We start from the raw sequence: 72,089 nt of genomic DNA, 5'->3' as shown, positions 1-72,089 counted from the left end.
ACGAATTTTGTAAGAATTTCTCTCTCTTTCACTGTCTTTGTTTCACTGGTTTTTAAAAGTAATTTATTTTTATAATGGGGTTTAGCTGCTTTTCACGGCTGTGTTTATGCCGCTTTACACCCCCTTGACTCACTTACAGAGAGATATCAATACATAGGTTTGAACATTCTTACTAGTCAGATATATTCTTGTGTGGTGAATAGGGGGTGTTGAGTCCAGTTCACTGAAAAAGGAATAGGTCTTGTCTCTTACATATTGGGTTTATGGCACGGTATCTGAGCTAATTTGAAACCCTTGTTTTATGCATCACCCCACCTCACCTTTCCCGTTCAGCAGCCATAGTGTGTTTTCTAAACGTCTGACTCTGTTCTGTTTTGCAATTCAGTTCAAGTGTAGCGGTTTTTACATTCCCTCTATAAGTGATATCTTATGATAAGTGTCTTTTTCTGTGTGACTTATTTCACTTAGAATCGTCGTACCTAAATCCACTCATCGTGCTGCTACTAGCCTTATGACGTTGATTTCATGGCTGAGTGATATTCCATTGTACATGAGGACCACAACTTCTTTATCCATTTTTCTCTTTCCTAGGATATTGAAGGTGTAATGAAGTGGGTGTTCTTGTCAACAGAGTAGCCCTAAACTTTGGGGTGCCTGTGTCTTGCTGATTTCTAATTTTCCCAATTTATACGTCCATGAGTGGAAGTGCCCTATGCTCTACAAGCTGTGTTTTTTAGATGTTTCAGAACACACCGTACACTTCTCCAGAGTGGCTGTTGGCAGTTTACATCCCACCCATCAGCGTAGCAAGGCTCCCATTTCTCCAGGGCCGGTCCTGCATTTCTGGTTTGGACACTTTTTTCCGCATGGCCCTTTTGCCCGCTGGGAAGCGAGACTTCTTTGGAGCGCTGATTTGCCTTTCCATGTTGCTTGGTTGGCCAAAAAGGGCGTATGCGTTTTTTCCTGAATATATTCAGGAAAAAACGCATACGCCCTTTTTGGCCAAGGGCATCATTGTCCACGTTTTGCCGCTTTTCATGTGCTTTCAAGGCGATTCGAATCTACCTCCTGAAATCTGTTTCCTGCAATTCTGCCTTGCTTTCAAAGCCTCTTGGTTGCCTTCCCTTAATATATTTGTGGACGAGAGTTATCATTTAAAACTCTGCAGGTTTGTGTAAAGCAGACGTGCTAACCACTACACTATGGAACCAGAAGTACCTCTGCAGGTTTGTGAATTGCAGTGCCCCTGAGCTCCATTTTTCAACTCGCTTTATTGGGAGCTGGCCGCAAAAGCGCAGGATTGCTTCAGGCCCTCTTCTGGTTCTGGGAGGCAGGCTGCGCTTGTGCTTAATTCTTCTTCCTGATGGGAAAATAGAGTGACCTGTGCCTGTCCCAACACCTAGAGCTAGTCTCTCATTGGTTCCCCCTCTTCCCGTTCATCCTCAGGACAAATTGCAACCTGTACGGAACAGGAGGTTAAAGGTGCTGATTCTCCAAGGAGGGAGATGGCTAGTAAATCGGCTGGAATGGCGAACCCGAGCAAAGGAGATGAGAAATGAGGTGCGTTTTAGAAACCTTTCCCGATCACACGGTGTACCATCTTCTGGGTTTCTCATGCCTGTTTTCGACGTAGGAAGATGCCCTTGAACCTGGAGATTTGGGACCCATGGGATGGGTACCATGCAGTATTACTTGAAAGGGTCTGCGTTGGCTCACCCAACCTCACCGAACCTCTCAGCCCCAAGAGTGTCCACCCTTATGTCTCAATCAGCTGTGTGTCTAGATATGGTCAATCCAGGTTGCATCACAGCCCCCGAACGAATTTTGTAAGAATTTCTCTCTCTTTCACTGTCTTTGTTTCACGGGTTTTGAAAAGTAATTTATTTTTATAATGGGGTTTAGCTGCTTTTCACGGCTGTGTTTATGCCGCTTTACACCCCCTTGACTCACTTACAGAGAGATATCAATACATAGGTTTGAAGATTCTTACTAGTCAGATATATTCTTGTGCGGTGAATAGGGGGTGTTGAGTCCAGTTCACTGAAAAAGGAATAGGTCTTGTCTCTTACATATTGGGTTTATGGAACGGTATCTGAGCTAATTTGAAACCCTTGTTTTATGCATCACCCCACCTCACCTTTCCCGTTCAGCAGCCATAGTGTGTTTCCTAAACGTGTGACTCTGTTCTGTTTTGTAATTCAGTTCAAGTGTAGCGGTTTTTACATTCCCTCTAGAAGTGATATCTTATGATAAGTGTCTTTTTCTGTGTGACTTATTTCACTTAGAATCGTCGTACCTAAATCCACTCATCGTGCTGCTACTAGCCTTATGACGTGGATTTCATGGCTGAGTGATATTCCATTGTACATGAGGACCACAACTTCTTTATCCATTTTTCTCTTTCCTAGGATATTTAAGGTGTAATGAAGTGGGGGTTCTTGTCAACAGAGCAGCCCTAAACTTTGGGGTGCCTGTGTCTTGCTGATTTTTAGTTTTCCCAATTCATACGCCCATGAGTGGAAGTGCCCTATGCTCTCCAAGCTGTGTTTTTTAGATGTTTCAGAACACACCGTACACTTCTCCAGAGTGGCTGTTGGCAATTTACATCCCACCCATCAGAGAAGCAAGGCTCCCATTTCTCCATGGCCGTTCCTGCATTTCTGGTTTGGACACTTTTTTCCGCATGGCCCTTTTGCCCGCTGGGAAGCGAGACTTCTTTGGAGCGCTGATTTGCCTTTCCAGGTTGCTTGGTTGGCCAAAAAGGGCGTATGCGTTTTTTCCTGAATATATTCAGGAAAAAACGCATACGCCCTTTTTGGCCAAGGGCATCATTGTCCACGTTTTGCCGCTTTTCATGTGCTTTCAAGGCGATTCGAATCTACCTCCTGAAATCTGTTTCCTGCAATTCTGCCTTGCTTTCAAAGCCTCTTCGTTGCCGTCACTCAATATATTTGTGGACGAGAGTTATCATTTATAACTCTGCAGGTTTGTGAATTGCAGTGCCCCTGAGCTCCATTTTTCAAGTCGCTTTTTGGGAGCTGGCCGCAAAAGCGCAGGGTTGCTTCAGGCCCTCTTCTGGTTCTGGGGGGCAGGCTGAGGCTGTGGTTAATTCTTCTTCCTGATGGGAAAATAGAGGGACCTGTGCCTGTCCCAACCACTAGAGCTAGTCTCTCATTGGTTCCCCCACTTCCCGTTCATGATCAGGACAATTTGCAACCTGTACGGAACAGGAGGTTAAAGGTGCTGATTCTCCAAGGAGGGAGATGGCTAGTAAAGGAGCTGGAATGGCGAACCCCAGCACAAGGAGATGAGAAATGAGGTGCGTTTTAGAAACCTTTCCCGATCACACGGTGTACCATCTTCTGGGTTTCTCATGCACGTTTTCGACATAGGAAGATGCCCTTGAACCTGGAGATTTGGGACCCATGGGATAGGTACCATGCAGTATTACTTTAAAGGGTCTGCATTGGCTCACGCAGCCTCACCAAACCTCTCAGCCCCAAGAGTGTCCACCCTTATGTCTCAATCAGCTGTGGGTCTAGATATGGTCAATCCAGGTTGCATCACAGCCCCTGAACGAATTTTGTAAGAATTTCTCTCTCTTTCACTGTCTTTGTTTCACAGGTTTTGAAAAGAAATTTATTTTTATAATGGGGTTTAGCTGCTTTTCACGGCTGTGTTTATGCCGTGTTACAGCCCCTTGACTCACAGAGAGATATCAATACATAGGTTTGAAGATTCTTACTAGTCAGATATATTCTTGTGCGGTGAATAGGGGGTGTTGAGTCCAGTTCACTGAGCAAGGAGTAGGTCTTGTCTATTACATATTGGGTTTATGGAAGGGTATCGGAGCTAATTTGAAACCCTTGTTTTATGCATCACCCCACCTCACCTTTCCCGTTCAGCAGCCATAGTGTGTTTTCTAAACGTGTGATTCTGTTCTGTTTTGTAATTCAGTTCAAGTGTAGCGGTTTTTACATTCCCTCTATAAGTGATATCTTATGATAAGTGTCTTTTTCTGTGTGACTTATTTCACTTAGAATCGTCGTACCTAAATCCACTCATCGTGCTGCTACTAGCCTTATGACGTTGATTTCTTGGCTGAGTGATATTCCATTGTACATGAGGACCCCAACTTCTTTATCCATTTTTCTCTTTCCTACGATATTTAAGGTGTAATGAAGTGGGGGTTCTTGTCAACAGAGCAGCCCTAAACTTTGGGGTGCCTGTGTCTTGCTGATTTTTAGTTTTCCCAATTTATACGCCCATGAGTGGAAGTGCCCTATGCTCTCCAATCTGTGTTATTTAGATGTTTCAGGACACACCGTACACTTCTCCAGAGTGGCTGTTGGCAATTTACATCCTGCCCATCAGCGTAGCAAGGCTCCCATTTCTCCATGGCCGGTCCTGCATTTCTGGTTTTGACACTTTTTTCCGCATGGCCCTTTTGCCCTCTGGGAAGCGAGACTTCTTCGGAGCTCTGATTTGCCTTTCCAGGTTGCTTGGTTGGCCAAAAAGGGCGTATGCGTTTTTTCCTGAATATATTCAGGAAAAAACGCAAACGCCCTTTTTGGCCAAGGGCATCATTGTCCACGTTTTGCCACTTTTCATGTGCTTTCAAAGCGATTCGAATCTACCTCCTGAAATCTGTTTCCTGCAATTCTGCCTTGCTTTCAAAGCCTCTTCGTTTCCTTCCCTCAATATATTTGTGGACGAGAGTTATCATTTATAACTCTGCAGGTTTGTGAATTGCAGTGCCCATGAGCTCCATTTTTCAAGTCGCTTTTTGGGAGCTGGACGCAAAAGCGCAGGATTGCTTCAGGCACTCTTCTGGTTCTGGGGGGCAGGCTGAAGCTGTGGTTAATTCTTCTTCCTGATGGGAAAATAGAGGGACCTGTGCCTGTCCCAACCACTAGAAGTAGTCTCTCATTGGTTCCCCCACTTCCCGTTCATGATCAGGACAATTTGCAACCTGTACTGAACAGGAGGTTAAAGGTGCTGATTCTCCAAGGAGGGAGATGGCTAGTAAATCGGGTGGAATGGCGAACCCGAGCAAAGGAGATGAGAAATGAGATGCGTTTTAGAAACCTTTCCCGATCACACGGTGTACCATCTTCTGGGTTTCTCATGCATGTTTTCGATGTAGGAAGATGCCCTTGAACCTGGAGATTTGGGACCCATGGGACGGGTACCATGCAGTATTACTTGAAAGGGTCTGCGTTGGCTCCCCCAACCTCACCGAACCTCTCAGCCCCAAGAGTGTCCACCCTTATGTCTCAGTCAGCTGTGGGTCTAGATATGGTCAATCCAGGTTGCATCACAGCCCCTGAACGAATTTTGTAAGAATTTCTCTCTCTTTCACTGTCTTTGTTTCACGGGTTTTGAAAAGTAATTTATTTTTATAATGGGGTTTAGCTGCTTTTCACGGCTGTGTTTATGCCGCTTTACACCCCCTTGACTCACTTACAGATAGATATCAATAGATAGGTTTGAAGATTCTTACTAGACAGATATATTCTTGTGCGGTGAATAGGGGGTGTTGAGTCCAGTTCACTGAGCAAGGAGTAGGTCTTGTCTATTACATATTGGGTTTATGGAACGGTATCGGAGCTAATTTGAAACCCTTGTTTTATGCATCACCCCACCTCACCTTTCCCGTTCAGCAGCCATAGTTTGTTTTCTAAACGTGTGACTATGTTCTGTTTTGTAATTCACTTCAACTGTAGCGGTTTTTACATTCCCTCTATAAGTGCTATCTTATGATAAGTGTCTTTTTCTGTGTGACTTATTCACTTAGATTCGTCGTACCTAAATCCACTCATCGTGCTGCTCCTAGCCTTATGACGTTGATTTCTTGGCTTAGTGATATTCCATTGTACATGAGGACCCCAACTTCTTTATCCATTTTTCTCTTTCCTAGGATATTTAAGGTGTAATGAAGTGGGGGTTCTTGTCAACAGAGCAGCCCTAAACTTTGGGGTGCCTGTGTCTTGCTGATTTTTAGTTTTCCCAATTTATACGCCCATGAGTGGAAGTGCCCTATGCGCTCCAAGCTGTGTTTTTTAGATGTTTCAGGACACACCGTACACTTCTCCAGAGTGACTGTTGGCAATTTACATCCCGCCCATCAGTGTAGCAAGTCTCCCATTTCTCCATGGCCGGTCCTGCATTTCTGGTTTGGACACTTTTTTCCGCATGGCCCTTTTGCCCGCTGGGAAGCGAGACTTCTTTGGAGCGCTGATTTGCCTTTCCAGGTTGCTTGGTTGGCCAAAAAGGGCGTATGCGTTTTTTCCTGAATATATTCAGGAAAAAACGCATACGCCCTTTTTGGCCAAGGGCATCATTGTCCACGTTTTGCCACTTTTCATGTGCTTTCAAAGCGATTCGAATCTACCTCCTGAAATCTGTTTCCTGCAATTCTGCCTTGCTTTCAAAGCCTCTTCGTTTCCTTCCCTCAATATATTTGTGGACGAGAGTTATCATTTATAACTCTGCAGGTTTGTGAATTGCAGTGCCCATGAGCTCCATTTTTCAAGTCGCTTTTTTGGGAGCTGGCCGCAAAAGCGCAGGATTGCTTCAGGCCCTCTTCTGGTTCTGGGGGGCAGGCTGAGCTTGTGCTTAATTCTTCTTCCTGATGGGAAAATAGAGTGACCTGTGCCTGTCCCAACACCTAGAGCTAGTCTCTCATTGGTTCCCCCTCTTCCCGTTCATCCTCAGGACAAATTGCAACCTGTACGGAACAGGAGGTTAAAGGTGCTGATTCTCCAAGGAGGGAGATGGCTAGTAAATCGGCTGGAATGGCGAACCCGAGCAAAGGAGATGAGAAATGAAGTGCGTTTTAGAAACCTTTCCCGATCACACGGTGTACCATCTTCTGGGTTTCTCATGCCTGTTTTTGATGTAGGAAGATGGCCTTGAACCTGGAGATTTGGGACCCATGGGATGGGTACCATGCAGTATTACTTGAAAGGGTCTGCGTTGGCTCACCCAACCTCACCGAACCTCTCAGCCCCAAGAGTGTCCACCCTTATGTCTCAATCAGCTGTGGGTCTAGATATGGTCAATCCAGGTTGCATCACAGCCCCTGAACGAATTTTGGAAGAATTTCTCTCTCTTTCACTGTCTTTGTTTCACAGGTTTTGAAAAGAAATTTATTTTTATAATGGGGTTTAGCTTCTTTTCACGGCTGTGTTTATGCCGTGTTACAGCCCCTTGACTCACTTACATAGAGATATCAATACATAGGTTTGAAGATTCTTACTAGTCAGATATATTCTTGTGCGGTGAATAGGGGGTGTTGAGTCCAGTTCACTGAGCAAGGAGTAGGTCTTGTCTATTACATATTGGGTTTAGGGAAGGGTATCGGAGCTAATTTGAAACCCTTGTTTTATGCATCACCCCACCTCACCTTTCCCGTTCAGCAGACATAGTGTTTTTTCTAAACGTGTGACTCTGTTCTGTTTTCTAATTCAGTTCAAGTGTAGCGGTTTTTAGATTCCCTCTATAAGTGATATCTTATGATAAGTGCTTTTTTCTGTGTGACTTATTTCACTTAGAATGGTCGTACCTAAATCCACTCATCGTGCTGCTACTAGCCTTATGACGTTGATTTCATGGCGTAGTGATATTCCATTCTACATGAGGACCCCAACTTCTTTATCCATTTTTCTCTTTCCTAGGATATTTAACGTGTAATGAAGTGGGGGTTCTTGTCAACAGAGCAGCCCTAAACTTTGGGGTGCCTGTGTCTTGCTGATTTTTAGTTTTCCCAATTTATACGCCCATGAGTGGAAGTGCCCTATGCTCTCCAAGCTGTGTTTTTTAGCTGTTTCAGGACACACCGTACACTTCTCCAGAGTGGCTGTTGGCAATTTACATCCCGCCCATCAGCGTAGCAAGGCTCCCATTTCTCCATGGCCGGTCCTGCATTTCTGGTTTGGACACTTTTTTCCGCATGGCCCTTTTGCCCGCTGGGAAGCGAGACTTCTTTGGTGCGCTGATTTGCCTTTCCAGGTTGCTTGGTTGGCCAAAAAGGGCGTATGCGTTTTTTCCTGAATATATTCAGGAAAAAACGCATACGCCCTTTTTGGCCAAGGGCATCATTGTCCACGTTTTGCCGCTTTTCATGTGCTTTCAAGGCGATTCGAATCTACCTCCTGAAATCTGTTTCCTGCAATTCTGCCTTGCTTTCAAAGCCTCTTCGTTGCCTTCCCTTAATATATTTGTGGACGAGAGGTATCATTTAAAACTCTGCAGGTTTGTGAATTGCAGTGCCCCTGAGCTCCATTTTTCAACTCGCTTTTTTGGGAGCTGGCCGCAAAAGCGCAGGATTGCTTCAGGCCCTCTTCTGGTTCTGGGGGACAGGCTGAGCTAGTGCTTAATTCTTCTTCCTGATGGGAAAATAGAGTGACCTGTGCCTGACCCAGCAGCTAGAGCTAGTCTCTCATTGGTTCCCCCTCTTCCTGTTCATCCTCAAGACAAATTGCAACCTGTACGGAACAGGAGGTTAAAGGTGCTGATTCTCCAAGGAGGGAGATGGCTAGTAAAGGAGCTGGAATGGCGAACCCCAGCACAAGGAGATGAGAAATGAGGTGCGTTTTAGAAACCTTTCCCGATCACACGGTGTACCATCTTCTGGGTTTCTCATGCACGTTTTCGACGTAGGAAGATGCCCTTGAACCTGGAGATTTGGGACCCATGGGATAGGTACCATGCAGTATTACTTTAAAGGGTCTGCATTGGCTCACCCAGCCTCACCAAACCTCTCAGCCCCAAGAGTGTCCACCCTTATGTCTCAATCAGCTGTGGGTCTAGATATGGTCAATCCAGGTTGCATCACAGCCCCTGAACGAATTTTGTAAGAATTTCTCTCTCTTTCACTGTCTTTGTTTCACAGGTTTTGAAAAGAAATTTATTTTTATAATGGGGTTTAGCTGCTTTTCACGGCTGTGTTTATGCCGTGTTACAGCCCCTTGACTCACAGAGAGATATCAATACATAGGTTTGAAGATTCTTACTAGTCAGATATATTCTTGTGCGGTGAATAGGGGGTGTTGAGTCCAGTTCACTGAGCAAGGAGTAGGTCTTGTCTATTACATATTGGGTTTATGGAAGGGTATCGGAGCTAATTTGAAACCCTTGTTTTATGCATCACCCCACCTCACCTTTCCCGTTCAGCAGCCATAGTGTGTTTTCTAAACGTGTGATTCTGTTCTGTTTTGTAATTCAGTTCAAGTGTAGCGGTTTTTACATTCCCTCTATAAGTGATATCTTATGATAAGTGTCTTTTTCTGTGTGACTTATTTCACTTAGAATCGTCGTACCTAAATCCACTCATCGTGCTGCTACTAGCCTTATGACGTTGATTTCTTGGCTGAGTGATATTCCATTGTACATGAGGACCCCAACTTCTTTATCCATTTTTCTCTTTCCTACGATATTTAAGGTGTAATGAAGTGGGGGTTCTTGTCAACAGAGCAGCCCTAAACTTTGGGGTGCCTGTGTCTTGCTGATTTTTAGTTTTCCCAATTTATACGCCCATGAGTGGAAGTGCCCTATGCTCTCCAATCTGTGTTATTTAGATGTTTCAGGACACACCGTACACTTCTCCAGAGTGGCTGTTGGCAATTTACATCCTGCCCATCAGCGTAGCAAGGCTCCCATTTCTCCATGGCCGGTCCTGCATTTCTGGTTTTGACACTTTTTTCCGCATGGCCCTTTTGCCCTCTGGGAAGCGAGACTTCTTCGGAGCTCTGATTTGCCTTTCCAGGTTGCTTGGTTGGCCAAAAAGGGCGTATGCGTTTTTTCCTGAATATATTCAGGAAAAAACGCAAACGCCCTTTTTGGCCAAGGGCATCATTGTCCACGTTTTGCCACTTTTCATGTGCTTTCAAAGCGATTCGAATCTACCTCCTGAAATCTGTTTCCTGCAATTCTGCCTTGCTTTCAAAGCCTCTTCGTTTCCTTCCCTCAATATATTTGTGGACGAGAGTTATCATTTATAACTCTGCAGGTTTGTGAATTGCAGTGCCCATGAGCTCCATTTTTCAAGTCGCTTTTTGGGAGCTGGACGCAAAAGCGCAGGATTGCTTCAGGCACTCTTCTGGTTCTGGGGGGCATGCTGAAGCTGTGGTTAATTCTTCTTCCTGATGGGAAAATAGAGGGACCTGTGCCTGTCCCAACCACTAGAAGTAGTCTCTCATTGGTTCCCCCACTTCCCGTTCATGATCAGGACAATTTGCAACCTGTACTGAACAGGAGGTTAAAGGTGCTGATTCTCCAAGGAGGGAGATGGCTAGTAAATCGGGTGGAATGGCGAACCCGAGCAAAGGAGATGAGAAATGAGATGCGTTTTAGAAACCTTTCCCGATCACACGGTGTACCATCTTCTGGGTTTCTCATGCATGTTTTCGATGTAGGAAGATGCCCTTGAACCTGGAGATTTGGGACCCATGGGACGGGTACCATGCAGTATTACTTGAAAGGGTCTGCGTTGGCTCCCCCAACCTCACCGAACCTCTCAGCCCCAAGAGTGTCCACCCTTATGTCTCAGTCAGCTGTGGGTCTAGATATGGTCAATCCAGGTTGCATCACAGCCCCTGAACGAATTTTGTAAGAATTTCTCTCTCTTTCACTGTCTTTGTTTCACGGGTTTTGAAAAGTAATTTATTTTTATAATGGGGTTTAGCTGCTTTTCACGGCTGTGTTTATGCCGCTTTACACCCCCTTGACTCACTTACAGATAGATATCAATAGATAGGTTTGAAGATTCTTACTAGACAGATATATTCTTGTGCGGTGAATAGGGGGTGTTGAGTCCAGTTCACTGAGCAAGGAGTAGGTCTTGTCTATTACATATTGGGTTTATGGAACGGTATCGGAGCTAATTTGAAACCCTTGTTTTATGCATCACCCCACCTCACCTTTCCCGTTCAGCAGCCATAGTTTGTTTTCTAAACGTGTGACTATGTTCTGTTTTGTAATTCACTTCAACTGTAGCGGTTTTTACATTCCCTCTATAAGTGCTATCTTATGATAAGTGTCTTTTTCTGTGTGACTTATTCACTTAGATTCGTCGTACCTAAATCCACTCATCGTGCTGCTACTAGCCTTATGACGTTGATTTCTTGGCTTAGTGATATTCCATTGTACATGAGGACCCCAACTTCTTTATCCATTTTTCTCTTTCCTAGGATATTTAAGGTGTAATGAAGTGGGGGTTCTTGTCAACAGAGCAGCCCTAAACTTTGGGGTGCCTGTGTCTTGCTGATTTTTAGTTTTCCCAATTTATACGCCCATGAGTGGAAGTGCCCTATGCGCTCCAAGCTGTGTTTTTTAGATGTTTCAGGACACACCGTACACTTCTCCAGAGTGACTGTTGGCAATTTACATCCCGCCCATCAGTGTAGCAAGTCTCCCATTTTTCCATGGCCGGTCCTGCATTTCTGGTTTGGACACTTTTTTCCGCATGGCCCTTTTGCCCGCTGGGAAGCGAGACTTCTTTGGAGCGCTGATTTGCCTTTCCAGGTTGCTTGGTTGGCCAAAAAGGGCGTATGCGTTTTTTCCTGAATATATTCAGGAAAAAACGCATACGCCCTTTTTGGCCAAGGGCATCATTGTCCACGTTTTGCCACTTTTCATGTGCTTTCAAAGCGATTCGAATCTACCTCCTGAAATCTGTTTCCTGCAATTCTGCCTTGCTTTCAAAGCCTCTTCGTTTCCTTCCCTCAATATATTTGTGGACGAGAGTTATCATTTATAACTCTGCAGGTTTGTGAATTGCAGTGCCCATGAGCTCCATTTTTCAAGTCGCTTTTTTGGGAGCTGGCCGCAAAAGCGCAGGATTGCTTCAGGCCCTCTTCTGGTTCTGGGGGGCAGGCTGAGCTTGTGCTTAATTCTTCTTCCTGATGGGAAAATAGAGTGACCTGTGCCTGTCCCAACACCTAGAGCTAGTCTCTCATTGGTTCCCCCTCTTCCCGTTCATCCTCAGGACAAATTGCAACCTGTACGGAACAGGAGGTTAAAGGTGCTGATTCTCCAAGGAGGGAGATGGCTAGTAAATCGGCTGGAATGGCGAACCCGAGCAAAGGAGATGAGAAATGAGGTGCGTTTTAGAAACCTTTCCCGATCACACGGTGTACCATCTTCTGGGTTTCTCATGCCTGTTTTTGATGTAGGAAGATGGCCTTGAACCTGGAGATTTGGGACCCATGGGATGGGTACCATGCAGTATTACTTGAAAGGGTCTGCGTTGGCTCACCCAACCTCACCGAACCTCTCAGCCCCAAGAGTGTCCACCCTTATGTCTCAATCAGCTGTGGGTCTAGATATGGTCAATCCAGGTTGCATCACAGCCCCTGAACGAATTTTGGAAGAATTTCTCTCTCTTTCACTGTCTTTGTTTCACAGGTTTTGAAAAGAAATTTATTTTTATAATGGGGTTTAGCTTCTTTTCACGGCTGTGTTTATGCCGTGTTACAGCCCCTTGACTCACTTACAGAGAGATATCAATACATAGGTTTGAAGATTCTTACTAGTCAGATATATTCTTGTGCGGTGAATAGGGGGTGTTGAGTCCAGTTCACTGAGCAAGGAGTAGGTCTTGTCTATTACATATTGGGTTTAGGGAAGGGTATCGGAGCTAATTTGAAACCCTTGTTTTATGCATCACCCCACCTCACCTTTCCCGTTCAGCAGACATAGTGTTTTTTCTAAACGTGTGACTCTGTTCTGTTTTCTAATTCAGTTCAAGTGTAGCGGTTTTTAGATTCCCTCTATAAGTGATATCTTATGATAAGTGCCTTTTTCTGTGTGACTTATTTCACTTAGAATGGTCGTACCTAAATCCACTCATCGTGCTGCTACTAGCCTTATGACGTTGATTTCATGGCTGAGTGATATTCCATTCTACATGAGGACCCCAACTTCTTTATCCATTTTTCTCTTTCCTAGGATATTTAACGTGTAATGAAGTGGGGGTTCTTGTCAACAGAGCAGCCCTAAACTTTGGGGTGCCTGTGTCTTGCTGATTTTTAGTTTTCCCAATTTATACGCCCATGAGTGGAAGTGCCCTATGCTCTCCAAGCTGTGTTTTTTAGCTGTTTCAGGACACACCGTACACTTCTCCAGAGTGGCTGTTGGCAATTTACATCCCGCCCATCAGCGTAGCAAGGCTCCCATTTCTCCATGGCCGGTCCTGCATTTCTGGTTTGGACACTTTTTTCCGCATGGCCCTTTTGCCCGCTGGGAAGCGAGACTTCTTTGGTGCGCTGATTTGCCTTTCCATGTTGCTTGGTTGGCCAAAAAGGGCGTATGCGTTTTTTCCTGAATATATTCAGGAAAAAACGCATACGCCCTTTTTGGCCAAGGGCATCATTGTCCACGTTTTGCCGCTTTTCATGTGCTTTCAAGGCGATTCGAATCTACCTCCTGAAATCTGTTTCCTGCAATTCTGCCTTGCTTTCAAAGCCTCTTCGTTGCCTTCCCTTAATATATTTGTGGACGAGAGGTATCATTTAAAACTCTGCAGGTTTGTGAATTGCAGTGCCCCTGAGCTCCATTTTTCAACTCGCTTTTTTGGGAGCTGGCCGCAAAAGCGCAGGATTGCTTCAGGCCCTCTTCTGGTTCTGGGGGACAGGCTGAGCTAGTGCTTAATTCTTCTTCCTGATGGGAAAATAGAGTGACCTGTGCCTGACCCAGCAGCTAGAGCTAGTCTCTCATTGGTTCCCCCTCTTCCTGTTCATCCTCAAGACAAATTGCAACCTGTACGGAACAGGAGGTTAAAGGTGCTGATTCTCCAAGGAGGGAGATGGCTAGTAAATCGGCTGGAATGGCGAACCCGAGCAAAGGAGATGAGAAATGAGGTGCGTTTTAGAAACCTTTCCCGATCACACGGTGTACCATCTTCTGGGTTTCTCATGCCTGTTTTCGATGTAGGAAGATGGCCTTGAACCTGGAGATTTGGGACCCATGGGATGGGTACCATGCAGTATTACTTGAAAGGGTCTGCGTTGGCTCCCCCAACCTCACCGAACCTCTCAGCCCCAAGAGTGTCCACCCTTAGGTCTCAATCAGCTGTGGGTCTAGATATGGTCAATCCAGGTTGCATCACAGCCCCTGAACGAATTTTGTAAGAATTTCTCTCTCTTTCACTGTCTTTGTTTCACGGTTTTGAAAAGTAATTTATTTTTATAATGGGGTTTAGCAGCTTTTCACGGCTGTGTTTATGCCGCTTTACACCCCCTTGACTCACTTCCAGAGAGATATCAATACATAGGTTTGAAGATTCTTACTAGTCAGATATATTCTTGTGCGGTGAATAGGGGGTGTTGAATCCAGTTAACTGAGCAAGGAGTAGGACTTGTCTATTACATATTGGGTTTAGGGAAGGGTATAGGAGCTAATTTGAAACCCTTGTTTTATGCATCACCCCACCTCACCTTTCCCGTTCAGCAGACATAGTGTTTTTTCTAAACGTGTGACTCTGTTCTGTTTTCTAATTCAGTTCAAGTGTAGCGGTTTTTACATTCCCTCTATAAGTGATATCTTAGGATAAGTGTCTTCTTCTGTGTGACTTATTTCACTTAGAATCGTCGTACCTAAATCCACTCATCGTGCTGCTACTAGCCTTATGACGTGGATTTCATGGCTGAGTGATAGTCCATTGTACATGAGGACCTCAACTTCTTTATCCATTTTTCTCTTTCCTAGGATATTTAAGGTGTAATGAAGTGGGGTTTCTTGTCAACAGAGCAGCCCTAAACTTTGGGGTGCCTGTGTCTTGCTGATTTTTAGTTTTCCCAATTTATACGCCCATGAGTGGAAGTGCCCTATGCGCTCCAAGGTATGTTTTTTAGATGTTTCAGGACACACCGTACACTTCTCCAGAGTGGCTGTTGGCAATTTACATCCCACCTATCAGCATAGCAAGGCTCCCATTTCTCCATGGCCGGTCCTGCATTTCTGGTTTGGACACTTTTTTCCGCATGGCCCTTTTGCCCGCTGGGAAGCGAGACTTCTTTGGAGCGCTGATTTGCCTTTCCAGGTTGCTTGGTTGGCCAAAAAGGGCGTATGCGTTTTTTCCTGAATATATTCAGGAAAAAACGCATACGCCCTTTTTGGCCAAGGGCATCATTGTCCACGTTTGGCCGCTTTTCATGTGCTTTCAAGGCGATTCGAATCTACCTCCTGAAATCTGTTTCCTGCAATTCTGCCTTGCTTTCAAAGCCTCTTCGTTTCCTTCCCTCAATATATTTGTGGACGAGAGTTATCATTTATAACTCTGCAGGTTTGTGAATTGCAGTGCCCATGAGCTCCATTTTTCAAGTCGCTTTTTTGGGAGCTGGCCGCAAAAGCGCAGGATTGCTTCAGGCCCTCTTCTGGTTCTGGGGGGCAGGCTGAGCTTGTGCTTAATTCTTCTTCCTGATGGGAAAATAGAGTGACCTGTGCCTGTCCCAACACCTAGAGCTAGTCTCTCATTGGTTCCCCCTCTTCCCGTTCATCCTCAGGACAAATTGCAACCTGTACGGAACAGGAGGTTAAAGGTGCTGATTCTCCAAGGAGGGAGATGGCTAGTAAATCGGCTGGAATGGCGAACCCGAGCAAAGGAGATGAGAAATGAGGTGCGTTTTAGAAACCTTTCCCGATCACACGGTGTACCATCTTCTGGGTTTCTCATGCCTGTTTTCGATGTAGGAAGATGGCCTTGAACCTGGAGATTTGGGACCCATGGGATGGGTACCATGCAGTATTACTTGAAAGGGTCTGCGTTGGCTCACCCAACCTCACCGAACCTCTCAGCCCCAAGAGTGTCCACCCTTATGTCTCAATCAGCTGTGGGTCTAGATATGGTCAATCCAGGTTGCATCACAGCCCCTGAACGAATTTTGTAAGAATTTCTCTCTCTTTCACTGTCTTTGTTTCACAGGTTTTGAAAAGAAATTTATTTTTATAATGGGGTTTAGCTGCTTTTCACGGCTGTGTTTATGCCGTGTTACAGCCCCTTGACTCACTTACAGAGAGATATCAATACATAGGTTTGAAGATTCTTACTAGTCAGATATATTCTTGTGCGGTGAATAGGGGGTGTTGAGTCCAGTTCACTGAGCAAGGAGTAGGTCTTGTCTATTACATATTGGGTTTAGGGAAGGGTATCGGAGCTAATTTGAAACTCTTGTTTTATGCATCACCCCACCTCACCTTTCCCGTTCAGCAGACATAGTGTTTTTTCTAAACGTGTGACTCTGTTCTGTTTTCTAATTCAGTTCAAGTGTAGCGGTTTTTAGATTCCCTCTATAAGTGATATTTTATGATAAGTGCCTTTTTCTGTGTGACTTATTTCACTTAGAATGGTCGTACCTAAATCCACTCATCGTGCTGCTACTAGCCTTATGACGTTGATTTCATGGCTGAGTGATATTCCATTCTACATGAGGACCCCAACTTCTTTATCCATTTTTCTCTTTCCTAGGATATTTAAGGTGTAATGAAGTGGGGGTTCTTGTCAACAGAGCAGCCCTAAACTTTGGGGTGCCTGTGTCTTGCTGATTTTTAGTTTTCCCAATTTATACGCCCATGAGTGGAAGTGCCCTATGCTCTCCAAGCTGTGTTTTTTAGATGTTTCAGGACACACCGTACACTTCTCCAGAGTGGCTGTTGGCAATTTACATCCCGCCCATCAGCGTAGCAAGGCTCCCATTTCTCCAGGGCCGGTCCTGCATTTCTGGTTTGGACACTTTTTTCCGCATGGCCCTTTTGCCCGCTGGGAAGCGAGAGTTCTTTGGAGCGCTGATTTGCCTTTCCAGGTTGCTTGGTTGGCCAAAAAGGGCGTATGCGTTTTTTCCTGAATATATTCAGGAAAAAACGCATACGCCCTTTTTGGCCAAGGGCATCATTGTCCACGTTTGGCCGCTTTTCATGTGCTTTCAAGGCGATTCGAATCTACCTCCTGAAATCTGTTTCCTGCAATTCTGCCTTGCTTTCAAAGCCTCTTCGTTGCCTTCCCTTAATATATTTGTGGACGAGAGGTATCATTTAAAACTCTGCAGGTTTGTGAATTGCAGTGCCCCTGAGCTCCATTTTTCAACTCGCTTTTTTGGGAGCTGGCCGCAAAAGTGCAGGATTGCTTCAGGCCCTCTTCTGGTTCTGGGGGGCAGGCTGAGCTAGTGCTTAATTCTTCTTCCTGATGGGAAAATAGAGTGACCTGTGCCTGACCCAGCAGCTAGAGCTAGTCTCTCATTGGTTCCCCCTCTTCCTGTTCATCCTCAAGACAAATTGCAACCTGTACGGAACAGGAGGTTAAAGGTGCTGATTCTCCAAGGAGGGAGATGGCTAGTAAATCGGCTGGAATGGCGAACCCGAGCAAAGGAGATGAGAAATGAGGTGCGTTTTAGAAACCTTTCCCGATCACACGGTGTACCATCTTCTGGGTTTCTCATGCCTGTTTTCGATGTAGGAAGATGGCCTTGAACCTGGAGATTTGGGACCCATGGGATGGGTACCATGCAGTATTACTTGAAAGGGTCTGCGTTGGCTCCCCCAACCTCACCGAACCTCTCAGCCCCAAGAGTGTCCACCCTTATGTCTCAATCAGCTGTGGGTCTAGATATGGTCAATCCAGGTTGCATCACAGCCCCTGAACGAATTTTGTAAGAATTTCTCTCTCTTTCACTGTCTTTGTTTCACGGTTTTGAAAAGTAATTTATTTTTATAATGGGGTTTAGCAGCTTTTCACGGCTGTGTTTATGCCGCTTTACACCCCCTTGACTCACTTACAGAGAGATATCAATACATAGGTTTGAAGATTCTTACTAGTCAGATATATTCTTGTGCGGTGAATAGGGGGTGTTGAATCCAGTTAACTGAGCAAGGAGTAGGACTTGTCTATTACATATTGGGTTTAGGGAAGGGTATAGGAGCTAATTTGAAACCCTTGTTTTATGCATCACCCCACCTCACCTTTCCCGTTCAGCAGACATAGTGTTTTTTCTAAACATGTGACTCTGTTCTGTTTTCTAATTCAGTTCAAGTGTAGCGGTTTTTACATTCCCTCTATAAGTGATATCTTAGGATAAGTGTCTTCTTCTGTGTGACTTATTTCACTTAGAATCGTCGTACCTAAATCCACTCATCGTGCTGCTACTAGCCTTATGACGTGGATTTCATGGCTGAGTGATATTCCATTGTACATGAGGACCCCAACTTCTTTATCCATTTTTCTCTTTCCTAGGATATTTAAGGTGTAATGAAGTGGGGTTTCTTGTCAACAGAGCAGCCCTAAACTTTGGGGTGCCTGTGTCTTGCTGATTTTTAGTTTTCCCAATTTATACGCCCATGAGTGGAAGTGCCCTATGCGCTCCAAGGTATGTTTTTTAGATGTTTCAGGACACACCGTACACTTCTCCAGAGTGGCTGTTGGCAAATTACATCCCACCTATCAGCATAGCAAGGCTCCCATTTCTCCATGGCCGGTCCTGCATTTCTGGTTTGGACACTTTTTTCCGCATGGCCCTTTTGCCCGCTTTGAAGCGAGACTTCTTTGGAGCGCTAATTTGCCTTTCCAGGTTGCTTGGTTGGCCAAAAAGGGCGTATGCGTTTTTTCCTGAATATATTCAGGAAAAAACGCATACGCCCTTTCTGGCCAAGGGCATCATTGTCCACGTTTGGCCGCTTTTCATGTGCTTTCAAGGCGATTCGAATCTACCTCCTGAAATCTGTTTCCTGCAATTCTGCCTTGCTTTCAAAGCCTCTTCGTTGCCTTCCCTTAATATATTTGTGGACGAGAGTTATCATTTAAAACTCTGCAGGTTTGTGAATTGCAGTGCCCCTGAGCTCCATTTTTCAACTCGCTTTTTTGGGAGCTGGCCGCAAAAGTGCAGGATTGCTTCAGGCCCTCTTCTGGTTCTGGGGGGCAGGCTGAGCTTGTGGTTAATTCTTCTTCCTGATGGGAAAATAGAGTGACCTGTGCCTGTCCCAACCCCTAGAGCTAGTCTCTCATTGGTTCCCCCTCTTCCCGTTCATCCTGAGGACAAATTGCAACCTGTACGGAACAGGAGGTTAAAGGTGCTGATTCTCCAAAGAGGGAGATGGCTAGTAAATCGGCTGGAATGGCGAACCCGAGCCAAGGAGATGAGAAATGAGGTGCGTTTTAGAAACCTTTCCCGATCACACGGTGTACCATCTTCTGGGTTTCTCATGCATGTTTTCGATGTAGGAAGATGCCCTTGAACCTGGAGATTTGGGACCCATGGGATGGGTACCATGCAGTATTACTTGAAAGGGTCTGCGTTGGCCCACCCAACCTCACCGAACCTCTCAGCCCCAAGAGTGTCCACCATTATGTCTCAATCAGCTGTGGGTCTAGATATGGTCAATCCAGGTTGCATCACAGCCCCTGAACGAATTTTGTAAGAATTTCTCTCTCTTTCACTGTCTTTGTTTCACTGGTTTTTAAAAGTAATTTATTTTTATAATGGGGTTTAGCTGCTTTTCACGGCTGTGTTTATGCCGCTTTACACCCCCTTGTCTCACTTACAGAGAGATATCAATACATAGGTTTGAACATTCTTACTAGTCAGATATATTCTTGTGTGGTGAATACGGGGTGTTGAGTCCAGTTCACTGAAAAAGGAATAGGTCTTGTCTCTTACATATTGGGTTTATGGCACGGTATCTGAGCTAATTTGAAACCCTTGTTTTATGCATCACCCCACCTCACCTTTCCTGTTCAGCAGCCATAGTGTGTTTTCTAAACGTCTGACTCTGTTCTGTTTTGCAATTCAGTTCAAGTGTAGCGGTTTTTACATTCCCTCTATAAGTGATATCTTATGATAAGTGTCTTTTTCTGTGTGACTTATTTCACTTAGAATCGTCGTACCTAAATCCACTCATCGTGCTGCTACTAGCCTTATGACGTTGATTTCATGGCTGAGTGATATTCCATTGTACATGAGGACCACAACTTCTTTATCCATTTTTCTCTTTCCTAGGATATTGAAGGTGTAATGAAGTGCGTGTTCTTGTCAACAGAGTAGCCCTAAACTTTGGGGTGCCTGTGTCTTGCTGATTTTTAATTTTCCCAATTTATACGTCCATGAGTGGAAGTGCCCTATGCTCTACAAGCTGTGTTTTTTATATGTTTCAGAACACACCGTACACTTATCCAGAGTGGCTGTTGGCAGTTTACATCCCTCCCATCAGCGTAGCAAGGCTCCTATTTCTCCAGGGCCGGTCCTGCATTTCTGGTTTGGACACTTTTTTCCACATGGCCCTTTTGCCCGCTGGGAAGCGAGACTTCTTTGGAGCGCTGATTTGCCTTTCCATGTTGCTTGGTTGGCCAAAAAGGGCGTATGCGTTTTTTCCTGAATATATTCAGGAAAAAACGCATACGCCCTTTTTGGCCAAGGGCATCATTGTCCACGTTTGGCCGCTTTTCATGTGCTTTCAAGGCGATTCGAATCTACCTCCTGAAATCTGTTTCCTGCAATTCTGCCTTGCTTTCAAAGCCTCTTGGTTGCCTTCCCTTAATATATTTGTGGACGAGAGTTATCATTTAAAACTCTGCAGGTTTGTGTAAAGCAGACGTGCTAACCACTACACTATGGAACCAGAAGTACCTCTGCAGGTTTGTGAATTGCAGTGCCCCTGAGCTCCATTTTTCAACTCGCTTTATTGGGAGCTGGCCGCAAAAGCACAGGATTGCTTCAGGCCCTCTTCTGGTTCTGGGGGGCAGGCTGAGCTTGTGCTTAATTCTTCTTCCTGATGGGAAAATAGAGTGACCTGTGCCTGTCCCAACACCTAGAGCTAGTCTCTCATTGGTTCCCCCTCTTCCCGTTCATCCTCAGGACAAATTGCAACCTGTACGGAACAGGAGGTTAAAGGTGCTGATTCTCCAAGAGGGAGATGGCTAGTAAATCGGCTGGAATGGCGAACCCGAGCAAAGGAGATGAGAAATGAGGTGCGTTTTAGAAACCTTTCCCGATCACACGGTGTACCATCTTCTGGGTTTCTCATGCCTGTTTTCGACGTAGGAAGATGCCCTTGAACCTGGAGATTTGGGACCCATGGGATGGGTACCATGCAGTATTACTTGAAAGGGTCTGCGTTGGCTCACCCAACCTCACCGAACCTCTCAGCCCCAAGAGTGTCCACCCTTATGTCTCAATCAGCTGTGTGTCTAGATATGGTCAATCCAGGTTGCATCACAGCCCCTGAACGAATTTTGTAAGAATTTCTCTCTCTTTCACTGTCTTTGTTTCACGGGTTTTGAAAAGTAATTTATTTTTATAATGGGGTTTAGCTGCTTTTCACGGCTGTGTTTATGCCGCTTTACACCCCCTTGACTCACTTACAGAGAGATATCAATACATAGGTTTGAAGATTTTTACTAGTCAGATATATTCTTGTGCGGTGAATAGGGGGTGTTGAGTCCAGTTCACTGAAAAAGGAATAGGTCTTGTCTCTTACATATTGGGTTTATGGAACGGTATCTGAGCTAATTTGAAACCCTTGTTTTATGCATCACCCCACCTCACCTTTCCCGTTCAGCAGCCATAGTGTGTTTCCTAAACGTGTGACTCTGTTCTGTTTTGTAATTCAGTTCAAGTGTAGCGGTTTTTACATTCCCTCTAGAAGTGATATCTTATGATAAGTGTCTTTTTCTGTGTGACTTATTTCACTTAGAATCGTCGTACCTAAATCCACTCATCGTGCTGCTACTAGCCTTATGACGTGGATTTCATGGCTGAGTGATATTCCATTGTACATGAGGACCACAACTTCTTTATCCATTTTTCTCTTTCCTAGGATATTTAAGGTGTAATGAAGTGGGGGTTCTTGTCAACAGAGCAGCCCTAAACTTTGGGGTGCCTGTGTCTTGCTGATTTTTAGTTTTCCCAATTTATACGCCCATGAGTGGAAGTGCCCTATGCTCTCCAAGCTGTGTTTTTTAGATGTTTCAGAACACACCGTACACTTCTCCAGAGTGGCTGTTGGCAGTTTACATCCCACCCATCAGCGAAGCAAGGCTCCCATTTTTCCATGGCCGTTCCTGCACTTCTGGTTTGGACACATTTTTCCGCATGGCACTTTTGCCCGCTGGGAAGCGAGACTTCTTTGGAGCGCTGATTTGCCTTTCCAGGTTGCTTGGTTGGCCAAAAAGGGCGTATGGGTTTTTTCCTGAATATATTCAGGAAAAAACGCATACGCCCTTTTTGGCCAAGGGCATCATTGTCCACGTTTTGCCGCTTTTCATGTGCTTTCAAGGCGATTCGAATCTACCTCCTGAAATCTGTTTCCTGCAATTCTGCCTTGCTTTCAAAGCCTCTTCGTTGCCGTCACTCAATATATTTGTGGACGAGAGTTATCATTTATAACTCTGCAGGTTTGTGAATTGCAGTGCCCCTGAGCTCCATTTTTCAAGTCGCTTTTTGGGAGCTGGCCGCAAAAGCGCAGGGTTGCTTCAGGCCCTCTTCTGGTTCTGGGGGGCAGGCTGAGGCTGTGGTTAATTCTTCTTCCTGATGGGAAAATAGAGGGACCTGTGCCTGTCCCAACCACTAGAGCTAGTCTCTCATTGGTTCCCCCACTTCCCGTTCATGATCAGGACAATTTGCAACCTGTACGGAACAGGAGGTTAAAGGTGCTGATTCTCCAAGGAGGGAGATGGCTAGTAAAGGGGCTGGAATGGCGAACCCGAGAACAAGGAGATGAGAAATGAGGTGCGTTTTAGAAACCTTTCCCGATCACACGGTGTACCATCTTCTGGGTTTCTCATGCACGTTTTCGACGTAGGAAGATGCCCTTGAACCTGGAGATTTGGGACCCATGGGATAGGTACCATGCAGTATTACTTTAAAGGGTCTGCATTGGCTCACCCAACCTCACCAAACCTCTCAGCCCCAAGAGTGTCCACCCTTATGTCTCAATCAGCTGTGGGTCTAGATATGGTCAATCCAGGTTGCATCACAGCCCCTGAACGAATTTTGTAAGAATTTCTCTCTCTTTCACTGTCTTTGTTTCACAGGTTTTGAAAAGAAATTTATTTTTATAATGGGGTTTAGCTGCTTTTCACGGCTGTGTTTATGCCCTGTTACAGCCCCTTGACTCACTTACAGAGAGATATCAATACATAGGTTTGAAGATTCTTACTATTCAGATATATTCTTGTGCGGTGAATAGGGGGTGTTGAGTCCAGTTCACTGAGCAAGGAGTAGGTATTGTCTATTACATATTGGGTTTATGGAAGGGTATCGGAGCTAATTTGAAACCCTTGTTTTATGCATCACCCCACCTCACCTTTCCCGTTCAGCAGCCATAGTGTGTTTTCTAAACGTGTGACTCTGTTCTGTTTTGTAATTCAGTTCAAGTGTAGCGGTTTTTACATTCCCTCTATAAGTGATATCTTATGATAAGTGTCTTTTTCTGTGTGACTTATTTCACTTAGAATCGTCGTACCTAAATCCACTCATCGTGCTGCTACTAGCCTTATGACGTTGATTTCTTGGCTGAGTGATATTCCATTGTACATGAGGACCCCAACTTCTTTATCCATTTTTCTCTTTCCTAGGATATTTAAGGTGTAATGAAGTGGGGGTTCTTGTCAACAGAGCAGCCCTAAACTTTGGGGTGCCTGTGTCTTGCTGATTTTTAGTTTTCCCAATTTATACGCCCATGAGTGGAAGTGCCCTATGCGCTCCAAGCTGTGTTTTTTAGATGTTTCAGGACACACCGTACACTTCTCCAGAGTGACTGTTTGCAATTTACATCCCGCCCATCAGCGTAGCAAGTCTCCCATTTCTCCATGGCTGCTCTTGCATTTCTGGTTTTGAAACTTTTTTCTGCATGGCCCTTTTGACCGCTGGGATGAGAGACTTCTTTGTAGCGCTGATTTGCCTTTCCAGGTTGCTTGGTTGGCCAAAAAGGGCGTATGCGTTTTTTCCTGAATATATTCAGGAAAAAACGCATACGCCCTTTTTAGCCAAGTGCATCATTGACCACGTTTTGCCGCTTTTCATGTGCTTTCAAGGCGATTCGAATCTACCTCCTGAAATCTGTTTCCTGCAATTCTGCCTTGCTTTCAAATCCTCTTCGTTGCCTTCCCTTAATATATTTGTGGACGAGAGTTATCATTTAAAACACTGCAGGTTTGTTAATTGCAGTGCCCCTGAGCTCCATTTTTCAACTCGCTTTTTTGGGAGCTGGCCGCAAAAGCGCAGGATTGCTTCAGGCCCTCTTCTGGTTCTGGGGGGCAGGCTGAGCTTGTGGTTAATTCTTCTTCCTGATGGGAAAATAGTGTGACCTGTGCCTGTCCCAACCCCTAGAGTTAGTCTCTCATTGGTTCCCCTCTTCCCGTTCATCCTCAGGACAAATTGCAACCTGTACGGAACAGGAGATTAAAGGTGCTGATTCTCCAAGGAGGGAGATGGCTAGTAAAGCGGCTGGAATGGCGAACCCGAGCACAAGGAGATGAGAAATGAGGGGCGTTTTAGAAACCTTTCCCGATCACACGGTGTACCATCTTCTGGGTTTCTCATGCATGTTTTCGACGTAGGAAGATGCCCTTGAACCTGGAGATTTGGGACCCATGGGATGGGTACCATGCAGTACTACTTTAAAGGGTCTGCGTTGGCTCACGCAACCTCACCAAAACTCTCAGCCCCAAGAGTGTCCACCCTTATGTCTCAATCAGCTGTGAGTCTAGATATGGTCAATCCAGGTTGCATCACAGCCCCTGAACGAATTTTGTAAGAATTTCTCTCTCTTTCACTGTCTTTGTTTCACGGGTTTTGAAAAGTAATTTATTTTTATAATGGGGTTTAGCTGCTTTTCACGGCTGTGTTTAGGACGCTTTACACCCAATTGACTCACTTACAGAGAGATATCAATACATAGGTTTGAAGATTCTTACTAGTCAGATATATTCTTGTGCGGTGAATAGGGGGTGTTGAGGCCAGTTCACTGAGCAAGGAGTAGATCTTGTCTACTACATATTGGGTTTATGGAACGGTATCTGAGCTAATTTGAAACCCTTGATTTATGCATCACCCCACCTCACCTTTCCCGTTCAGCAACCATAGTGTGTTTTCTAAACGTGTGACTCTGTTCTGTTTTGTAATTCAGTTCAAGTGTAGCGGTTTTTACATTCCCTCTATAAGTGATATCTTATGATAAGTGTCTTTTTCTGTGTGACTTATTTCATTTAGAATCGTCGTACCTAAATCCACTCATCGTGCTGCTACTAGCCTTATGACGTGGATTTCATGGCTGAGTGATATTCCATTGTACATGAGGACCACAAGTTCTTTATCCACTTTTCTCTTTCCTAGGATATTTAAGGTGTAATGAAGTGGGGGTTCTTGTCAACAGAGCAGCCCTAAACTTTGGGGTGCCTGTGTCTTGCTGATTTTTAGTTTTCCCAATTTATACGCCCATGAGTGGAAGTGCCCTATGCTCTCCAAGCTGTGTTTTTTAGATGTTTCAGGACACACCGTACACTTCTCCAGAGTGGCTGTTGGCAATTTACATCCTGCCCATCAGCGTACCAAGGCTCCCATTTCTGCATGGCCGGTCCTGCATTTCTGGTTTGGACACTTTTTTCCGCATGGCCCTTTTGCCCTCTGGGAAGCGAGACTTCCTTGGAGCGCTGATTTGCCTTTCCCGGTTGCTTGGTTGGCCAAAAAGGGCGTATGCGTTTTTTCCTGAATATATTCAGGAAAAAACGCATACGCCCTTTTTGGCCAAGGGCATCATTGTCCACGTTTTGCCGCTTTTCATGTGCTTTCAAGGCGATTCGAATCTACCTCCTGAAATCTGTTTCCTGCAATTCTGCCTTGCTTTCAATGCCTCTTCGTTGCCTTCCCTCAATATATTTGTGGACGAGAGTTATTTTTTATAACTCTGCAGGTTTGTTTATTGCATTGCCCCTGAGCTCCATTATTCCAGTCACTTTTTTGGGAGCTGGCCGCAAAAGTGCAGGATTGCTTCAGGCCCTCTTCTGGTTCTGGGGGGCAGGCTGAGCTTGTGGTTAATTCTTCTTCCTGATGGGAAAATAGAGTGACCTGTGCCTGTCCCAACCCCTAGAGCTAGTCTCTCATTGGTTCCCCTCTTGCCGTTCATCCTCAGGACAAATTGCAACCTGTACGGAACAGGAGATTAAAGGTGCTGATTCTCCAAGGAGGGAGATGGCTAGTAAAGCGGCTGGAATGGCGAACCCGAGCACAAGGAGATGAGAAATGAGGGGCGTTTTAGAAACCTTTCCCGATCACACGGTGTACCATCTTCTGGGTTTCTCATGCATGTTTTCGACGTAGGAAGATGCCCTTGAACCTGGAGATTTGGGACCCATGGGATGGGTACCATGCAGTATTACTTTAAAGGGTCTGCGTTGGCTCACGCAACCTCACCAAAACTCTCAGCCCCAAGAGTGTCCACCCTTATGTCTCAATCAGCTGTGGGTCTAGATATGGTCAATCCAGGTTGCATCACAGCCCCTGAACGAATTTTGTAAGAATTTCTCTCTCTTTCACTGTCTTTGTTTCACGGGTTTTGAAAAGTAATTTATTTTTATAATGGGGTTTAGCTGCTTTTCACGGCTGTGTTTATGCCGCTTTACACCCCCTTGACTCACTTACAGAGAGATATCAATACATAGGTTTGAAGATTCTTACTAGTCAGATATATTCTTGTGCGGTGAATAGGGGGTGTTGAGGCCAGTTCACTGAGCAAGGAGTAGGTCTTGTCTACTACATATTGGGTTTATGGAACGGTATCTGAGCTAATTTGAAACCCTTGATTTATGCATCACCCCACCTCACCTTTCCCGTTCAGCAGCCATAGTGTGTTTTCTAAACGTGTGAGTCTGTTCTGTTTTGTAATTCAGTTCAAGTGTAGCGGTTTTTACATTCCCTCTATAAGTGATATCTTATGATAAGTGTCTTTTTCTGTGTGACTTATTTCATTTAGAATCGTCGTATCTAAATCCACTCATCGTGCTGCTACTAGCCTTATGACGTGGATTTCATGGCTGAGTGATATTCCATTGTACATGAGGATCACAACTTCTTTATCCACTTTTCTCTTTCCTAGGATATTTAAGGTGTAATGAAGTGGGGGTTCTTGTCAACAGAGCAGCCCTAAACTTTGGGGTGCCTTTGTCTTGCTGATTTTTAGTTTTCCCAATTTATACGCCCATGAGTGGAAGTGCCCTATGCTCTCCAAGCTGTGTTTTTTAGATGTTTCAGGACACAGCGTACACTTCTCCAGAGTGGCTGTTGGCAATTTACATCCCGCCCATCAGCGTAGCAAGGCTCCCATTTCTCCATGGCCGGTCCTGCATTTCTGGTTTGGACACTTTTTTCCGCATGGCCCTTTTGCCCGCTGGGAAGCGAGACTTCTTTGGAGCGCTGATTTGCCTTTCCAGGTTGCTTGGTTGGCCAAAAAGGGCGTATGCGTTTTTTCCTGAATATATTCAGGAAAAAACGCATACGCTCTTTTTGGCCAAGGGCATCATTGTCCACGTTTTGCCGCTTTTCATGTGCTTTCAAGGCGATTCGAATCTACCTCCTGAAATCTGTTTCCTGCAATTCTGCCTTGCTTTCAATGCCTCTTCGTTGCCTTCCCTCAATATATTTGTGGACGAGAGTTATCGTTTATAACTCTGCAGGTTTGTTTATTGCAGTGCCCCTGAGCTCCATTTTTCCAGTCGCTTTTTTGGGAGCTGGCCGCAAAAGTGCAGGATTGCTTCAGGCCCTCTTCTGGTTCTGGGGGGCAGGCTGAGCTTGTGGTTAATTCTTCTTCCTGATGGGAAAATAGAGTGACCTGTGCCTGTCCCAACCCCTAAAGCTAGTCTCTCATTGGTTCCCCTCTTGCCGTTCATCCTCAGGACAAATTGCAACCTGTACGGAACAGGAGATTAAAGGTGCTGATTCTCCAAGGAGGGAGATGGCTAGTAAAGCGGCTGGAATGGCGAACCCGAGCACAAGGAGATGAGAAATGAGGGGCGTTTTAGAAACCTTTCCCGATCACACGGTGTACCATCTTCTGGGTTTCTCATGCATGTTTTCGACGTAGGAAGATGCCCTTGAACCTGGAGATTTGGGACCCATAGGATGGGTACCATGCAGTATTACTTTAAAGGGTCTGCGTTGGCTCACGCAACCTCACCAAAACTCTCAGCCCCAAGAGTGTCCACCCTTATGTCTCAATCAGCTGTGGGTCTAGATATGGTCAATCCAGGTTGCATCACAGCCCCTGAACGAATTTTGTAAGAATTTCTCTCTCTTTCACTGTCTTTGTTTCACGGGTTTTGAAAAGTAATTTATTTTTATAATGGGGTTTAGCTGCTTTTCACGGCTGTGTTTAGGCCGCTTTACACCCAATTGACTCACTTACAGAGAGATATCAATACATAGGTTTGAAGATTCTTACTAGTCAGATATATTCTTGTGCGGTGAATAGGGGGTGTTGAGGCCAGTTCACTGAGCAAGGAGTAGGTCTTGTCTACTAGATATTGGGTTTATGGAACGGTATCTGAGCTAATTTGAAACCCTTGTTTTATGCATCACCCCTCCTCACCTTTCCCGTTCAGCAGCCATAGTGTGTTTTCTAAACGTGTGATTCTGTTCTGTTTTTTAATTCAGTTCAAGTGTAGCGGTTTTTACATTCCCTCTCTAAGTGATATCTTATGATAAGTGTCTTTTTCTGTGTGACTTATTTCACTTAGAATCGTCGTACCTAAATCCACTCATCGTGCTGCTACTAGCCTTATGACGTGGATTTCATGGCTGAGTGATATTCCATTGTACATGAGGACCACAAGTTCTTTATCCACTTTTCTCTTTCCTAGGATATTTAAGGTGTAATGAAGTGGGGGTTCTTGTCAACAGAGCAGCCCTAAACTTTGGGGTGCCTGTGTCTTGCTGATTTTTAGTTTTCCCAATTTATACGCCCATGAGTGGAAGTGCCCTATGCTCTCCAAGCTGTGTTTTTTAGATGTTTCAGGACACACCGTACACTTCTCCAGAGTGGCTGTTGGCAATTTACATCCCGCCCATCAGCGTAGCAAGGCTCCCATTTCTCCATGGCCGGTCCTGCATTTCTGGTTTGGACACTTTTTTCCGCATGGCCCTTTTGCCCGCTGGGAAGCGAGACTTCTTTGGAGCGCTGATTTGCCTTTCCAGGTTGCTTGGTTGGCCAAAAAGGGCGTATGCGTTTTTTCCTGAATATATTCAGGAAAAAACGCATACGCCCTTTTTGGCCAAGGGAATCATTGTCCACGTTTTGCCGCTTTTCATGTGCTTTCAAGGCGATTCGAATCTACCTCCTGAAATCTGTTTCCTGCAATTCTGCCTTGCTTTCAAAGCCTCTTCGTTGCCTTCCCTCAATATATTTGTGGACGAGAGTTATCGTGTATAACTCTGCAGGTTTGTTTATTGCAGTGCCCCTGAGCTCCATTTTTCCAGTCGCTTTTTTGGGAGCTGGCCGCAAAAGTGCAGGATTGCTTCAGGCCCTCTTCTGGTTCTGGGGGGCAGGCTGAGCTTGTGGTTAATTCTTCTTCCTGATGGGAAAATAGTGTGACCTGTGCCTGTCCCAACCCCTAGAGTTAGTCTCTCATTGGTTCCCCTCTTCCCGTTCATTCTCAGGACAAATTGCAACCTGTACGGAACAGGAGATTAAAGGTGCTGATTCTCCAAGGAGGGAGATGGCTAGTAAAGCGGCTGGAATGGCGAACCCGAGCACAAGGAGATGAGAAATGAGGGGCGTTTTAGAAACCTTTCCCGATCACACGGTGTACCATCTTCTGGGTTTCTCATGCATGTTTTCGACGTAGGAAGATGCCCTTGAACCTGGAGATTTGGGACCCATGGGATGGGTACCATGCAGTACTACTTTAAAGGGTCTGCGTTGGCTCACGCAACCTCACCAAAACTCTCAGCCCCAAGAGTGTCCACCCTTATGTCTCAATCAGCTGTGAGTCTAGATATGGTCAATCCAGGTTGCATCACAGCCCCTGAACGAATTTTGTAAGAATTTCTCTCTCTTTCACTGTCTTTGTTTCACGGGTTTTGAAAAGTAATTTATTTTTATAATGGGGTTTAGCTGCTTTTCACGGCTGTGTTTAGGACGCTTTACACCTAATTGACTCACTTACAGAGAGATATCAATACATAGGTTTGAAGATTCTTACTAGTCAGATATATTCTTGTGCGGTGAATAGGGGGTGTTGAGGCCAGTTCACTGAGCAAGGAGTAGATCTTGTCTACTACATATTGGGTTTATGGAACGGTATCTGAGCTAATTTGAAACCCTTGATTTATGCATCACCCCACCTCACCTTTCCCGTTCAGCAACCATAGTGTGTTTTCTAAACGTGTGACTCTGTTCTGTTTTGTAATTCAGTTCAAGTGTAGCGGTTTTTACATTCCCTCTATAAGTGATATCTTATGATAAGTGTCTTTTTCTGTGTGACTTATTTCATTTAGAATCATCGTACCTAAATCCACTCATCGTGCTGCTACTAGCCTTATGACGTGGATTTCATGGCTGAGTGATATTCCATTGTACATGAGGACCACAAGTTCTTTATCCACTTTTCTCTTTCCTAGGATATTTAAGGTGTAATGAAGTGGGGGTTCTTGTCAACAGAGCAGCCCTAAACTTTGGGGTGCCTGTGTCTTGCTGATTTTTAGTTTTCCCAATTTATACGCCCATGAGTGGAAGTGCCCTATGCTCTCCAAGCTGTGTTTTTTAGATGTTTCAGGACACACCGTACACTTCTCCAGAGTGGCTGTTGGCAATTTACATCCTGCCCATCAGCGTACCAAGGCTCCCATTTCTGCATGGCCGGTCCTGCATTTCTGGTTTGGACACTTTTTTCCGCATGGCCCTTTTGCCCTCTGGGAAGCGAGACTTCCTTGGAGCGCTGATTTGCCTTTCCCGGTTGCTTGGTTGGCCAAAAAGGGCGTATGCGTTTTTTCCTGAATATATTCAGGAAAAAACGCATACGCCCTTTTTGGCCAAGGGCATCATTGTCCACGTTTTGCCGCTTTTCATGTGCTTTCAAGGCGATTCGAATCTACCTCCTGAAATCTGTTTCCTGCAATTCTGCCTTGCTTTCAATGCCTCTTCGTTGCCTTCCCTCAATATATTTGTGGACGAGAGTTATTTTTTATAACTCTGCAGGTTTGTTTATTGCATTGCCCCTGAGCTCCATTATTCCAGTCACTTTTTTGGGAGCTGGCCGCAAAAGTGCAGGATTGCTTCAGGCCCTCCTCTGGTTCTGGGGGGCAGGCTGAGCTTGTGGTTAATTCTTCTTCCTGATGGGAAAATAGAGTGACCTGTGCCTGTCCCAACCCCTAGAGCTAGTCTCTCATTGGTTCCCCTCTTGCCGTTCATCCTCAGGACAAATTGCAACCTGTACGGAACAGGAGATTAAAGGTGCTGATTCTCCAAGGAGGGAGATGGCTAGTAAAGCGGCTGGAATGGCGAACCCGAGCACAAGGAGATGAGAAATGAGGGGCGTTTTAGAAACCTTTCCCGATCACACGGTGTACCATCTTCTGGGTTTCTCATGCATGTTTTCGACGTAGGAAGATGCCCTTGAACCTGGAGATTTGGGACCCATGGGATGGGTACCATGCAGTATTACTTTAAAGGGTCTGCGTTGGCTCACGCAACCTCACCAAAACTCTCAGCCCCAAGAGTGTCCACCCTTATGTCTCAATCAGCTGTGGGTCTAGATATGGTCAATCCAGGTTGCATCACAGCCCCTGAACGAATTTTGTAAGAATTTCTCTCTCTTTCACTGTCTTTGTTTCACGGGTTTTGAAAAGTAATTTATTTTTATAATGGGGTTTAGCTGCTTTTCACGGCTGTGTTTATGCCGCTTTACACCCCCTTGACTCACTTACAGAGAGATATCAATACATAGGTTTGAAGATTCTTACTAGTCAGATATATTCTTGTGCGGTGAATAGGGGGTGTTGAGGCCAGTTCACTGAGCAAGGAGTAGGTCTTGTCTACTACATATTGGGTTTATGGAACGGTATCTGAGCTAATTTGAAACCCTTGATTTATGCATCACCCCACCTCACCTTTCCCGTTCAGCAGCCATAGTGTGTTTTCTAAACGTGTGAGTCTGTTCTGTTTTGTAATTCAGTTCAAGTGTAGCGGTTTTTACATTCCCTCTATAAGTGATATCTTATGATAAGTGTCTTTTTCTGTGTGACTTATTTCATTTAGAATCGTCGTATCTAAATCCACTCATCGTGCTGCTACTAGCCTTATGACGTGGATTTCATGGCTGAGTGATATTCCATTGTACATGAGGATCACAACTTCTTTATCCACTTTTCTCTTTCCTAGGATATTTAAGGTGTAATGAAGTGGGGGTTCTTGTCAACAGAGCAGCCCTAAACTTTGGGGTGCCTTTGTCTTGCTGATTTTTAGTTTTCCCAATTTATACGCCCATGAGTGGAAGTGCCCTATGCTCTCCAAGCTGTGTTTTTTAGATGTTTCAGGACACAGCGTACACTTCTCCAGAGTGGCTGTTGGCAATTTACATCCCGCCCATCAGCGTAGCAAGGCTCCCATTTCTCCATGGCCGGTCCTGCATTTCTGGTTTGGACACTTTTTTCCGCATGGCCCTTTTGCCCGCTGGGAAGCGAGACTTCTTTGGAGCGCTGATTTGCCTTTCCAGGTTGCTTGGTTGGCCAAAAAGGGCGTATGCGTTTTTTCCTGAATATATTCAGGAAAAAACGCATACGCTCTTTTTGGCCAAGGGCATCATTGTCCACGTTTTGCCGCTTTTCATGTGCTTTCAAGGCGATTCGAATCTACCTCCTGAAATCTGTTTCCTGCAATTCTGCCTTGCTTTCAATGCCTCTTCGTTGCCTTCCCTCAATATATTTGTGGACGAGAGTTATCGTTTATAACTCTGCAGGTTTGTTTATTGCAGTGCCCCTGAGCTCCATTTTTCCAGTCGCTTTTTTGGGAGCTGGCCGCAAAAGTGCAGGATTGCTTCAGGCCCTCTTCTGGTTCTGGGGGGCAGGCTGAGCTTGTGGTTAATTCTTCTTCCTGATGGGAAAATAGAGTGACCTGTGCCTGTCCCAACCCCTAAAGCTAGTCTCTCATTGGTTCCCCTCTTGCCGTTCATCCTCAGGACAAATTGCAACCTGTACGGAACAGGAGATTAAAGGTGCTGATTCTCCAAGGAGGGAGATGGCTAGTAAAGCGGCTGGAATGGCGAACCCGAGCACAAGGAGATGAGAAATGAGGGGCGTTTTAGAAACCTTTCCCGATCACACGGTGTACCATCTTCTGGGTTTCTCATGCATGTTTTCGACGTAGGAAGATGCCCTTGAACCTGGAGATTTGGGACCCATAGGATGGGTACCATGCAGTATTACTTTAAAGGGTCTGCGTTGGCTCACGCAACCTCACCAAAACTCTCAGCCCCAAGAGTGTCCACCCTTATGTCTCAATCAGCTGTGGGTCTAGATATGGTCAATCCAGGTTGCATCACAGCCCCTGAACGAATTTTGTAAGAATTTCTCTCTCTTTCACTGTCTTTGTTTCACGGGTTTTGAAAAGTAATTTATTTTTATAATGGGGTTTAGCTGCTTTTCACGGCTGTGTTTAGGCCGCTTTACACCCAATTGACTCACTTACAGAGAGATATCAATACATAGGTTTGAAGATTCTTACTAGTCAGATATATTCTTGTGCGGTGAATAGGGGGTGTTGAGGCCAGTTCACTGAGCAAGGAGTAGGTCTTGTCTACTAGATATTGGGTTTATGGAACGGTATCTGAGCTAATTTGAAACCCTTGATTTATGCATCACCGCACCTCACCTTTCCCGTTCATCAGCCATAGTGTGTTTTCTAAACGTGTGACTCTGTTCTGTTTTGTAATTCAGTTGAAGTGTAGCGGTTTTTACATTCCCTCTATAAGTGATATCTTATGATAAATGTCTTTTTCTGTGTGACTTATTTCATTTAGAATCGTTGTACCTAAATCCACTCATCGTGCTGCTACTAGCCTTATGACGTGGATTTCATGGCTGAGTGAAATTCCATTGTACATGAGGACCACAAGTTCTTTATCCACTTTTCTCTTTCCTAGGATATTTAAGGTGTAATGAAGTGGGGGTTCTTGTCAACAGAGCAGCCCTAAACTTTGGGGTGCCTGTGTCTTGCTGATTTTTAGTTTTCCCAATTTATACGCCCATGAGTGGAAGTGCCCTATGCTCTCCAAGCTGTGTTTTTTAGATGTTTCAGGACACACCGTACACTTCTCCAGAGTGGCTGTTGGCAATTTACATCCCGCCCATCAGCGTAGCAAGGCTCCCATTTCTCCATGGCCGGTCCTGCATTTCTGGTTTGGACACTTTTTTCCGCATGGCCCTTTGGCCCGCTGGGAAGCGAGACTTCTTTGGAGCGCTGATTTGCCTTTCCAGGTTGCTTGGTTGGCCAAAAAGGGCGTATGCGTTTTTTCCTGAATATATTCAGGAAAAAACGCATACGCCCTTTTTGGCCAAGGGCATCATTGTCCACGTTTTGCCACTTTTCGTGTGCTTTCAAGGCGATTCGAATCTACCTCCTGAAATCTGTTTCCTGCAATTCTGCCTTGCTTTCAAAGCCTCTTCGTTGCCTTCCCTCAATATATTTGTGGACGAGAGTTATCGTTTATAACTCTGCAGGTTTGTTTATTGCAGTGCCCCTGAGCTCCATTTTTCCAGTCGCTTTTTTGGGAGCTGGCCGCAAAAGTGCAGGATTGCTTCAGGCCCTCTTCTGGTTCTGGGGGGCAGGCTGAGCTTGTGGTTAATTCTGCTTCCTGATGGGAAAATAGAGTGACCTGTGCCTGTCCTAACACCTAGAGCTAGTCTCTCATTGGTTCCCCTCTTGCCGTTCATCCTCAGGACAAATTGCAACCTGTACGGAACAGGAGATTAAAGGTGCTGATTCTCCAAGGAGGGAGATGGCTAGTAAAGCGGCTGGAATGGCGAACCCGAGCACAAGGAGATGAGAAATGAGGGGCGTTTTAGAAACCTTTCCCGATCACACGGTGTACCATCTTCTGGGTTTCTCATGCATGTTTTCGACGTAGGAAGATGCCCTTGAACCTGGAGATTTGGGACCCATGGGATGGGTACCATGCAGTATTACTTTAAAGGGTCTGCGTTGGCTCACGCAACCTCACCAAACCTCTCAGCCACAAGAGTGTCCACCCTTATGTCTCAATCAGCTGTGGGTCTAGATATGGTCAATCCAGGTTGCATCACAGCCCCTGAACGAATTTTGTAAGAATTTCTCTCTCTTTCACTGTCTTTGTTTCACGGGTTTTGAAAAGTAATTTATTTTTATAATGGGGTTTAGCTGCTTTTCACGGCTGTGTTTAGGCCGCTTTACACCCAATTGACTCACTTACAGAGAGATATCAATACATAGGTTTGAAGATTCTTACTAGTCAGATATATTCTTGTGCGGTGAATAGGGGGTGTTGAGGCCAGTTCACTGAGCAAGGAGTAGGTCTTGTCTACTAGATATTGGGTTTATGGAACGGTATCTGAGCTAATTTGAAACCCTTGATTTATGCATCACCCCACCTCACCTTTCCCGTTTAGCAACCATAGTGTGTTTTCTAAACGTGTGACTCTGTTCTGTTTTGTAATTCAGTTCAAGTGTAGCGGTTTTTACATTCCCTCTATAAGTGATATCTTATGATAAGTGTCTTTTTCTGTGTGACTTATTTCATTTAGAATCGTCGTACCTAAATCCACTCATCGTGCTGCTACTAGCCTTATGACGTGGATTTCATGGCTGAGTGATATTCCATTGTACATGAGGACCACAAGTTCTTTATCCACTTTTCTCTTTCCTAGGATATTTAAGGTGTAATGAAGTGGGGGTTCTTGTCAACAGAGCAGCCCTAAACTTTGGGGTGCCTGTGTCTTGCTGATTTTTAGTTTTCCCAATTTATACGCCCATGAGTGGAAGTGCCCTATGCTCTCCAAGCTGTGTTTTTTAGATGTTTCAGGTCACACCGTACACTTCTCCAGAGTGGCTGTTGGCAATTTACATCCCGCCCATCAGCGTAGCAAGGCTCCCATTTCTCCATGGCCGGTCCTGCATTTCTGGTTTGGACACTTTTTTCCGCATGGCCCTTTGGCCCGCTGGGAAGCGAGACTTCTTTGGAGCGCTGATTTGCCTTTCCAGGTTGCTTGGTTGGCCAAAAAGGGCGTATGCGTTTTTTCCTGAATATATTCAGGAAAAAACGCATACGCCCTTTTTGGCCAAGGGCATCATTGTCCACGTTTTGCCGCTTTTCGTGTGCTTTCAAGGCGATTCGAATCTACCTCCTGAAATCTGTTTCCTGCAATTCTGCCTTGCTTTCAAAGCCTCTTCGTTGCCTTCCCTCAATATATTTGTGGACGAGAGTTATCGTTTATAACTCTGCAGGTTTGTTTATTGCAGTGCCCCTGAGCTCCATTTTTCCAGTCGCTTTTTTGGGAGCTGGCCGCAAAAGTGCAGGATTGCTTCAGGCCCTCTTCTGGTTCTGGGGGGCAGGCTGAGCTTGTGGTTAATTCTTCTTCCTGATGGGAAAATAGAGTGACCTGTGCCTGTCCTAACACCTAGAGCTAGTCTCTCATTGGTTCCCCTCTTGCCGTTCATCCTCAGGACAACTTGCAACCTGTACGGAACAGGAGATTAAAGGTGCTGATTCTCCAAGGAGGGAGATGGCTAGTAAAGCGGCTGGAATGGCGAACCCGAGCACAAGGAGATGAGAAATGAGGGGCGTTTTAGAAACCTTTCCCGATCACACGGTGTACCATCTTCTGGGTTTCTCATGCATGTTTTCGACGTAGGAAGATGCCCTTGAACCTGGAGATTTGGGACCCATGGGATGGGTACCATGCAGTATTACTTTAAAGGGTCTGCGTTGGCTCACGCAACCTCACCAAACCTCTCAGCCACAAGAGTGTCCACCCTTATGTCTCAATCAGCTGTGGGTCTAGATATGGTCAATCCAGGTTGCATCACAGCCCCTGAACGAATTTTGTAAGAATTTCTCTCTCTTTCACTGTCTTTGTTTCACGGGTTTTGAAAAGTAATTTATTTTTATAATGGGGTTTAGCTGCTTTTCACGGCTGTGTTTAGGCCGCTTTACACCCAATTGACTCACTTACAGAGAGATATCAATACATAGGTTTGAAGATTCTTACTAGTCAGATATATTCTTGTGCGGTGAATAGGGGGTGTTGAGGCCAGTTCACTGAGCAAGGAGTAGATCTTGTCTACTACATATTGGGTTTATGGAACGGTATCTGAGCTAATTTGAAACCCTTGATTTATGCATCACCCCACCTCACCTTTCCCGTTCAGCAACCATAGTGTGTTTTCTAAACGTGTGACTCTGTTCTGTTTTGTAATTCAGTTCAAGTGTAGCGGTTTTTACATTCCCTCTATAAGTGATATCTTATGATAAGTGTCTTTTTCTGTGTGACTTATTTCATTTAGAATCGTCGTACCTAAATCCACTCATCGTGCTGCTACTAGCCTTATGACGTGGATTTCATGGCTGAGTGATATTCCATTGTACATGAGGACCACAAGTTCTTTATCCACTTTTCTCTTTCCTAGGATATTTAAGGTGTAATGAAGTGGGGGTTCTTGTCAACAGAGCAGCCCTAAACTTTGGGGTGCCTGTGTCTTGCTGATTTTTAGTTTTCCCAATTTATACGCCCATGAGTGGAAGTGCCCTATGCTCTCCAAGCTGTGTTTTTTAGATGTTTCAGGACACACCGTACACTTCTCCAGAGTGGCTGTTGGCAATTTACATCCTGCCCATCAGCGTACCAAGGCTCCCATTTCTGCATGGCCGGTCCTGCATTTCTGGTTTGGACACTTTTTTCCGCATGGCCCTTTTGCCCTCTGGGAAGCGAGACTTCCTTGGAGCGCTGATTTGCCTTTCCCGGTTGCTTGGTTGGCCAAAAAGGGCGTATGCGTTTTTTCCTGAATATATTCAGGAAAAAACGCATACGCCCTTTTTGGCCAAGGGCATCATTGTCCACGTTTTGCCGCTTTTCATGTGCTTTCAAGGCGATTCGAATCTACCTCCTGAAATCTGTTTCCTGCAATTCTGCCTTGCTTTCAATGCCTCTTCGTTGCCTTCCCTCAATATATTTGTGGACGAGAGTTATTTTTTATAACTCTGCAGGTTTGTTTATTGCATTGCCCCTGAGCTCCATTATTCCAGTCACTTTTTTGGGAGCTGGCCGCAAAAGTGCAGGATTGCTTCAGGCCCTCTTCTGGTTCTGGGGGGCAGGCTGAGCTTGTGGTTAATTCTTCTTCCTGATGGGAAAATAGAGTGACCTGTGCCTGTCCCAACCCCTAGAGCTAGTCTCTCATTGGTTCCCCTCTTGCCGTTCATCCTCAGGACAAATTGCAACCTGTACGGAACAGGAGATTAAAGGTGCTGATTCTCCAAGGAGGGAGATGGCTAGTAAAGCGGCTGGAATGGCGAACCCGAGCACAAGGAGATGAGAAATGAGGGGCGTTTTAGAAACCTTTCCCGATCACACGGTGTACCATCTTCTGGGTTTCTCATGCATGTTTTCGACGTAGGAAGATGCCCTTGAACCTGGAGATTTGGGACCCATGGGATGGGTACCATGCAGTATTACTTTAAAGGGTCTGCGTTGGCTCACGCAACCTCACCAAAACTCTCAGCCCCAAGAGTGTCCACCCTTATGTCTCAATCAGCTGTGGGTCTAGATATGGTCAATCCAGGTTGCATCACAGCCCCTGAACGAATTTTGTAAGAATTTCTCTCTCTTTCACTGTCTTTGTTTCACGGGTTTTGAAAAGTAATTTATTTTTATAATGGGGTTTAGCTGCTTTTCACGGCTGTGTTTAGGCCGCTTTACACCCAATTGACTCACTTACAGAGAGATATCAATACATAGGTTTGAAGATTCTTACTAGTCAGATATATTCTTGTGCGGTGAATAGGGGGTGTTGAGGCCAGTTCACTGAGCAAGGAGTAGGTCTTGTCTACTACATATTGGGTTTATGGAACGGTATCTGAGATAATTTGAAACCCTTGATTTATGCATCACCCCACCTCACCTTTCCCGTTCAGCAACCATAGTGTGTTTTCTAAACGTGTGACTCTGTTCTGTTTTGTAATTCAGTTCAAGTGTAGCGGTTTTTACATTCCCTCTATAAGTGATATCTTATGATAAATGTCTTTTTCTGTGTGACTTATTTCATTTAGAATCGTTGTACCTAAATCCACTCATCGTGCTGCTACTAGCCTTATGACGTGGATTTCATGGCTGAGTGATATTCCATTGTACATGAGGACCACAAGTTCTTTATCCACTTTTCTCTTTCCTAGGATATTTAAGGTGTAATGAAGTGGGGGTTCTTGTCAACAGAGCAGCCCTAAACTTTGGGGTGCCTGTGTCTTGCTGATTTTTAGTTTTCCCAATTTATACGCCCATGAGTGGAAGTGCCCTATGCTCTCCAAGCTGTGTTTTTTAGATGTTTCAGGTCACACCGTACACTTCTCCAGAGTGGCTGTTGGCAATTTACATCCCGCCCATCAGCGTAGCAAGGCTCCCATTTTTCCATGGCCGGTCCTGCATTTCTGGTTTGGACACTTTTTTCCGCATGGCCCTTTTGCCCGCTGGGAAGCGAGACTTCTTTGAAGCGCTGATTTGCCTTTCCAGGTTGCTTGGTTGGCCAAAAAGGGCGTATGCGTTTTTTCCTGAATATATTCAGGAAAAAACGCATTCGCCCTTTTTGGCCAAGGGCATCATTGTCCACGTTTTGCCGCTTTTCATGTGCTTTCAAGGCGATTCGAATCTACCTCCTGAAATCTGTTTCCTGCAATTCTGCCTTGCTTTCAAAGCCTCTTCGTTGCCTTCCCTCAATATATTTGTGGACGAGAGTTATCGTTTATAACTCTGCAGGTTTGTTTATTGCAGTGCCCCTGAGCTCCATTTTTCCAGTCGCTTTTTTGGGAGCTGGCCTCAAAAGTGCAGGATTGCTTCAGGCCCTCTTCTGGTTCTGGGGGGCAGGCTGAGCTTGTGGTTAATTCTTCTTCCTGATGGGAAAATAGAGTGACCTGTGCCTGTCCCAACCCCTAGAGCTAGTCTCTCATTGGTTCCCCTCTTGCCGTTCATCCTCAGGACAAATTGCAACCTGTACGGAACAGGAGATTAAAGGTGCTGATTCTCCAAGGAGGGAGATGGCTAGTAAAGCGGCTGGAATGGCGAACCCGAGCACAAGGAGATGAGAAATGAGGGGCGTTTTAGAAACCTTTCCCGATCACACGGTGTACCATCTTCTGGGTTTCTCATGCATGTTTTCGACGTAGGAAGATGCCCTTGAACCTGGAGATTTGGGACCCATGGGATGGGTACCATGCAGTATTACTTTAAAGGGTCTGCGTTGGCTCACGCAACCTCACCAAACCTCTCAGCCCCAAGAGTGTCCACCCTTATGTCTCAATCAGCTGTGGGTCTAGATATGGTCAATCCAGGTTGCATCACAGCCCCTGAACGAATTTTGTAAGAATTTCTCTCTCTTTCACTGTCTTTGTTTCACGGGTTTTGAAAAGTAATTTATTTTTATAATGGGGTTTAGCTGCTTTTCACGGCTGTGTTTAGGCCGCTTTACACCCAATTGACTCACTTACAGAGAGATATCAATACATAGGTTTGAAGATTCTTACTAGTCAGATATATTCTTGTGCGGTGAATAGGGGGTGTGGAGGCCAGTTCACTGAGCAAGGAGTAGGTCTTGTCTACTACATATTGGGTTTATGGAACGGTATCTGAGCTAATTTGAAACCCTTGATTTATGCATCACCCCACCTCACCTTTCCCGTTCAGCAGCCATAGTGTGTTTTCTAAACGTGTGACTCTGTTCTGTTTTGTAATTCAGTTGAAGTGTAGCGGTTTTTACATTCCCTCTATAAGTGATATCTTATGATAAGTGTCTTTTTCTGTGTGACTTATTTCATTTAGAATCGTCGTATCTAAATCCACTCATCGTGCTGCTACTAGCCTTATGACGTGGATTTCATGGCTGAGTGATATTCCATTGTACATGAGGACCACAACTTCTTTATCCACTTTTCTCTTTCCTAGGATATTTAAGGTGTAATGAAGTGGGGGTTCTTGTCAACAGAGCAGCCCTAAACTTTGGGGTGCCTGTGTCTTGCTGATTTTTAGTTTTCCCAATTTATACGCCCATGAGTGGAAGTGCCCTATGCTCTCCAAGCTGTGTTTTTTAGATGTTTCAGGACACACCGTACACTTCTCCAGAGTGGCTGTTGGCAATTTACATCCCGCCCATCAGCGTAGCAAGGCTCCCATTTCTCCATGGCTGGTCCTGCATTTCTGGTTTGGACACTTTTTTCCGCATGGCCCTTTTGCCCGCTGGGAAGCGAGACTTCTTTGGAGCGCTGATTTGCCTTTCCAGGTTGCTTGGTTGGCCAAAAAGGGCGTATGCGTTTTTTCCTGAATATATTCAGGAAAAAACGCATACGCCCTTTTTGGCCAAGGGCATCATTGTCCACGTTTTGCCGCTTTTCATGTGCTTTCAAGGCGATTCGAATCTACCTCCTGAAATCTGTTTCCTGCAATTCTGCCTTGCTTTCAAAGCCTCTTCGTTGCCTTCCCTCAATATATTTGTGGAGGAGAGTTATCGTTTATAACTCTGCAGGTTTTTTTATTGCAGTGCCCCTGAGCTCCATTTTTCCAGTCGCTTTTTTGGGAGCTGGCCGCAAAAGTGCAGGATTGCTTCAGGCCCTCTTCTGGTTCTGGGGGGCAGGCTGAGCTTGTGGTTAATTCTTCTTCCTGATGGGAAAATAGAGTGACCTGTGCCTGTCCCAACCCCTAGAGCTAGTCTCTCATTGGTTCCCCTCTTGCCGTTCATCCTCAGGACAAATTGCAACCTGTACGGAACAGGAGATTAAAGGTGCTGATTCTCCAAGGAGGGAGATGGCTAGTAAAGCGGCTGGAATGGCGAACCCGAGCACAAGGAGATGAGAAATGAGGGGCGTTTTAGAAACCTTTCCCGATCACACGGTGTACCATCTTCTGGGTTTCTCATGCATGTTTTCGACGTAGGAAGATGCCCTTGAACCTGGAGATTTGGGACCCATGGGATGGGTACCATGCAGTATTACTTTAAAGGGTCTGCGTTGGCTCACGCAACCTCACCAAACCTCTCAGCCCCAAGAGTGTCCACCCTTATGTCTCAATCAACTGTGGGTCTAGATATGGTCAATCCAGGTTGCATCACAGCCCCTGAACGAATTTTGTAAGAATTTCTCTCTCTTTCACTGTCTTTGTTTCACGGGTTTTGAAAAGTAATTTATTTTTATAATGGGGTTTAGCTGCTTTTCACGGCTGTGTTTAGGACGCTTACACCCAATTGACTCACTTACAGAGAGATATCAATACATAGGTTTGAAGATTCTTACTAGTCAGATATATTCTTGTGCGGTGAATAGGGGGTGTTGAGGCCAGTTCACTGAGCAAGGAGTAGGTCTTGTCTACTACATATTGGGTTTATGGAACGGTATCTGAGCTAATTTGAAACCCTTGATTTATGCATCACCCCACCTCACCTTTCGCGTTCAGCAGCCATAGTGTGTTTTCTAAACGTGTGACTCTGTTCTGTTTTGTAATTCAGTTGAAGTGTAGCGGTTTTTACATTCCCTCTATAAGTGATATCTTATGATAAGTGTCTTTTTCTGTGTGACTTATTTCATTTAGAATCGTCGTATCTAAATCCACTCATCGTGCTGCTACTAGCCTTATGACGTGGATTTCATGGCTGAGTGATATTCCATTGTACATGAGGACCACAACTTCTTTATCCACTTTTCTCTTTCCTAGGATATTTAAGGTGTAATGAAGTGGGGGTTCTTGTCAACAGAGCAGCCCTAAACTTTGGGGTGCCTGTGTCTTGCTGATTTTTAGTTTTCCCAATTTATACGCCCATGAGTGGAAGTGCCCTATGCTCTCCAAGCTGTGTTTTTTAGATGTTTCAGGACACACCGTACACTTCTCCAGAGTGGCTGTTGGCAATTTACATCCCGCCCATCAGCGTAGCAAGGCTCCCATTTCTCCATGGCTGGTCCTGCATTTCTGGTTTGGACACTTTTTTCCGCATGGCCCTTTTGCCCGCTGGGAAGCGAGACTTCTTTGGAGCGCTGATTTGCCTTTCCAGGTTGCTTGGTTGGCCAAAAAGGGCGTATGCGTTTTTTCCTGAATATATTCAGGAAAAAACGCATACGCCCTTTTTGGCCAAGGGCATCATTGTCCACGTTTTGCCGCTTTTCATGTGCTTTCAAGGCGATTCGAATCTACCTCCTGAAATCTGTTTCCTGCAATTCTGCCTTGCTTTCAAAGCCTCTTCGTTGCCTTCCCTCAATATATTTGTGGACGAGAGTTATCGTTTATAACTCTGCAGGTTTTTTTATTGCAGTGCCCCTGAGCTCCATTTTTCCAGTCGCTTTTTTGGGAGCTGGCCGCAAAAGTGCAGGATTGCTTCAGGCCCTCTTCTGGTTCTGGGGGGCAGGCTGAGCTTGTGGTTAATTCTTCTTCCTGATGGGAAAATAGAGTGACCTGTGCCTGTCCCAACCCCTAGAGCTAGTCTCTCATTGGTTCCCCTCTTGCCGTTCATCCTCAGGACAAATTGCAACCTGTACGGAACAGGAGATTAAAGGTGCTGATTCTCCAAGGAGGGAGATGGCTAGTAAAGCGGCTGGAATGGCGAACCCGAGCACAAGGAGATGAGAAATGAGGGGCGTTTTAGAAACCTTTCCCGATCACACGGTGTACCATCTTCTGGGTTTCTCATGCATGTTTTCGACGTAGGAAGATGCCCTTGAACCTGGAGATTTGGGACCCATGGGATGGGTACCATGCAGTATTACTTTAAAGGGTCTGCGTTGGCTCACGCAACCTCACCAAACCTCTCAGCCCCAAGAGTGTCCACCCTTATGTCTCAATCAACTGTGGGTCTAGATATGGTCAATCCAGGTTGCATCACAGCCCCTGAACGAATTTTGTAAGAATTTCTCTCTCTTTCACTGTCTTTGTTTCACGGGTTTTGAAAAGTAATTTATTTTTATAATGGGGTTTAGCTGCTTTTCACGGCTGTGTTTAGGACGCTTACACCCAATTGACTCACTTACAGAGAGATATCAATACATAGGTTTGAAGATTCTTACTAGTCAGATATATTCTTGTGCGGTGAATAGGGGGTGTTGAGGCCAGTTCACTGAGCAAGGAGTAGGTCTTGTCTACTAGATATTGGGTTTATGGAACGGTATCTGAGCTAATTTGAAACCCTTGATTTATGCATCACCCCACCTCACCTTTCCCGTTCAGCAACCATAGTGTGTTTTCTAAACGTGTGACTCTGTTCTGTTTTGTAATTCAGTTCAAGTGTAGCGGTTTTTACATTCCCTCTATAAGTGATATCTTATGATAAGTGTCTTTTTCTGTGTGACTTATTTCATTTAGAATCGTCGTATCTAAATCCACTCATCGTGCTGCTACTAGCCTTATGACGTGGATTTCATGGCTGAGTGATATTCCATTGTACATGAGGACCACAAGTTCTTTATCCACTTTTCTCTTTCCTAGGATATTTAAGGTGTAATGAAGTGGGGGTTCTTGTCAACAGAGCAGCCCTAAACTTTGGGGTGCCTGTGTCTTGCTGATTTTTAGTTTTCCCAACTTATACGCCCATGAGTGGAAGTGCCCTATGCTCTCCAAGCTGTGTTTTTTAGATGTTTCAGAACACACCGTACACTTCTCCAGAGTGGCTGTTGGCAATTTACATCCCACCCATCAGCGTAGCAAGGCTGCCATTTCTCCATGGCCGGTCCTGCACTTCTGGTTTGGACACTTTTTTCCGCATGGCCCTTTTGCCCGCTGGGAAGCGAGACTTCTTTGGAGCGCTGATTGGCCTTTCCAGGTTGCTTGGTTGGCCAAAAAGGGCGTATGCGTTTTTTCCTGAATATATTCAGGAAAAAACGCATACGCCCTTTTTGGCCAAGGGCATCATTGTCCACGTTTTGCCGCTTTTCATGTGCTTTCAAGGCGATTCGAATCTACCTCCTGAAATCTGTTTCCTGCAATTCTGCCTTGCTTTCAAAGCCTCTTCGTTGCCTTCCCTTAATATATTTGTGGACGAGAGGTATCATTTAAAACTCTGCAGGTTTTTGAATTGCAGTGCCCCTGAGCTCCATTTTTCATCTCGCTTTTTTGGGAGCTGGCCGCAAAAGCGCAGGATTGCTTCAGGCCCTCTTCTGGTTCTGGAGGGCAGGCTGAGCTTGTGCTTAATTCTTCTTCCTGATGGGAAAATAGAGGGACCTGTGCCTGTCTCAACCACTAGAGCTAGTCTCTCATTGGTTCCCCTCTTCCCGTTCATCCTCAGGACAAATTGCAACCTGTACGGAACAGGAGATTAAAGGTGCTGATTCTCCAATGAGGGAGATGGCTAGTAAAGCGGCTGGAATGGCGAACGCGAGCACAAGGAGATGAGAAATGAGGGGCGTTTTAGAAACCTTTCCCGATCACACGGTGTACCATCTTCTGGGTTTCTCATGCATGTTTTCGACGTAGGAAGATGCCCTTGAACCTGGAGATTTGGGACCCATGGGATGGGTACCATGCAGTATTACTTTAAAGGGTCTGCGTTGGCTCATGCAACCTCACCAAAACTCTCAGCCCCAAGAGTGTCCACCCTTATGTCTCTATCAGCTGTGAGTCTAGATATGGTCAATCCAGGTTGCATCACAGCCCCTGAACGAATTTTGTAAGAATTTCTCTCTCTTTCACTGTCTTTGTTTCACGGGTTTTGAAAAGTAATTTATTTTTATAATGGGGTTTATCTGCTTTTCACGGCTGTGTTTAGGACGCTTACACCCAATTGACTCACTTACAGAGAGATATCAATACATAGGTTTGAAGATTCTTACTAGTCAGATATATTCTTGTGCGGTGAATAGGGGGTGTTGAGGCCAGTTCACTGAGCAAGGAGTAGGTCTTGTCTACTAGATATTGGGTTTATGGAACGGTATCTGAGCTAATTTGAAACCCTTGATTTATGCATCACCCCACCTCACCTTTCCCGTTCAGCAACCATAGTGTGTTTTCTAAACGTGTGACTCTGTTCTGTTTTGTAATTCAGTTCAAGTGTAGCGGTTTTTACATTCCCTCTATAAGTGATATCTTATGATAAGTGTCTTTTTCTGTGTGACTTATTTCATTTAGAATCGTCGTACCTAAATCCACTCATCGTGCTGCTACTAGCCTTATGACGTGGATTTCATGGCTGAGTGATATTCCATTGTACATGAGGACCACAAGTTCTTTATCCACTTTTCTCTTTCCTAGGATATTTAAGGTGTAATGAAGTGGGGGTTCTTGTCAACAGAGCAGCCCTAAACTTTGGGGTGCCTGTGTCTTGCTGATTTTTAGTTTTCCCAATTTATACGCCCATGAGTGGAAGTGCCCTATGCTCTCCAAGCTGTGTTTTTTAGATGTTTCAGGACACACCGTACACTTCTCCAGAGTGGCTGTTGGCAATTTACATCCTGCCCATCAGCGTAGCAAGGCTCCCATTTCTCCATGGCCGGTCCTGCATTTCTGGTTTGGACACTTTTTTCCGCATGGCCCTTTTGCCCGCTGGGAAGCGAGACTTCTTTGGAGCGCTGATTTGCCTTTCCCGGTTGCTTGGTTGGCCAAAAAGGGCGTATGCGTTTTTTCCTGAATATATTCAGGAAAAAACGCATACGCCCTTTTTGGCCAAGGGCATCATTGTCCACGTTTTGCCGCTTTTCATGTGCTTTCAAGGCGATTCGAATCTACCTCCTGAAATCTGTTTCCTGCAATTCTGCCTTGCTTTCAAAGCCTCTTCGTTGCCTTCCCTCAATATATTTGTGGACGAGAGTTATCGTTTATAACTGCAGGTTTGTTTATTGCAGTGCCCCTGAGCTCCATTTTTCCAGTCACTTTTTTGGGAGCTGGCCGCAAAAGTGCAGGATTGCTTCAGGCCCTCTTCTGGTTCTGGGGGGCAGGCTGAGCTTGTGGTTAATTCTTCTTCCTGATGGGAAAATAGAGTGACCTGTGCCTGTCCCAACCCCTAGAGCTAGTCTCTCATTGGTTCCCCTCTTGCCGTTCATCCTCAGGACAAATTGCAACCTGTACGGAACAGGAGATTAAAGGTGCTGATTCTCCAAGGAGGGAGATGGCTAGTAAAGCGGCTGGAATGGCGAACCCGAGCACAAGGAGATGAGAAATGAGGGGCGTTTTAGAAACCTTTCCCGATCACACGGTGTACCATCTTCTGGGTTTCTCATGCATGTTTTCGACGTAGGAAGATGCCCTTAAACCTGGAGATTTGGGACCCATGGGATGGGTACCATGCAGTATTAATTTAAAGTGTCTGCGTTGGCTCACGCAACCTCACCAAACCTCTCAGCCCCAAGAGTGTCCACCCTTATGTCTCAATCAGCTGTGGGTCTAGATATGGTCAATCCAGGTTGCATCACAGCCCCTGAACGAATTTTGTAAGAATTTCTCTCTCTTTCACTGTCTTTGTTTCACGGGTTTTGAAAAGTAATTTATTTTTATAATGGGGTTTAGCTGCTTTTCACGGCTGTGTTTAGGCCGCTTTACACCCAATTGACTCACTTACAGAGAGATATCAATACATAGGTTTGAAGATTCTTACTAGTCAGATATATTCTTGTGCGGTGAATAGGGGGTGTTGAGGCCAGTTCACTGAGCAAGGAGTAGGTCTTGTCTACTAGATATTGGGTTTATGGAACGGTATCTGAGCTAATTTGAAACCCTTGATTTATGCATCACCCCACCTCACCTTTCCCGTTCAGCAACCATAGTGTGTTTTCTAAACGTGTGACTCTGTTCTGTTTTGTAATTCAGTTCAAGTGTAGCGGTTTTTACATTCCCTCTATAAGTGATATCTTATGATAAATGTCTTTTTCTGTGTGACTTATTTCATTTAGAATCGTCGTACCTAAATCCACTCATCGTGCTGCTACTAGCCTTATGACGTGGATTTCATGGCTGAGTGATATTCCATTGTACATGAGGACCACAAGTTCTTTATCCACTTTTCTCTTTCCTAGGATATTTAAGGTGTAATGAAGTGGGGGTTCTTGTCAACAGAGCAGCCCTAAACTTTGGGGTGCCTGTGTCTTGCTGATTTTTAGTTTTCCCAATTTATACGCCCATGAGTGGAAGTGCCCTATGCTCTCCAAGCTGTGTTTTTTAGATGTTTCAGGACACACCGTACACTTCTCCAGATTGGCTGTTGGCAATTTACATCCCGCCCATCAGCGTAGCAAGGCTCCCATTTCTCCATGGCCGGTCCTGCATTTCTGGTTTGGACACTTTTTTCCGCATGGCCCTTTTGCCCGCTGGGAAGCGAGACTTCTTTGGAGCGCTGATTTGCCTTTCCAGGTTGCTTGGTTGGCCAAAAAGGGCGTATGCGTTTTTTCCTGAATATATTCAGGAAAAAACGCATACGCCCTTTTTGGCCAAGGGCATCATTGTCCACGTTTTGCCGCTTTTCATGTGCTTTCAAGGTGATTCGAATCTACCTCCTGAAATCTGTTTCCTGCAATTCTGCCTTGCTTTCAAAGCCTCTTCGTTGCCTTCTCTCAATATATTTGTGGACGAGAGTTATCATTTATAACTCTGCAGGTTTGTGAATTGCAGTGCCCCTGAGCTCCATTTTTACAGTCGCTTTTTTGGGAGCTAGCCGCAAAAGTGCAGGATTGCTTCAGGCCCTCTTCTGGTTCTGGGGGGCAGGCTGAGCTTGTGGTTAATTATTCTTCCTGATGGGAAAATAGTGTGACCTGTGCCTGTCCCAACCCCTAGAGCTAGTCTCTCATTGGTTCCCCTCTTCCCGTTCATCCTCAGGACAAATTGCAACCTGTACGGAACAGGAGATTAAAGGTGCTGATTCTCCAATGAGGGAGATGGCTAGTAAAGCGGCTGGAATGGCGAACGCGAGCACAAGGAGATGAGAAATGAGGGGCGTTTTAGAAACCTTTCCCGATCACACGGTGTACCATCTTCTGGGTTTCTCATGCATGTTTTCGACGTAGGAAGATGCCCTTGAACCTGGAGATTTGGGACCCATGGGATGGGTACCATGCAGTATTACTTTAAAGGGTCTGCGTTGGCTCACGCAACCTCACCAAAACTCTCAGCCCCAAGAGTGTCCACCCTTATGTCTCAATCAGCTGTGGGTCTAGATATGGTCAATCCAGGTTGCATCACAGCCCCTGAACGAATTTTGTAAGAATTTCTCTCTCTTTCACTGTCTTTGTTTCACGGGTTTTGAAAAGTAATTTATTTTTATAATGGGGTTTAGCTGCTTTTCACGGCTGTGTTTAGGCCGCTTTACACCCAATTGACTCACTTACAGAGAGATATCAATACATAGGTTTGAAGATTCTTACTAGTCAGATATATTCTTGTGCGGTGAATAGGGGGTGTTGAGGCCAGTTCACTGAGCAAGGAGTAGGTCTTGTCTACTAGATATTGGGTTTATGGAACGGTATCTGAGCTAATTTGAAACCCTTGATTTATGCATCACCCCACCTCACCTTTCCCGTTCAGCAACCATAGTGTGTTTTCTAAACGTGTGACTCTGTTCTGTTTTGTAATTCAGTTCAAGTGTAGCGGTTTTTACATTCCCTCTATGAGTGATATCTTATGATAAGTGTCTTTTTCTGTGTGACTTATTTCATTTAGAATCGTCGTACCTAAATCCACTCATCGTGCTGCTACTAGCCTTATGACGTGGATTTCATGGCTGAGTGATATTCCATTGTACATGAGGACCACAAGTTCTTTATCCACTTTTCTCTTTCCTAGGATATTTAAGGTGTAATGAAGTGGGGGTTCTTGTCAACAGAGGAGCCCTAAACTTTGGGGTGCCTGTGTCTTGCTGATTTTTAGTTTTCCCAATTTATACGCCCATGAGTGGAAGTGCCCTATGCTCTCCAAGCTGTGTTTTTTAGATGTTTCAGGACACACCGTACACTTCTCCAGAGTGGCTGTTGGCAATTTACATCCTGCCCATCAGCGTAGCAAGGCTCCCATTTCTCCATGGCCGGTCCTGCATTTCTGGTTTGGACACCTTTTTCCGCATGGCTCTTTTGCCCGCTGGGAAGCGAGACTTCTTTGGAGCGCTGATTTGCCTTTCCCGGTTGCTTGGTTGGCCAAAAAGGGCGTATGCGTTTTTTCCTGAATATATTCAGGAAAAAACGCATACGCCCTTTTTGGCCAAGGGCATCATTGTCCACGTTTTGCCGCTTTTCATGTGCTTTCAAGGCGATTCGAATCTACCTCCTGAAATCTGTTTCCTGCAATTCTGCCTTGCTTTCAAAGCCTCTTCGTTGCCTTCCCTCAATATATTTGTGGATGAGAGTTATCGTTTATAACTGCAGGTTTGTTTATTGCAGTGCCCCTGAGCTCCATTTTTCCAGTCACTTTTTTGGGAGCTGGCCGCAAAAGTGCAGGATTGCTTCAGGCCCTCTTCTGGTTCTGGGGGGCAGGCTGAGCTTGTGGTTAATTCTTCTTCCTGATGGGAAAATAGAGTGACCTGTGCCTGTCCCAACCCCTAGAGCTAGTCTCTCATTGGTTCCCCTCTTGCCGTTCATCCTCAGGACAAATTGCAACCTGTACGGAACAGGAGATTAAAGGTGCTGATTCTCCAAGGAGGGAGATGGCTAGTAAAGCGGCTGGAATGGCGAACCCGAGCACAAGGAGATGAGAAATGAGGGGCGTTTTGGAAACCTTTCCCGATCACACGGTGTACCATCTTCTGGGTTTCTCATGCATGTTTTCGACGTAGGAAGATGCCCTTAAACCTGGAGATTTGGGACCCATGGGATGGGTACCATGCAGTATTACTTTAAAGGGTCTGCGTTGGCTCACGCAACCTCACCAAAACTCTCAGCCCCAAGAGTGTCCACCCTTATGTCTCAATCAGCTGTGGGTCTAGATATGGTCAATCCAGGTTGCATCACAGCCCCTGAACGAATTTTGTAAGAATTTCTCTCTCTTTCACTGTCTTTGTTTCACGGGTTTTGAAAAGTAATTTATTTTTATAATGGGATTTAGCTGCTTTTCACGGCTGTGTTTAGGCCGCTTTACACCCAATTGACTCACTTACAGAGAGATATCAATACATAGGTTTGAAGATTCTTACTAGTCAGATATATTCTTGTGCGGTGAATAGGGGGTGTTGAGGCCAGTTCACTGAGCAAGGAGTAGGTCTTGTCTACTAGATATTGGGTTTATGGAACGGTATCTGAGGTAATTTGAAACCCTTGATTTATGCATCACCCCACCTCACCTTTCCCGTTCAGCAACCATAGTGTGTTTTCTAAACGTGTGACTCTGTTCTGTTTTGTAATTCAGTTCAAGTGTAGCGGTTTTTACATTCCCTCTATAAGTGATATCTTATGATAAATGTCTTTTTCTGTGTGACTTATTTCATTTAGAATCGTCGTACCTAAATCCACTCATCGTGCTGCTACTAGCCTTATGACGTGGATTTCATGGCTGAGTGATATTCCATTGTACATGAGGACCACAAGTTCTTTATCCACTTTTCTCTTTCCTAGGATATTTAAGGTGTAATGAAGTGGGGGTTCTAGTCAACAGAGCAGCCCTAAACTTTGGGGTGCCTGTGTCTTGCTGATTTTTAGTTTTCCCAATTCATACGCCCATGAGTGGAAGTGCCCTATGCTCTCCAAGCTGTGTTTTTTAGATGTTTCAGGACACACCGTACACTTCTCCAGAGTGGCTGTTGGCAATTTACATCCTGCCCATCAGCGTAGCAAGGCTCCCATTTCTCCATGGCCGGTCCTGCATTTCTGGTTTGGACACTTTTTTCCGCATGGCCCTTTTGCCCGCTGGGAAGCGAGACTTCTTTGGAGCGCTGATTTGCCTTTCCAGGTGGCTTGGTTGGCCAAAAAGGGCGTATGCGTTTTTTCCTGAATATATTCAGGAAAAAACGCATACGCCCTTTTTGGCCAAGGGCATCATTGTCCACGTTTTGCCGCTTTTCATGTGCTTTCAATGTGATTCGAATCTACCTCCTGAAATCTGTTTCCTGCAATTCTGCCTTGCTTTCAAAGCCTCTTCGTTGCCTTCTCTCAATATATTTGTGGACGAGAGTTATCATTTATAACTCTGCAGGTTTGTGAATTGCAGTGCCCCTGAGCTCCATTTTTCCAGTCGCTTTTTTGGGAGCTAGCCGCAAAAGTGCAGGATTGCTTCAGGCCCTCTTCTGGTTCTGGGGGGCAGGCTGAGCTTGTGGTTAATTATTCTTCCTGATGGGAAAATAGTGTGACCTGTGCCTGTCCCAACCCCTAGAGCTAGTCTCTCATTGGTTCCCCTCTTGCCGTTCATCCTCAGGACAAATTGCAACCTGTACGGAACAGGAGATTAAAGGTGCTGATTCTCCAATGAGGGAGATGGCTAGTAAAGCGGCTGGAATGGCGAACGCGAGCACAAGGAGATGAGAAATGAGGGGCGTTTTAGAAACCTTTCCCGATCACACGGTGTACCATCTTCTGGGTTTCTCATGCATGTTTTCGACGTAGGAAGATGCCCTTGAACCTGGAGATTTCGGACCCATGGGATGGGTACCATGCAGTATTACTTTAAAGGGTCTGCGTTGGCTCACGCAACCTCACCAAAACTCTCAGCCCCAAGAGTGTCCACCCTTATGTCTCAATCAGCTGTGAGTCTAGATATGGTCAATCCAGGTTGCATCACAGCCCCTGAACGAATTTTGTAAGAATTTCTCTCTCTTTCACTGTCTTTGTTTCACGGGTTTTGAAAAGTAATTTATTTTTATAATGGGGTTTAGCTGCTTTTCACGGCTGTGTTTAGGACGCTTACACCCAATTGACTCACTTACAGAGAGATATCAATACATAGGTTTGAAGATTCTTACTAGTCAGATATATTCTTGTGCGGTGAATAGGGGGTGTTGAGGCCAGTTCACTGAGCAAGGAGTAGGTCTTGTCTACTAGATATTGGGTTTATGGAACGGTATCTGAGCTAATTTGAAACCCTTGATTTATGCATCACCCCACCTCACCTTTCCCGTTCAGCAACCATAGTGTGTTTTCTAAACGTGTGACTCTGTTCTGTTTTGTAATTCAGTTCAAGTGTAGCGGTTTTTACATTCCCTCTATAAGTGATATCTTATGATAAGTGTCTTTTTCTGTGTGACTTATTTCATTTAGAATCGTCGTACCTAAATCCACTCATCGTGCTGCTACTAGCCTTATGACGTGGATTTCATGGCTGAGTGATATTCCATTGTACATGAGGACCACAAGTTCTTTATCCACTTTTCTCTTTCCTAGGATATTTAAGGTGTAATGAAGTGGGGGTTCTTTTCAACAGAGGAGCCCTAAACTTTGGGGTGCCTGTGTCTTGCTGATTTTTAGTTTTCCCAATTTATACGCCCATGAGTGGAAGTGCCCTATGCTCTCCAAGCTGTGTTTTTTAGATGTTTCAGGACACACCGTACACTTCTCCAGAGTGGCTGTTGGCAATTTACATCCTGCCCATCAGCGTAGCAAGGCTCCCATTTCTCCATGGCCGGTCCTGCATTTCTGGTTTGGACACCTTTTTCCGCATGGCTCTTTTGCCCGCTGGGAAGCGAGACTTCTTTGGAGCGCTGATTTGCCTTTCCCGGTTGCTTGGTTGGCCAAAAAGGGCGTATGCGTTTTTTCCTGAATATATTCAGGAAAAAACGCATACGCCCTTTTTGGCCAAGGGCATCATTGTCCACGTTTTGCCGCTTTTCATGTGCTTTCAAGGCGATTCGAATCTACCTCCTGAAATCTGTTTCCTGCAATTCTGCCTTGCTTTCAAAGCCTCTTCGTTGCCTTCCCTCAATATATTTGTGGAGGAGAGTTATCGTTTATAACTGCAGGTTTGTTTATTGCAGTGCCCCTGAGCTCCATTTTTCCAGTCACTTTTTTGGGAGCTGGCCGCAAAAGTGCAGGATTGCTTCAGGCCCTCTTCTGGTTCTGGGGGGCAGGCTGAGCTTGTGGTTAATTCTTCTTCCTGATGGGAAAATAGAGTGACCTGTGCCTGTCCCTACCCCTAGAGCTAGTCTCTCATTGGTTCCCCTCTTGCCGTTCATCCTCAGGACAAATTGCAACCTGTACGGAACAGGAGATTAAAGGTGCTGATTCTCCAAGGAGGGAGATGGCTAGTAAAGCGGCTGGAATGGCGAACCCGAGCACAAGGAGATGAGAAATGAGGGGCGTTTTGGAAACCTTTCCCGATCACACGGTGTACCATCTTCTGGGTTTCTCATGCATGTTTTCGACGTAGGAAGATGCCCTTAAACCTGGAGATTTGGGACCCATGGGATGGGTACCATGCAGTATTACTTTAAAGGGTCTGCGTTGGCTCACGCAACCTCACCAAAACTCTCAGCCCCAAGAGTGTCCACCCTTATGTCTCAATCAGCTGTGGGTCTAGATATGGTCAATCCAGGTTGCATCACAGCCCCTGAACGAATTTTGTAAGAATTTCTCTCTCTTTCACTGTCTTTGTTTCACGGGTTTTGAAAAGTAATTTATTTTTATAATGGGATTTAGCTGCTTTTCACGGCTGTGTTTAGGCCGCTTTACACCCAATTGACTCACTTACAGAGAGATATCAATACATAGGTTTGAAGATTCTTACTAGTCAGATATATTCTTGTGCGGTGAATAGGGGGTGTTGAGGCCAGTTCACTGAGCAAGGAGTAGGTCTTGTCTACTAGATATTGGGTTTATGGAACGGTATCTGAGGTAATTTGAAACCCTTGATTTATGCATCACCCCACCTCACCTTTCCCGTTCAGCAACCATAGTGTGTTTTCTAAACGTGTGACTCTGTTCTGTTTTGTAATTCAGTTCAAGTGTAGCGGTTTTTACATTCCCTCTATAAGTGATATCTTATGATAAATGTCTTTTTCTGTGTGACTTATTTCATTTAGAATCGTCGTACCTAAATCCACTCATCGTGCTGCTACTAGCCTTATGACGTGGATTTCATGGCTGAGTGATATTCCATTGTACATGAGGACCACAAGTTCTTTATCCACTTTTCTCTTTCCTAGGATATTTAAGGTGTAATGAAGTGGGGGTTCTAGTCAACAGAGCAGCCCTAAACTTTGGGGTGCCTGTGTCTTGCTGATTTTTAGTTTTCCCAATTTATACGCCCATGAGTGGAAGTGCCCTATGCTCTCCAAGCTGTGTTTTTTAGATGTTTCAGGACACACCGTACACTTCTCCAGAGTGGCTGTTGGCAATTTACATCCTGCCCATCAGCGTAGCAAGGCTCCCATTTCTCCATGGCCGGTCCTGCATTTCTGGTTTGGACACTTTTTTCCGCATGGCCCTTTTGCCCGCTGGGAAGCGAGACTTCTTTGGAGCGCTGATTTGCCTTTCCAGGTTGCTTGGTTGGCCAAAAAGGGCGTATGCGTTTTTTCCTGAATATATTCAGGAAAAAACGCATACGCCCTTTTTGGCCAAGGGCATCATTGTCCACGTTTTGCCGCTTTTCATGTGCTTTCAATGTGATTCGAATCTACCTCCTGAAATCTGTTTCCTGCAATTCTGCCTTGCTTTCAAAGCCGCTTCGTTGCCTTCCCTCAATATATTTGTGGACGAGAGTTATCGTTTATAACTGCAGGTTTGTTTATTGCAGTGCCCCTGAGCTCCATTTTTCCAGTCACTTTTTTGGGAGCTGGCCGCAAAAGAGCAGGATTGCTTCAGGCCCTCTTCTGGTTCTGGGGGGCAGGCTGAGCTTGTGGTTAATTCTTCTTCCTGATGGGAAAATAGAGTGACCTGTGCCTGTCCCAACCCCTAGAGCTAGTCTCTCATTGGTTCCCCTCTTGCCGTTCATCCTCAGGACAAATTGCAACCTGTACGGAACAGGAGATTAAAGGTGCTGATTCTCCAAGGAGGGAGATGGCTAGTAAAGCGGCTGGAATGGCGAACCCGAGCACAAGGAGATGAGAAATGAGGGGCGTTTTAGAAACCTTTCCCGATCACACGGTGTACCATCTTCTGGGTTTCTCATGCCTGTTTTCGACGTAGGAAGATGCCCTTGAACCTGGAGATTTGGGACCCATGGGATGGGTACCATGCAGTATTACTTTAAAGGGTCTGCGTTGGCTCACGCAACCTCACCAAACCTCTCAGCCCCAAGAGTGTCCACCCTTATGTCTCAATCAGCTGTGGGTCTAGATATGGTCAATCCAGGTTGCATCACAGCCCCTGAACGAATTTTGTAAGAATTTCACTCTCTTTCACTGTCTTTGTTTCACGGGTTTTGAAAAGTAATTTATTTTTATAATGGGGTTTAGCTGCTTTTCACGGCTGTGTTTAGGCCGCTTTACACCCAATTGACTCACTTACAGAGAGATATCAATACATAGGTTTGAAGATTCTTACTAGTCAGATATATTCTTGTGCGGTGAATAGGGGGTGTTGAGGCCAGTTCACTGAGCAAGGAGTAGGTCTTGTCTACTAGATATTGGGTTTATGGAACGGTATCTGAGCTAATTTGAAACCCTTGATTTATGCATCACCCCACCTCACCTTTCCCGTTCAGCAACCATAGTGTGTTTTCTAAACGTGTGACTCTTTTCTGTTTTGTAATTCAGTTCAAGTGTAGCGGTTTTTACATTCCCTCTATAAGTGATATCTTATGATAAATGTCTTTTTCTGTGTGACTTATTTCATTTAGAATCGTTGTACCTAAATCCACTCATCGTGCTGCTACTAGCCTTATGACGTGGATTTCATGGCTGAGTGATATTCCATTGAACATGAGGACCACAAGTTCTTTATCCACTTTTCTCTTTCCTAGGATATTTAAGGTGTAATGAAGTGGGGGTTCTTGTCAACAGAGCAGCCCTAAACTTTGGGGTGCCTGTGTCTTGCTGATTTTTAGTTTTCCCAATTTATACGCCCATGAGTGGAAGTGCCCTATGCTCTCCAAGCTGTGTTTTTTAGATGTTTCAGGACACACCGTACACTTCTCCAGAGTGGCTGTTGGCAATTTACATCCCGCCCATCAGCGTAGCAAGGCTCCCATTTCTCCATGGCCGGTCCTGCATTTCTGGTTTGGACACTTTTTTCCGCATGGCCCTTTTGCCCGCTGGGAAGCGAGACTTCTTTGGAGCGCTGATTTGCCTTTCCAGGTTGCTTGGTTGGCCAAAAAGGGGGTATGCGTTTTTTCCTGAATATATTCAGGAAAAAACGCATACGCCCTTTTTGGCCAAGGGCATCATTGTCCACGTTTTGCCGCTTTTCATGTGCTTTCAAGGCGATTCGAATCTACCTCCTGAAATCTGTTTCCTGCAATTCTGCCTTGCTTTCAAAGCCTCTTCGTTGCCTTCCCTCAATATATTTGTGGACGAGAGTTATCGTTTATAACTGCAGGTTTGTTTATTGCAGTGCCCCTGAGCTCCATTTTTCCAGTCGCTTTTTTGGGAGCTGGCCGCAAAAGTGCAGGATTGCTTCAGGCCCTCTTCTGGTTCTGGGGGGCAGGCTGAGCTTGTGGTTAATTCTTCTTCCTGATGGGAAAATAGAGTGACCTGTGCCTGTCCCAACCCCTAGAGCTAGTCTCTCATTGGTTCCCCTCTTGCCGTTCATCCTCAGGACAAATTGCAACCTGTACGGAACAGGAGATTAAAGGTGCTGATTCTCCAAGGAGGGAGATGGCTAGTAAAGCGGCTGGAATGGCGAACCCGAGCACAAGGAGATGAGAAATGAGGGGCGTTTTAGAAACCTTTCCCGATCACACGGTGTACCATCTTCTGGGTTTCTCATGCATGTTTTCGACGTAGGAAGATGCCCTTGAACCTGGAGATTTGGGACCCATGGGATGGGTATCATGCAGTATTACTTTAAAGGGTCTGCGTTGGCTCACGCAACCTCACCAAACCTCTCAGCCCCAAGAGTGTCCACCCTTATGTCTCAATCAGCTGTGGGTCTAGATATGGTCAATCCAGGTTGCATCACAGCCCCTGAACGAATTTTGTAAGAATTTCTCTCTCTTTCACTGTCTTTGTTTCACGGGTTTTGAAAAGTAATTTATTTTTATAATGGGGTTTAGCTGCTTTTCACGGCTGTGTTTAGGCCGCTTTACACCCAATTGACTCACTTACAGAGAGATATCAATACATAGGTTTGAAGATTCTTACTAGTCAGATATATTCTTGTGCGGTGAATAGGGGGTGTTGAGGCCAGTTCACTGAGCAAGGAGTAGGTCTTGTCTACTACATATTGGGTTTATGGAACGGTATCTGAGCTAATTTGAAACCCTTGATTTATGCATCACCCCACCTCACCTTTCCCGTTCAGCAGCCATAGTGTGTTTTCTAAACGTGTGACTCTGTTCTGTTTTGTAATTCAGTTGAAGTGTAGCGGTTTTTACATTCCCTCTATAAGTGATATCTTATGATAAGTGTCTTTTTCTGTGTGACTTATTTCATTTAGAATCGTCGTATCTAAATCCACTCATCGTGCTGCTACTAGCCTTATGACGTGGATTTCATGGCTGAGTGATATTCCATTGTACATGAGGACCACAACTTCTTTATCCACTTTTCTCTTTCCTAGGATATTTAAGGTGTAATGAAGTGGGGGTTCTTGTCAACAGAGCAGCCCTAAACTTTGGGGTGCCTGTGTCTTGCTGATTTTAGTTTTCCCAATTTATACGCCCATGAGTGGAAGTGCCCTATGCTCTCCAAGCTGTGTTTTTTAGATGTTTCAGGACACACCGTACACTTCTCCAGAGTGGCTGTTGGCAATTTACATCCCGCCCATCAGCGTAGCAAGGCTCCCATTTCTCCATGGCTGGTCCTGCATTTCTGGTTTGGACACTTTTTTCCGCATGGCCCTTTTGCCCGCTGGGAAGCGAGACTTCTTTGGAGCGCTGACTTGCCTTTCCAGGTTGCTTGGTTGGCCAAAAAGGGCGTATGCGTTTTTTCCTGAATATATTCAGGAAAAAACGTATACGCCCTTTTTGGCCAAGGGCATCATTGTCCACGTTTTGCCGCTTTTCATGTGCTTTCAAGGCGATTCGAATCTACCTCCTGAAATCTGTTTCCTGCAATTCTGCCTTGCTTTCAAAGCCTCTTCGTAGCCTTCCCTCAATATATTTGTGGACGAGAGTTATCGTTTATAACTCTGCAGGTTTTTTTATTGCAGTGCCCCTGAGCTCCATTTTTCCAGTCGCTTTTTTGGGAGCTGGCCGCAAAAGTGCAGGATTGCTTCAGGCCCTCTTCTGGTTCTGGGGGGCAGGCTGAGCTTGTGGTTAATTCTTCTTCCTGATGGGAAAATAGAGTGACCTGTGCCTGTCCCAACCCCTAGAGCTAGTCTCTCATTGGTTCCCCTCTTCCCGTTCATCCTCAGGACAAATTGCAACCTGTACGGAACAGGAGATTAAAGGTGCTGATTCTCCAATGAGGGAGATGGCTAGTAAAGCGGCTGGAATGGCGAACGCGAGCACAAGGAGATGAGAAATGAGGGGCGTTTTAGAAACCTTTCCCGATCACACGGTGTACCATCTTCTGGGATTCTCATGCATGTTTTCCACGTAGGAAGATGCCCTTGAACCTGGAGATTTCGGACCCATGGGATGGGTACCATGCAGTATTACTTTAAAGGGTCTGCGTTGGCTCACGCAACCTCACCAAAACTCTCAGCCCCAAGAGTGTCCACCCTTATGTCTCAATCAGCTGTTAGTCTAGATATGGTCAATCCAGGTTGCATCACAGCCCCTGAACGAATTTTGTAAGAATTTCTCTCTCTTTCACTGTCTTTGTTTCACGGGTTTTGAAAAGTAATTTATTTTTATAATGGGGTTTAGCTGCTTTTCACGGCTGTGTTTAGGACGCTTACACCCAATTGACTCACTTACAGAGAGATATCAATACATAGGTTTGAAGATTCTTACTAGTCAGATATATTCTTGTGCGGTGAATAGGGGGTGTTGAGGCCAGTTCACTGAGCAAGGAGTAGGTCTTGTCTACTAGATATTGGGTTTATGGAATGGTATCTGAGCTAATTTGAAACCCTTGATTTATGCATCACCCCACCTCACCTTTCCCGTTCAGCAACCATAGTGTGTTTTCTAAACCTGTGACTCTGTTCTGTTTTGTAATTCAGTTCAAGTGTAGCGGTTTTTACATTCCCTCTATAAGTGATATCTTATGATAAGTGTCTTTTTCTGTGTGACTTATTTCATTTAGAATCGTCGTACCTAAATCCACTCATCGTGCTGCTACTAGCCTTATGACGTGGATTTCATGGCTGAGTGATATTCCATTGTACATGAGGACCACAAGTTCTTTATCCACTTTTCTCTTTCCTAGGATATTTAAGGTGTAATAAAGTGGGGGTTCTTGTCAACAGAGCAGCCCTAAACTTTGGGGTGCCTGTGTCTTGCTGATTTTTAGTTTTCCCAATTTATACGCCCATGAGTGGAAGTGCCCTATGCTCTCCAAGCTGTGTTTTTTAGATGTTTCAGGACACACCGTACACTTCTCCAGAGTGGCTGTTGGCAATTTACATCCTGCCCATCAGCGTAGCAAGGCTCCCATTTCTCCATGGCCGGTCCTGCATTTCTGGTTTGGACACCTTTTTCCGCATGGCTCTTTTGCCCGCTGGGAAGCGAGACTTCTTTGGAGCGCTGATTTGCCTTTCCCGGTTGCTTGGTTGGCCAAAAAGGGCGTATGCGTTTTTTCCTGAATATATTCAGGAAAAAACGCATACGCCCTTTTTGGCCAAGGGCATCATTGTCCACGTTTTGCCGCTTTTCATGTGCTTTCAAGGCGATTCGAATCTACCTCCTGAAATCTGTTTCCTGCAATTCTGCCTTGCTTTCAAAGCCTCTTCGTTGCCTTCCCTCAATATATTTGTGGAGGAGAGTTATCGTTTATAACTGCAGGTTTGTTTATTGCAGTGCCCCTGAGCTCCATTTTTCCAGTCACTTTTTTGGGAGCTGGCCGCAAAAGTGCAGGATTGCTTCAGGCCCTCTTCTGGTTCTGGGGGGCAGGCTGAGCTTGTGGTTAAATCTTCTTCCTGATGGGAAAATAGAGTGACCTGTGCCGGTCCCAACCCCTAGAGCTAGTCTCTCATTGGTTCCCCTCTTGCTGTTCATCCTCAGGACAAATTGCAACCTGTACGGAACAGGAGATTAAAGGTGCTGATTCTCCAAGGAGGGAGATGGCTAGTAAAGCGGCTGGAATGGCGAACCCGAGCACAAGGAGATGAGAAATGAGGGGCGTTTTAGAAACCTTTCCCGATCACACGGTGTACCATCTTCTGGGTTTCTCATGCATGTTTTCGACGTAGGAAGATGCCCTTGAACCTGGAGATTTGGGACCCATGGGATGGGTAACATGCAGTATTACTTTAAAGGGTCTGCGTTGGCTCACGCAACCTCACCAAAACTCTCAGCCCCAAGAGTGTCCACCCTTATGTCTCAATCAGCTGTGGGTCTAGATATGGTCAATCCAGGTTGCATCACAGCCCCTGAACGAATTTTGTAAGAATTTCTCTCTCTTTCACTGTCTTTGTTTCACGGGTTTTGAAAAGTAATTTATTTTTATAATGGGGTTTAGCTGCTTTTCACGGCTGTGTTTAGGCCGCTTTACACCCAATTGACTCACTTACAGAGAGATATCTATACATAGGTTTGAAGATTCTTACTAGTCAGATATATTCTTGTGCGGTGAATAGGAGGTGTTGAGGCCAGTTCACTGAGCAAGGAGTAGGTCTTGTCTACTAGATATTGGGTTTATGGAACGGTATCTGAGCTAATTTGAAACCCTTGATTTATGCATCACCCCACCTCACCTTTCCCGTTTAGCAGCCATAGTGTGTTTTCTAAACGTGTGACTCTGTTCTGTTTTGTAATTCAGTTGAAGTGTAGCGGTTTTTACATTCCCTCTATAAGTGATATCTTATGATAAGTGTCTTTTTCTGTGTGACTTATTTCATTTAGAATCGTCGTATCTAAATCCACTCATCGTGCTGCTACTAGCCTTATGACGTGGATTTCATGGCTGAGTGATATTCCATTGTACATGAGGATCACAACTTCTTTATCTACTTTTCTCTTTCCTAGGATATTTAAGGTGTAATGAAGTGGGGGTTCTTGTCAACAGAGCAGCCCTAAACTTTGGGGTGCCTGTGTCTTGCTGATTTTTAGTTTTCCCAATTTATACGCCCATGAGTGGAAGTGCCCTATGCTCTCCAAGCTGTGTTTTTTAGATGTTTCAGGACACACCGTACACTTCTCCAGAGTGGCTGTTGGCAATTTACATCCCGCCCATCAGCGTAGCAAGGCTCCCATTTCTCCATGGCCGGTCCTGCATTTCTGGTTTGGACACTTTTTTCCGCATGGCCCTTTTGCCCGCTGGGAAGCGAGACTTCTTTGGAGCGCTGATTTGCCTTTCCAGGTTGCTTGGTTGGCCAAAAAGGGGGTATGCGTTTTTTCCTGAATATATTCAGGAAAAAACGCATACGCCCTTTTTGGCCAACGGCATCATTGTCCACGTTTTGCCGCTTTTCATGTGCTTTCAAGGCGATTCGAATCTACCTCCTGAAATCTGTTTCCTGCAATTCTGCCTTGCTTTCAAAGCCTCTTCGTTGCCTTCCCTCAATATATTTGTGGACGAGAGTTATCGTTTATAACTCTGCAGGTTTGTTTATTGCAGTGCCCCTGAGCTCCATTTTTCCAGTCGCTTTTTTGGGAGCTGGCCGCAAAAGTGCAGGATTGCTTCAGGCCCTCTTCTGGTTCTGGGGGGCAGGCTGAGCTTGTGGTTAATTCTTCTTCCTGATGGGAAAATAGAGTGACCTGTGCCTGTCCCAACCCCTAGAGCTAGTCTCTCATTGGTTCCCCTCTTGCCGTTCATCCTCAGGACAAATTGCAACCTGTACGGAACAGGAGATTAAAGGTGCTGATTCTCCAAGGAGGGAGATGGCTAGTAAAGCGGCTGGAATGGCGAACCCGAGCACAAGGAGATGAGAAATGAGGGCCGTTTTAGAAACCTTTCCCGATCACACGGTGTACCATCTTCTGGGTTTCTCATGCATGTTTTCGACGTAGGAAGATGCCCTTGAACCTGGAGATTTGGGACCCATGGGATGGGTACCATGCAGTATTACTTGAAAGGGTCTGCGTTGGCTCACGCAACCTCACCAAAACTCTCAGCCCCAAGAGTGTCCACCCTTATGTCTCAATCAGCTGTGGGTCTAGATATGGTCAATCCAGGTTGCATCACAGCCCCTGAACGAATTTTGTAAGAATTTCTCTCTCTTTCACTGTCTTTGTTTCACGGGTTTTGAAAAGTAATTTATTTTTATAATGGGGTTTAGCTGCTTTTCACGGCTGTGTTTAGGCCGCTTTACACCCAATTGACTCACTTACAGAGAGATATCAATACATAGGTTTGAAGATTCTTACTAGTCAGATATATTCTTGTGCGGTGAATAGGGGGTGTTGAGGCCAGTTCACTGAGCAAGGAGAAGGTCTTGTCTACTACATATTGGGTTTATGGAACGGTATCTGAGCTAATTTGAAACCCTTGATTTATGCATCACCCCACCTCACCTTTCCCGTTCAGCAGCCATAGTGTGTTTTCTAAACGTGTGACTCTGTTCTGTTTTGTAATTCAGTTGAAGTGTAGCAGTTTTTACATTCCCTCTATAAGTGATATCTTATGATAAGTGTCTTTTTCTGTGTGACTTATTTCATTTAGAATCGTCGTATCTAAATCCACTCATCGTGCTGCTACTAGCCTTATGACGTGGATTTCATGGCTGAGTGATATTCCATTGTACATGAGGATCACAACTTCTTTATCTACTTTTCTCTTTCCTAGGATATTTAAGCTGTAATGAAGTGGGGGTTCTTGTCAACAGAGCAGCCCTAAACTTTGGGGTGCCTGTGTCTTGCTGATTTTTAGTTTTCCCAATTTATACGCCCATGAGTGGAAGTGCCCTATGCTCTCCAAGCTGTGTTTTTTAGATGTTTCAGGACACACCGTACACTTCTCCAGAGTGGCTGTTGGTAATTTACATCCCGCCCATCAGCGTAGCAAGGCTCCCATTTCTCCATGGCTGGTCCTGCATTTCTGGTTTGGACACTTTTTTCCGCATGGCCCTTTTGCCCGCTGGGAAGCGAGACTTCTTTTGAGCGCTGATTTGCCTTTCCAGGTTGCTTGGTTGGCCAAAAAGGGCGTATGCGTTTTATCCTGAATATATTCAGGAAAAAACGCATACGCCCTTTTTGGCCAAGGGCATCATTGTCCACGTTTTGCCGCTTTTCATGTGCTTTCAAGGCGATTCGAATCTACCTCCTGAAATCTGTTTCCTGCAATTCTGCCTTGCTTTCAAAGCCTCTTCGTTGCCTTCCCTCGATATATTTGTGGACGAGAGTTATCGTTTATAACTCTGCAGGTTTGTTTATTACAGTGCCCCTGAGCTCCATTTTTCCAGTCACTTTTTTGGGAGCTGGCCGCAAAAGTGCAGGATTGCTTCAGGCCCTCTTCTGGTTCTGGGGGGCAGGCTGAGCTTGTGGTTAATTCTTCTTCCTGATGGGAAAATAGAGTGACCTGTGCCTGTCCCAACCCCTAGAGCTAGTCTCTCATTGGTTCCCCTCTTGCCGTTCATCCTCAGGACAAATTGCAACCTGTACGGAACAGGAGATTAAAGGTGCTGATTCTCCAAGGAGGGAGATGGCTAGTAAAGCGGCTGGAATGGCGAACCCGAGCACAAGGAGATGAGAAATGAGGGGCGTTTTAGAAACCTTTCCCGATCACACGGTGTACCATCTTCTGGGTTTCTCATGCATGTTTTCGACGTAGGAAGATGCCCTTGAACCTGGAGATTTCGGACCCATGGGATGGGTACCATGCAGTATTACTTGAAAGGGTCTGCGTTGGCTCACGCAACCTCACCAAAACTCTCAGCCCCAAGAGTGTCCACCCTTATGTCTCAATCAGCTGTGGGTCTAGATATGGTCAATCCAGGTTGCATCACAGCCCCTGAACGAATTTTGTAAGAATTTCTCTCTCTTTCACTGTCTTTGTTTCACGGGTTTTGAAAAGTAATTTATTTTTATAATGGGGTTTAGCTGCTTTTCACGGCTGTGTTTAGGCCGCTTTACACCCAATTGACTCACTTACAGAGAGATATCAATACATAGGTTTGAAGATTCTTACTAGTCAGATATATTCTTGTGCGGTGAATAGGGGGTGTTGAGGCCAGTTCACTGAGCAAGGAGAAGGTCTTGTCTACTACATATTGGGTTTATGGAACGGTATCTGAGCTAATTTGAAACCCTTGATTTATGCATCACCCCACCTCACCTTTCCCGTTCAGCAGCCATAGTGTGTTTTCTAAACGTGTGACTCTGTTCTGTTTTGTAATTCAGTTGAAGTGTAGCAGTTTTTACATTCCCTCTATAAGTGATATCTTATGATAAGTGTCTTTTTCTGTGTGACTTATTTCATTTAGAATCGTCGTATCTAAATCCACTCATCGTGCTGCTACTAGCCTTATGACGTGGATTTCATGGCTGAGTGATATTCCATTGTACATGAGGATCACAACTTCTTTATCTACTTTTCTCTTTCCTAGGATATTTAAGCTGTAATGAAGTGGGGGTTCTTGTCAACAGAGCAGCCCTAAACTTTGGGGTGCCTGTGTCTTGCTGATTTTTAGTTTTCCCAATTTATACGCCCATGAGTGGAAGTGCCCTATGCTCTCCAAGCTGTGTTTTTTAGATGTTTCAGGACACACCGTACACTTCTCCAGAGTGGCTGTTGGTAATTTACATCCCGCCCATCAGCGTAGCAAGGCTCCCATTTCTCCATGGCTGGTCCTGCATTTCTGGTTTGGACACTTTTTTCCGCATGGCCCTTTTGCCCGCTGGGAAGCGAGACTTCTTTTGAGCGCTGATTTGCCTTTCCAGGTTGCTTGGTTGGCCAAAAAGGGCGTATGCGTTTTATCCTGAATATATTCAGGAAAAAACGCATACGCCCTTTTTGGCCAAGGGCATCATTGTCCACGTTTTGCCGCTTTTCATGTGCTTTCAAGGCGATTCGAATCTACCTCCTGAAATCTGTTTCCTGCAATTCTGCCTTGCTTTCAAAGCCTCTTCGTTGCCTTCCCTCGATATATTTGTGGACGAGAGTTATCGTTTATAACTCTGCAGGTTTGTTTATTACAGTGCCCCTGAGCTCCATTTTTCCAGTCACTTTTTTGGGAGCTGGCCGCAAAAGTGCAGGATTGCTTCAGGCCCTCTTCTGGTTCTGGGGGGCAGGCTGAGCTTGTGGTTAATTCTTCTTCCTGATGGGAAAATAGAGTGACCTGTGCCTGTCCCAACCCCTAGAGCTAGTCTCTCATTGGTTCCCCTCTTGCCGTTCATCCTCAGGACAAATTGCAACCTGTACGGAACAGGAGATTAAAGGTGCTGATTCTCCAAGGAGGGAGATGGCTAGTAAAGCGGCTGGAATGGCGAACCCGAGCACAAGGAGATGAGAAATGAGGGGCGTTTTAGAAACCTTTCCCGATCACACGGTGTACCATCTTCTGGGTTTCTCATGCATGTTTTCGACGTAGGAAGATGCCCTTGAACCTGGAGATTTCGGACCCATGGGATGGGTACCATGCAGTATTACTTGAAAGGGTCTGCGTTGGCTCACGCAACCTCACCAAAACTCTCAGCCCCAAGAGTGTCCACCCTTATGTCTCAATCAGCTGTGAGTCTAGATATGGTCAATCCAGGTTGCATCACAGCCCCTGAACGAATTTTGTAAGAATTTCTCTCTCTTTCACTGTCTTTGTTTCACGGGTTTTGAAAAGTAATTTATTTTTATAATGGGGTTTAGCTGCTTTTCACGGCTGTGTTTAGGCTGCTTTACACCCAATTGACTCACTTACAGAGAGATATCAATACATAGGTTTGAAGATTCTTACTAGTCAGATATATTCTTGTGCGGTGAATAGGGGGTGTTGAGGCCAGTTCACTGAGCAAGGAGTAGGTCTTGTCTACTAGATATTGGGTTTATGGAACGGTATCTGAGCTAATTTGAAACCCTTGATTTATGCATCACCCCACCTCACCTTTCCCGTTCAGCAACCATAGTGTGTTTTCTAAACGTGTGACTCTGTTCTGTTTTGTAATTCAGTTCAAGTGTAGCGGTTTTTACATTCCCTGTATAAGTGATATCTTATGATAAGTGTCTTTTTCTGTGTGACTTATTTCATTTAGAATCGTCGCACCTAAATCCACTCATCGTGCTGCTACTAGCCTTATGACGTGGATTTCATGGCTGAGTGATATTCCATTGTACATGAGGACCACAAGTTCTTTATCCACTTTTCTCTTTCCTAGGATATTTAAGGTGTAATGAAGTGGGGGTTCTTGTCAACAGAGCAGCCCTAAACTTTGGGGTGCCTGTGTCTTGCTGATTTTTAGTTTTCCCAATTTATACGCCCATGAGTGGAAGTGCCCTATGCTCTCCAAGCTGTGTTTTTTAGATGTTTCAGGACACACCGTACACTTCTCCAGAGTGGCTGTTGGCAATTTACATCCCGCCCATCAGCGTAGCAAGGCTCCCATTTCTCCATGGCCGGTCCTGCATTTCTGGTTTGGACACTTTTTTCCGCATGGCCCTTTTGCCCGCTGGGAAGCGAGACTTCTTTGGAGCGCTGATTTGCCTTTCCAGGTGGCTTGGTTGGCCAAAAAGGGCGTATGCGTTTTTTCCTGAATATATTCAGGAAAAAACGCATACGCCCTTTTTGGCCAAGGGCATCATTGTCCACGTTTTGCCGCTTTTCATGTGCTTTCAAGGCGATTCGAATCTACCTCCTGAAATCTGTTTCCTGCAATTCTGCCTTGCTTTCAAAGCCTCTTCGTTGCCTTCCCTCAATATATTTGTGGACGAGAGTTATCATTTATAACTCTGCAGGTTTCTGAACTGCAGTGCCCCTGAGCTCCATTTTTCCAGTCTCTTTTTTGGGAGCTAGCCGCAAAAGTGCAGGATTGCTTCAGGCCCTCTTCTGGTTCTGGGGGGCAGGCTGAGCTTGTGGTTAATTATTATTCCTGATGGGAAAATAGTGTGACCTGTGCCTGTCCCAACCCCTAGAGCTAGTCTCTCATTGGTTCCCCTCTTCCCGTTCATCCTCAGGACAAATTGCAACCTGTACGGAACAGGAGATTAAAGGCGCTGATTCTCCAATGAGGGAGATGGCTAGTAAAGCGGCTGGAATGGCGAACGCGAGCACAAGGAGATGAGAAATGAGGGGCGTTTTAGAAACCTTTCCCGATCACACGGTGTACCATCTTCTGGGTTTCTCATGCATGTTTTCGACGTAGGAAGATGCCCTTGAACCTGGAGATTTGGGACCCATGGGATGGGTACCATGCAGTATTACTTTAAAGGGTCTGCGTTGGCTCACGCAACCTCACCAAAACTCTCAGCCCCAAGAGTGTCCACCCTTATGTCTCAATCAGCTGTGAGTCTAGATATGGTCAATCCAGGTTGCATCACAGCCCCTGAACGAATTTTGTAAGAATTTCTCTCTCTTTCACTGTCTTTGTTTCACGGGTTTTGAAAAGTAATTTATTTTTATAATGGGGTTTAGCTGCTTTTCACGGCTGTGTTTAGGACGCTTACACCCAATTGACTCACTTACAGAGAGATATCAATACATAGGTTTGAAGATTCTTACTAGTCAGATATATTCTTGTGCGGTGAATAGGGGGTGTTGAGGCCAGTTCACTGAGCAAGGAGTAGGTCTTGTCTACTACATATTGGGTTTATGGAACGGTATCTGAGCTAATTTGAAACCCTTGATTTATGCATCACCCCACCTCACCTTTCCCGTTCAGCAGCCATAGTGTGTTTTCTAAACGTGTGACTCTGTTCTGTTTTGTAATTCAGTTCAAGTGTAGCGGTTTTTACATTCCCTCTATAAGTGATATCTTATGATAAGTGTCTTTTTCTGTGTGACTTATTTCATTTAGAATCGTGGTACCTAAATCCACTCATCGTGCTGCTAATAGCCTTATGACGTGGATTTCATGGCTGAGTGATATTCCATTGTACATGAAGACCACAAGTTCTTTATCCACTTTTCTCTTTCCTAGGATATTTAAGGTGTAATGAAGTGGGGGTTCTTGTCAACAGAGCAGCCCTAAACTTTGGGGTGCCTGTGTCTTGCTGATTTTTAGTTTTCCCAATTTATACGCCCATGAGTGGAAGTGCCCTATGCTCTCCAAGCTGTGTTTTTTAGATGTTTCAGAACACACCGTACACTTCTCCAGAGTGGCTGTTGGCAATTTACATCCCGCCCATCAGCGTAGCAAGGCTCCCATTTCTCCATGGCCGGTCCTGCATTTCTGGTTTGGACACTTTTTTCCGCATGGCCCTTTTGCCCGCTGGGAAGCGAGACTTCTTTGGAGCGCTGATTTGCCTTTCCAGGTGGCTTGGTTGGCCAAAAAGGGCGTATGCGTTTTTTCCTGAATATATTCAGGAAAAAACGCATACGCCCTTTTTGGCCAAGGGCATCATTGTCCACGTTTTGCCGCTTTTCATGTGCTTTCAAGGCGATTCGAATCTACCTCCTGAAATCTGTTTCCTGCAATTCTGCCTTGCTTTCAAAGCCTCTTCGTTGCCTTCCCTCAATATATTTGTGGACGAGAGTTATCATTTATAACTCTGCAGGTTTCTGAATTGCAGTGCCCCTGAGCTCCATTTTTCCAGCCTCTTTTTTGGGAGCTGGCCGCAAAAGTGCAGGATTGCTTCAGGCCCTCTTCTGGTTCTGGGGGGCAGGCTGAGCTTGTGGTTAATTCTTCTTCCTGATGGGAAAATAGAGTGACCTGTGCCTGTCCCAACCCCTAGAGCTAGTCTCTCATTGGTTCCCCTCTTGCCGTTCATCCTCAGGACAAATTGCAACCTGTACGGAACAGGAGATTAAAGGTGCTGATTCTCCAAGGAGGGAGATGGCTAGTAAAGCGGCTGGAATGGCGAACCCGAGCACAAGGAGATGAGAAATGAGGGGCGTTTTAGAAACCTTTCCCGATCACACGGTGTACCATCTTCTGGGTTTCTCATGCATGTTTTCGACGTAGGAAGATGCCCTTGAACCTGGAGATTTGTGACCCATGGGATGGGTACCATGCAGTATTACTTTAAAGGGTCTGCGTTGGCTCACGCAACCTCACCAAACCTCTCAGCCCCAAGAGTGTCCACCCTTATGTCTCAATCAGCTGTGGGTCTAGATATGGTCAATCCAGGTTGCATCACAGCCCCTGAACGAATTTTGTAAGAATTTCTCTCTCTTTCACTGTCTTTGTTTCACGGGTTTTGAAAAGTAATTTATTTTTATAATGGGGTTTAGCTGCTTTTCACGGCTGTGTTTAGGCCGCTTTACACCCAATTGACTCACTTACAGAGAGATATCAATACATAGGTTTGAAGATTCTTACTAGTCAGATATATTCTTGTGCGGTGAATAGGGGGTGTTGAGGCCAGTTCACTGAGCAAGGAGTAGGTCTTGTCTACTACATATTGGGTTTATGGAACGGTATCTGAGATAATTTGAAACCCTTGATTTATGCATCACCCCACCTCACCTTTCCCGTTCAGCAGCCATAGTGTGTTTTCTAAACGTGTGACTCTGTTCTGTTTTGTAATTCAGTTCAAGTGTAGCGGTTTTTACATTCCCTCTATAAGTGATATCTTATGATAAGTGTCTTTTTCTGTGTGACTTATTTCATTTAGAATCGTCGTACCTAAATCCACTCATCGTGCTGCTACTAGCCTTATGACGTGGATTTCATGGCTGAGTGATATTCCATTGTACATGAAGACCACAAGTTCTTTATCCACTTTTCTCTTTCCTAGGATATTTAAGGTGTAATGAAGTGGGGGTTCTTGTCAACAGAGCAGCCCTAAACTTTGGGGTGCCTGTGTCTTGCTGATTTTTAGTTTTCCCAATTTATACGCCCATGAGTGGAAGTGCCCTATGCTCTCCAAGCTGTGTTTTTTAGATGTTTCAGGACACACCGTACACTTCTCCAGAGTGGCTGTTGGCAATTTACATCCCGCCCATCAGCGTAGCAAGGCTCCCATTTCTCCATGGCCGGTCCTGCATTTCTGATTTGGACACTTTTTTCCGCATGGCCCTTTTGCCCGCTGGGAAGCGAGACTTCTTTGGAGCGCTGATTTGCCTTTCCAGGTGGCTTGGTTGGCCAAAAAGGGCGTATGCGTTTTTTCCTGAATATATTCAGGAAAAAACGCATACGCCCTTTTTGGCCAAGGGCATCATTGTCCACGTTTTGCCGCTTTTCATGTGCTTTCAAGGCGATTCGAATCTACCTCCTGAAATCTGTTTCCTGCAATTCTGCCTTGCTTTCAAAGCCTCTTCGTTGCCTTCCCTCAATATATTTGTGGACGAGAGTTATCATTTATAACTCTGCAGGTTTCTGAATTGCAGTGCCCCTGAGCTCCATTTTTCCAGCCTCTTTTTTGGGAGCTGGCCGCAAAAGTGCAGGATTGCTTCAGGCCCTCTTCTGGTTCTGGGGGGCAGGCTGAGCTTGTGGTTAATTCTTCTTCCTGATGGGAAAATAGAGTGACCTGTGCCTGTCCCAACCCCTAGAGCTAGTCTCTCATTGGTTCCCCTCTTGCCGTTCATCCTCAGGACAAATTGCAACCTGTACGGAACAGGAGATTAAAGGTGCTGATTCTCCAAGGAGGGAGATGGCTAGTAAAGCGGCTGGAATGGCGAACCCGAGCACAAGGAGATGAGAAATGAGGGGCGTTTTAGAAACCTTTCCCGATCACACGGTGTACCATCTTCTGGGTTTCTCATGCATGTTTTCGATGTAGGAAGATGCCCTTGAACCTGGAGATTTGGGACCCATGGGATGGGTACCATGCAGTATTACTTTAAAGGGTCT

The sequence above is a fragment of the Balaenoptera acutorostrata genome, chromosome 9, assembly GCF_949987535.1.
Source record: "Balaenoptera acutorostrata chromosome 9, mBalAcu1.1, whole genome shotgun sequence".
Classification (NCBI taxonomy): Eukaryota; Metazoa; Chordata; class Mammalia; order Artiodactyla; family Balaenopteridae; genus Balaenoptera; species Balaenoptera acutorostrata.
The sequence above is the reverse complement of the archived record's forward strand: the minus strand, read 5'-3'. Positions refer to the sequence as shown.